General features: G+C 40.3%; 2 protein-coding genes and 1 long non-coding RNA gene across 3 annotated transcripts; all 3 read left to right on the forward strand.

Annotated features, from left to right (window-relative positions):
• The first annotated feature begins 11,775 nt into the window (after positions 1-11,775).
• On the forward strand, positions 11,776-14,032 carry LOC133804713 (uncharacterized). Its single transcript, XR_009878592.1, has 4 exons — positions 11,776-12,036; positions 12,188-12,240; positions 13,039-13,109; positions 13,822-14,032. It is a non-coding gene; the product is annotated as an uncharacterized LOC133804713 (long non-coding RNA).
• Positions 14,033-16,073: 2,041 nt separating this feature from the next.
• LOC133806839 (pentatricopeptide repeat-containing protein At4g04370-like) lies at positions 16,074-16,661 on the forward strand. The gene has a single exon (XM_062244925.1). It carries the CDS (start codon positions 16,074-16,076, stop codon positions 16,659-16,661), a length of 588 nt encoding a protein of 195 aa, XP_062100909.1.
• A 282-nt stretch (positions 16,662-16,943) lies between these two features.
• Positions 16,944-19,972, forward strand: LOC133804121 (uncharacterized). The gene has a single exon (XM_062242277.1). The coding sequence runs from the start codon at positions 18,285-18,287 to the stop codon at positions 19,545-19,547; it is 1,263 nt and encodes a 420-aa protein (XP_062098261.1). The 5' UTR covers positions 16,944-18,284; the 3' UTR covers positions 19,548-19,972.
• Positions 19,973-72,089: the final 52,117 nt, after the last annotated feature.

Below are 72,089 nucleotides of genomic sequence, written 5' to 3' on the forward strand. Positions count from 1 at the left end.
TACTCGTGTGGATATAATTATTATGCTCATAAAAATTTAGAGCAATAAGAGTGTGAGTAAGTATACTTAGTAAAAACTTGTGAAATGTATATAATTTCTAAGTTAAATAAAACTAAGTACTCATGCGAAAATATACAAGGCATAAAATTAGAGTGACTTTACTATAAAAAAACCTTATAATGTTTTAAGTCTAAAAAGACTTAGAATGTTTCAAGTTAAAAAAGAAAAAGTAAAGTATACATGCCAACAACTCGACTGTACGGGCAAAATATAGAAGTTGTCGAGCAGCAATTGTCTTTACAAAATACCCCTAAGGGCCAGGTAGTTACTTGTCGATTACATTAGTGATTGGCTAGTCGACACCATCTTCGACCCCTAGTATCTCTTCTGGTCGAAATGACAAGGTAGGAGAAGAAGGCACAATGCCAGCAAGAAGAGTCACATCCTCGGTAGCCTTGGCCTCACATTTGGCGAGCTCCTCGGCCTTTGCTTCCTCAGAAAGAAAGTCGGCTTATTCAGCTTCCATATCTGATAAAAGCAGTTGAAGCAGATCTCTTCATAATGCGCCAGATAGGCATCCTTGTCTTGCTTCAACTCCTTAATCTCTTCATTCTTCTTCTCTTGTTGATCAGTTAAAGTTTTGATTACTTGGATTTTCTTACTATTCTCATCGACTAAGTCCTTCAAAGAAGTATCCTGGTCGGCAATTGTCTTCTTTGACTACTCAGCTTTTTGTTGAAGATCATTCTCTGACTTGATCAGGACATCATTATCTAGCCAGATCTGCACTGTTCATTCAAAACTCTTATCAGCTCTTTATAATCCACTGCTCGGCGTTGAGCATGACTCATTGTGACAAGTGCCTGAAAATAAATAAAGATAGTTAGGACAAGGCAACTAATAGGTAAATACATATGGTTATAGCAAGGTACTTATACTCATCACTTCAGCTAAGCCTCTGCTAAGGACAACCTCAACACTCTGTCGAGGAAGACTATCGAAAGCACAATTCATCCTCTCGTGGTCAATTGTCTAGTTGAGCAGTTCTTGACTATACTTGTCGGCAAGTCGTAGAGGTTCACTTAGGCCCCGAATACTTGTTGTTGGTTGGAATGTTCTCTTTGGGGAAAGAGGTGGAGCAGCCTATTTTGAAGGGGCTAAGTTGCCTTCCTGGGGGATGGTTTGTTTGGTCGGTTGGGCCAATTTTTATAACCTTCCTCGGAAGGTTTACACTGCTTCCCTTGCCAACTTTCATATTCTGAGCAAGTGTAGTGTTAAATTGCTTAAACATATTGAATCTGCAAAAAATGGAACAACTTACCGATCAGAAAGAAAGAAAAATAGAAAAAAATAAATAATTACAAGTATAGAAAGTTTCTACCATGACCATGTGCCTCTACGAAACTTACCATATCACAGTTATTCCCAGATTTATCTAAAAGTTTGATTGCCCAAGAGTTATCTTCTTTGCAATTGTTGTATGACAAATTGAACTTCCATCCTCATTAAATAAGTTAGCAGGATGAACAGGCAAGTCATAAAAAGTAACAAGCAAAGAGTTAGCCTTAAAGGAAGATAATGAACAATAGTTATTACTAGTTGGGGAACCTGGATTGAGGATTTCATCGAGGAAGTGATCATCGTCTTCCGAGGAAGAGCTGACTTCTCTGGGGAGTTCAATACTTTTTCCTTTTCCATGCCGAGCAAGATGGACTCGACGACAAGACTCATCGAGGTGGTTGGGAAGATGGTTCAGGGGAGAACTGGTCAGTAATCAACTTAGTGTTTGGATACGACTGGTCGGTCATATTGACTTCATTAGTTGTACTTCCAGCATCGACCTCATGATCCTCTTTTAACAATCCTGCCAACCTTAGGTTGCTAAGGTTGATCAGCCTTCGAAATTCTTCTTGTCAATTTACATGTTAGCTAGAACCTCTGCTCGGTCATACATCTCTCTGGTTGGAAGTAGTCTGTAGAAAGGTCCCACATGGGTAAAATCCAAGTTGTTGGCTTCAATATCCAAAGTAAGGAAGTATTCTTTGTAATATGTCCCAGGGTTCATCTTGAAAGTGATACCATGAAGATATTTGACCCCTTTTTGCCTATTCAAATTGAACTTCCAACCTCATTAAATAAAAAAAGATAATATACCTCATGAGAGGTAGGTTGACTCGATTTATTGAAGTGGTAAAGTGTATGTAGAGCAGACAAAGCCTGTATCTCGTTCAAGGCTATTTGGAATGGAGAGACGTTGAAATAATCAGCCACTGATAAAAAAAAAGGATGTAGAGGAATGGTTGCTCCAACGAGGAAGTGATATTTTGACCAGGCACAATAAACTCCTCTAGGATTGTTAGCTCTCTAGTCAGGGCGAGGACACGCTATGTTAACTTGTTCATGGGCGTAGAATTGAGAATACCTCTCCACAACCTTAGGAGTTAATCTGGTAGCCTTAGCCACATACCAAGAAGGCACTTGGTCTTTTTGTTTCCTTGGTTTGAGCACGGCTACACTCTGTATCTCTATTGCGAATCCTTAGGCAGTCTTTTCTTTGGATTTTTAAGTTTTCGCATTGGTTAGGAGGGTCTTGAAGAAGCTTAAGTTTCAACCTCCTCTACTGGTTGTTCTTCCATGAGAGGCTCTTGCTCTATCACTTTTTCTACTGCCCAACATGTTATATGAGGATCTTGCTCCTGAGGTAGTCGAGTAGTTTTTTTTACTCTCGCCATATGTTGGTGTTATTTTTGTTGTTGGAGAAATTGGTCTTCGTGGATAAAATACAAGGCCAATCAGGGAAGAATTTTCTTCAATCAAGGGAAACGGTCTTCAAGATTCCTCCTGCTCGAGGATTTTGATGAAGAAGAGTCACTTGTCTCAGGGCGCGAAAAATCGGAGTCTGTTTCGTTGTCACCTCCCCTGTAGTCATAACGATTCATGTACAAAAAATAGGGGGATGTGAGTAAACCGAACATAAAATAAAAACATTGCTCAGTGGAAAACTTGAAGTTTTACCCGAGCAGTTTGTATTTATTTTGAGAAGGAAATAGCTACTCAGTGGGAAACTTGTTAGTTTTACTCGGGCAGCAAGTGTTGTTTCAATAATTAAAGTTTTGATCGTGAAGTACACTTTATTAATGACAAAAAGGAATTTTCTTCTCGGTAGTAAAACACTAAGTCCTACCCGAGCAGCATGACAAACGGGTCAAAAAAGGGATTTCATTAAATTTATAAAGCTTCTCAAGGAAGCTTCGATGTTCTTCAAAAACTCAAGAACCAGAAAACTAAAATTGGGGTTTCAAGTCATTTTTTCACAAAATTTAAATAAATCAGAGGTGAAATCGGTTAACCTAAATCCTAGGCTACATCAAATATATTGGTATTAAAAGTGTAAATCAGAGATATGCAGTGAAGAATTAGGTTTTACAAAATTATTAATCATCCAGGATCATACATATATAGATATATTAAATCACATACAAATAGGTTAGAGATTACCTCTGGAAGCCTATCAAGTATCCACAAATCTTTTGGTATTAATCAACGATCTTCCAATCCAGATTTTGAAAGCTCACACCTTGATCTTCTAGACCAATCCTCAAACACACAAGGATGCGTGTAGGCACGTAGGATTCAAAAGGTTGATTTAGGACTTTCTAGATGTACTCAACACATGAGATCTAGAGAGGTTTGATAGAGAGTAGATGTATTGGATAGTTTTTCAGGTTTTGAAAAAACTATCGCTTTCTTTTCAGAGCGAGAGTCTGACAGTCTATGAAAACAAAATCTTGAAATGTATTGCCTCTTTTCATGTTTATAAAGATAATTAACTAATTTAATTAATCTTTATTTTATTTAAACTAAAACTGATCAGTCATAACTTTATTTTATTATTTAATTTAAATCACATTTAAAAAAAGAATAATTAAATAAATAAATTATTTGAAATTCAAAATTCAAATCCCAGGAATAGAAAATCCATGTGTGCGGTGCCACACTCACTATATAGTGAGTGTGTCCACCACACCATTAAGGTTTTCCCTAATTTTTTTTCATTTGTTTATTTTATTTAATATTTAAGACAATATATTTATCCCGAAATAAATATCAGTTAATTCAAAATTAACTTTATCTTAAAATATCAGTTTTAAATAAATATCTTACTCTAAATATGATAATTATTAATCTCTCTTTATATTAATCCGAACATTATTAATATTTATTTTAACCCATAGTTTTTCAAAATAAAAACTATATACTTAAATAATTAATTGATTCATACTTAATCAATTGCCCATAATTATCACATAATTATTTCCTTGCCCTCGAAAATTAATTCTTTTGCAATTAAGCCATTTTTTTCTACAAATATTTCTTTTGACATCCTTACCCTTGACAATGTAGGACAGAGGTGATCTGGGGACCATAGACCTATAATATGAAGCTCTAATAAACCAAATTATTAATTAAACTCTTTAATCTAATAATCTTATTTATTAATTCCATGATTGCTCCAATATAAATATAGAATTGCACTCTAAGTATTTATAGAATTATATTTACAGAGTTTTATCTTGTAGTCCATTGATATAATAAATAAATGTAGATTTGTCCTCCATTTATTGGTTCGTTAATTAGTCAAATATTACAGTTCTACCCTTCTAATTACCCCTTGATCCTTAGGTACCATTAATTCACTAGCAAATAATTAATCTATAATCATATTCTAGATTTGAGCCAATAACTATTCAGTTGCAGAATTAACCATTAAGGGAACCAATATTCAATCTGTAGGAAAGTATGGATTTTATTATTGTAAATCATGTTCCCAGCCATTAGCCTCATTATACTAAGAAACATTAACGAGTGAATCAAAATATCCAATAAACATAAACAAGAGTTCATGAATCCCAGGATTTAGACTGATCTACAAATGATCATCTATTATGATAAGAATTAAATATTTATGTCAAACTGTAAGTTTATAAAGATAATTAATTCTCATTGGTCCTGTCATATATAATCTCTATTATATACAACACCTTTATTAAGATGTCTATCTACATTAGTAATCTGAATCTAGTTCACTCACATCTCGTATGCTTAGTAAACCACACTAGTAACCATTCATTAAAGATTCCTTACTTTAATATGTTACTGACAATTTTATTCATTATATATGATCTTAATTCTTCAATTCTAATACAAGATCATATTCTCATGAATGAATAATGAATTTTCTTATTATTATTATATAATTAATTGAAAAATTAATTATAACATTCAAATATAATAAAATTTTACTTTGATTTAAATCAATAAAATATCTTTACATGCTTTTAGGGCATTAATTATAACAAAATCAACATCAAAATGCTATTTCTACCCAGATTTATTCAAGGAATTTTCAAGAAATTCAAAGTTTATTGTTTCAGGTTTAAGAGATTTTAAGAAAAATCTTTTCTAAGATTTAGGATAAAGATGCTTTAAAATAGAATAAAGAGTTTGGGAAACTTACCCAAAAGGTCCAACAGATGCTCAAAATCGCAAGTTTGAAGATGAAGAGTTTCTAGCTTTTGAAGAACAAGAAGAGAGTAAAGTTGTGTGTACAGTGAAGGCCTATTTATAGCTTTAAAAAATCAATACCAAAGCTTTTCAACTTCTCTCTCTCATTATCCCATGACTTGGGAATCGTGTATCCACCATTCCCACGTCAAAAAAAAATGTAATCATGGGTTATTAAAAAGGCGAGAGAATACCAAGAGCCATTTTTTAGAATTTGGAACACAAAGGTACTAAATTTAATTGGGAGATACCATGTGGATCTTTGAATGAGTGGAGATTACTGCTCGGCTATTCACTGCTCAACAAGTTTTTGGTCAAATAATACATATTTGGACTGTTCAGATATTTACCGTCCAAGAAAATTTCATCATATGTTGGACACATATGATAAACTTGTAGAGCAAATGTTATCTCTATAAACTCAACATGATGACGTGGAATTTTGAAGTGACACGTGGCAAGACATTTATACCAAGTGGCATCTTGATGGTCGAATATGTGTCGACCAGAAAGAGTATGAGGAATTAGAAACTAAGTTACTACGTCTAGTCGAAAAGCTGCCGACAGGGAGTTTCAATTAATGATTGTTGCCTCTAGTCAGAAATATGTCTACCAAGAATTTCTAAGGTGTTTGGAAGGGATTGACTGACCAGAGAAATCCCTAGGAACATTTCAAGAACTTCCTGGTCAGGAACATGCCGACCAGAGAAATCCCTAGGAGCATTTCAGGAACTTTCTAGTCAGGAACATCCTCGACCAGAAATGTCCATAAATGCTGCAGGAAAACTTCCCAAATATCTCGAAAGTATAGCGTATTCTATTGTATTTTGAATTTGATTATTATTTTGTATGATTTTATTAATTAAATATGGTTGAAACGGACGATGACTAGGTCAAGGCCAATGACCCATTTTGTAATGACCAAAATTTGCTAATAAGGCTTAGTGCCTTGATTAGCATGCCGGGAGGGCATAATTGGATATATGTATGTATAATTGGTTAAATGTGTGACTATGTGGCATGAATGATTAATATGATTATGTGAGTATGTTATATGCATGTTTATGAGTATTAAATATGCATGTGGGCCCTTTATTGTTCATAAGGACATATTAGTAATTTTGGCCCGTTGGGGGCATAAATGTGATTTTATGTGATGAATGGTTGAGACCACATTATTATGTGGATATATTTGCAGTATATGGCTCGAGATGGTCCTAGTGAGTGGATAAGCGAAATAGTCACAGCGGGGTTTAAATACCCGGCTCGAGGGAGCCTGGGGGTATTTTGGGAATTTAGAGAATACTTTGGGATTTATCGAGTAATGAGTAAGTATTTGGCAATTAATTGGACACGACGAGATTAATTAGTAAATGCTAGGAACACTTGAGGAATTAGCAGGAATCAGAGAAAAGACTATTTTACCCTTAGAATCATTGGAAGGCTGAATAAATTTAAAGGGAAAAAATGTCATTTGGACTAAGGATATACTCAGAAGTGTAGGGAATGATCAATAACCTTAAGAAATTTCTCACACTTTCCCTTTCCCTCTCACTCCTAATTCTCTCTCTCTCTCTTACGCTTGAAGAATTCTTGATGAACTGAAGAATAGAACTAGGGAATTTAGCTGGGAAGCTTGGGAATTTGAGCTCAAGGATTGGAAGATTGAGCTAAGGGGATTTAAGCTACAAGCAGAGGTAAGAATTCTAAGTCCTAATCTCTGAATTTTTCGCTGGGTTTAGGTAAATTTAGAAGTGCTCAGGTTAGCTTCTAAATTTGAGAGTTAGGGAGAATTAAATTGTTATTCCAGGCTTTAGATGTGTTCCTGAGGTGATATTCAGAAATCTCAAATTGGTTTTGATTGGGGTGTATTTTAAGGTTGAATTTTGAGGTTTTGCCTGGGAAGGATGCTGAGAAAACCCAAAAAATTATGGGCTCGTGGGGGCGCGCCACGACCCAGCTCATGGGCGCTACGGCCCGCATGCCCAGAATGCCCTGGGAGGGGTCACTGTTTTGAGGGCGCGTCGGGGCCCTAGGGGGCAAGTCGCGGCCCGCCTTCCCCAGATGCATGAGGTCGTGCCTCTGACTTGAGGCGAGCTGCGACCCTTAGGGCCAGGTTGCGACCCGCTTAGGGAACTTTGGCCTAGGTTAGTTTTTAGGCTTGGGAAGGCTCGAGGGTTCGAACCTAAGCGCTCAGGACGATTTCTACTACCCGATTTAGTAGAATTCGAGGTCTCGAAGGTTAGCTATTGTTTCCTAAATATTTATTTGGATTAGGAATTGATGATAACCCATTGATACTGTGACTATGTTTATCGCTAAGGCTAAGGACTAAGGATTATGCTCGGGACCGTCCTTTTAATTCTCTGCTTTGGATTCGAGGTAAGAAGACTGCACCCTTGTGGTTGTGAATGGGGCTGAGGTTCCCAATAATTGGATACATGTACTATGTAATTGTACAATTGTTGTGTTATTTGAGAATGAACGGCGTAAGGGTGTCGGGGCTGATGATAAGCCTACTGAACGCAGCTCGGCCTAAGCGAGCCGAGGTCAGCTGGATAGACAGAGGGCTCAGCCTAAGTGTGCCAACCCTAAGCATTTGTGTAATTGATTGTGATATGTATTTGAGATGAAGTGTTTACCACAGTTTAATTTTACACTTGAATTATATTAAATAATTGAACTGGTTGAGTTAAGATTGATTGATTACTACTGTTGCTATATGTGTTTGCTGTTTATGGTTTTCTTGCTGGGCCTTGGCTCATGGGTGCTACGTGGTGCAGGTAAAGGCAAAGGGAAACTAGACAAACTATGAGTTGGAGAGCTCTAGGAGCAAAGTGTACATAGTCAGCTTCTCGTCCGCCACGACCGAGGGAAAGCGCAGGGACAAAGCCCTAAAACTTGTGTGTTTGCCATTAGAGTGGCTTTTGGTTGTATTATCTTTTGGAGGTTGTAAATTATCACTTATACCCTATTTTTTGGATCCTATGTATTAAACATTCATTTAATGAAAATTAATTGTTTATAATCAAAATCTTTTAACCCTAACCTGATGATTGACCTTAGGATCACATTTTTGGTTCAAATGACTTGATTAGTAAGTCTTGCACTATTTCAAATACGCAGTGTAACGGTCTTGGTTATCTAGAGCGTTACATACATTTTGTACATTCCATGAGCCTATAAATACAAGTCTCATGGATTCATTCAAGGGACTGGGACTTTACTTTCTGGAGAAACTTTGTCAAAATATTCTCCAATTTGCACTTGAGAAACTCAGTTGGTTAAGGTTCATCTAATCTTAAGTGCAATATAACATATATAAAAACACGAAGTGAATTAGGCTATTACAAATTCTTTGGGGTTGAACCTCTATAAAACCTCTGTGTTGTTTATTTTTTAGTTCTCTTTTATTTTCTGTCGTTTTTGCGTCTACTTGTTGTTGGCCAAAACAGTGGTCAACATTAAGTTATTCAAATTTGTACACCAATTAAAAAAAAATAGAACTAAAAAGATTTGCTCACCCATATTCATTGAACTAAAAATTTTATCCATGTTTATCCAACCTTCTTAATTTTTTTGTTCATCCAACTAAAACAAATTCATATTGTGTACATCCAAACAAAAACTTAAATCCATATCAAATAAAATTATACAAGCATAATCTAAACATAAAATCTACAACTCAATCTCAAATCAAATATGAGTTAAAGCTTTGGTACCCAAATCTCAACCCAGCACTGTCCTTAGTCCCAACCTTTTTGCCAGCCTCATCCTAAATCCTTCCATTCCGCTTCTCTGGCCTCCCTTTTCTCTCCCTATTTCTCCTTACAACCAAATAAATCATCAAAATAAAACCTTCAATCACTTAAACTAAAACTCCATAGCAAGATTAAAGAGCTCAAACTAGATTATAGTACCAAAATGGAAAAGAAGGAAACTCAAAAATCTCAGAGCAGATATGGGATTTACTCTTCCCCAACTCCATCTTAGAGGAAAGAGACTCAAAAATTTCATAGAAGATTTTCACGACTGAAGCATTATGGGAGAATAGGACAGACACCCACATAGGCCACCGTCGTCCTTTGGTTTCGTTGCCCATCTAGGCCACCATCGCCTATTCAAGTCACTATCCTCTCCTGCAAAAAGTTTGGAAGGAGGAGAAGAAGAAGAAGTGAAAAAAATTATTATATATTTTTTTATGTTTTGTCCATGTTAGATTTTAGTTTTAATTTTGTTTATTCATTTTTGGTTATTTATATTTATTAAAATTTTTAATTATTTATAATGTATTTTCAATAATTAGGAATTTATTTTTATTTTAATTAGGTTTTTGATTTTAATTCAAATTGATTTATTTATATTTTATTTTTAATATTTAAAATTAATTACAAATAAATTAAAATTATATATTTAATAAAAGATGAAAGCATTTTAATTATATAAAAATATATTTTGACTAAAATTGAGTTTAAGAGACTATTTTTTTGACTAATTTACATAGTACCATAAAAAAAGTAATTTTCAAAATAAAAAGTCGAAACTAGTATTTAGCTGGTCAAAAATAAAATTATCTTTATTTTTATTAACAAAGTTGATAAATTTCTCAATTTATAGGATTCATGAAGATTTCTATTATAAGTCTTGAATTCATGAACATTGCTATAAGGCATCCTAGGGTGTCCAACACCCTAAATTTTAGATTTCTATTCATGAGCATTGGTTATTGCCACATAGGGGTGTGCGCGGTGTGACTTAGGCGGTTTGAACACTTTTTAATACACCACGCCACAAGTGCGATGTAGTAGCTAGAACACACCGTGCGGTGTGATTTCGTTGCACCAAACCGACCAAACCAAACCATATTTTGCAGTGTGGTTTGGGTGGTTTTCCACGGTGTAAGTGTGTTAAAAAATATGTGTGAGACAGAGAGGTGATAGGGAGGAGGCGCAAATGAGATGAGAGAGGAATGAGTTGTTATCGTGTATAATGTGTTAGAGAATAATGTTATACCCTAATTTAAGTGGACTCCTAATTTAAGTGGGCTCCTAGTTTTAGATTGGATTACTAAAAAATAGTATATATGTAAAGTTTAATTTTTTTTAACATATTTATAAGTATACGGTGCAGTGCGGTGCAAACCAAAATTTCACACCGCCAATCCGCGCATCGCACCACACGGTTTAGCTAAGATACAAATCATACCGAACCATTCCACTTTTGACACCGCGATTTGCGGTGTAATGTGGTGCGGTGCGGTCGGTCGCCACGGTTTGCAGGTTTAGATGCTCACCCCTATTGCCACTTGTATGAACTACTACAAAATACTCCTTCCGAGTCACCTTTTTAGGACACGCAATGCAAGTCCTTAAAAAGGTCTTTGAATTTTTTAAAACACTCATTGAGAGTCTTTAAAAAAATACATGTTAGAACACGCAATAAGTGCCATAATAAAATATGTTTGTCCTAAAAAAAACTAGAGGAAAGAAAATTTCTCAATGACTTTTAAGAGTATGCTTTGTAGGCCTTAAAAGAGTATTAAGGCTTAAGGGCGTAGTGCCTGCAAAGCGTACCCTAAAAACTTTTAGGGAATTTACTCATTTAGTACCTTATGTTTTTGTAAAGTATTATTTTGATACCCTCTGTTTTCAATAATGCTCATATGGTACCCTGTATTTTAAAATTATACATATTTGATACCCTAAACTCAGATTTGATAGATAAAATTTTGTCAATATGATCAAACTGTCATCAGTTATATGTAATTAAGTAATTAAATTTAAATTTGGAACTTACATAATTGACAGCAGTTTGATTAAATTGGTAAAATTTTATTAATTAAAATTGAGTTTAGGGTACTAAATATGTATGATTTTAAAATACATAGTATTATTGAAAACAGAAAGTATTAAAATAATACTTTGCAAAAACACAGCGTAACAAATGGTTACCTAGCCAAACTTTTAATTAAAAAAGGTAGAAGACATACATATATTTTCGAATGGGGGCATTTAGCTAGGGATTAGAGTTGATTTTCTTTTTCAGTACCACAAAGAAGAAGGACAGAAAGAGTATTGTATGCGCGGCAAAGCTGTTTTTCATGTTAATTAATTATGTTTTTTTTTTATAATATTGTATATAATTAATTTTTTAAAGGGAAAAATAATATAATACGGTATTTTTTAAATACTATTACACTATTTAAAATTAAAAAAAAAATAAAACCCTAGTTTGCCTAAACCAAGCCCCAACCCCCTCTGTCCCTCTCGTTGTATCTCATATCTCCCCTCCCCCTCATCCCCGGCTTCGATTCTCTTATCTCAGCTATCTCCCTCTACAACTGTGTCTGCAAGCAAGATCTCGGCCACAAACACCTCCTCCTTTCGACGACAACGTCGACAACAGAGTGACTCTTCTTCTCTGGTCTCCGTCTTCTGTAATCCTTCACGCTACGCAGGCTGAATCCAACAGGTAATTTGGAGGTAGTTTTCTTCTTCCATTTTGTTTAGGTATGGAATCTGTGTGTGTGTTTATATTGAAAAACAAAATGGTCCATACTCTATACTCTATAGCCTCTAAGAATTGTGAGCATTTCTTTATTTTATTTTTATGAAAAATGCAGGTGGGGTGACTATAAAATTCAAATCCTAGCGCCATTTAAATCTGCAGACTTGGGTGAGCTTATAGCGAAAAAATGTTGCCATAGATTGGTTGAAAAATAAGAATGACTTTTTTTCTCTTTTGCTTAATGATAGGTGCTTTTTTTTTTAAATATAAAACATTTTTACATTTTTTGAAAGATCTTAAACTTCATAGTTCTTCTATATTAGCTTGTTCTGTATGATAGTTTCATTTTTCTAGGTTATTAAAACTAGGTGCGTGGATAGTTTATATGCATTTTTTTTTCTGTTTAAACTTTGTTGTTGTTGATGTTGATAAAGTCATAATTAAGTATTCCTTTTACTGTAACTTCTTTATCTCTTAGCTCACTCGTATTGGGTAAGTGGTGAAAACTAAATGACATAACTTCTAAAATTTGTAATGTCTGTTTCCTTCGCTGGATCTAGTGTGTGTGTAATTATTTAAGGTGAGATTGAAGAGGTCAAAACTCATAAGCATACACATCAGCAGAATCGCCAACAATCCCCAACGTCTAGTCAAATTATAAAGAAAAATACTCCTAATTCCGACGTGGAAATTACATTATGTATTAATTTTTTTATAGTTTTTAGTTGAAGAATATATATCACTCTTATTAGTAAAACATTCCGATTATATATTTCTATTGTTTGGGTATTCAATCTTTGTGTGTATGTTGATATTGGGACATGTGACAAATGATTCCCTAAGGCAAATCCTAATAATGGTATTGTTAGTCTTTCTATTGATGAGGCTTAACTTTGTCATTGCTCTCTTCCTTGGCTCTATTTAGTGGTCAAATCTTTAAATCATTGTTGTCTTTTGTGGTTACAGATGAAGTGACAAATGGCTACATTACATTCCTTGAGTGGCTCAACTGATATGAGAAACTCAAAGTGACGAAGGTATAAGAACTTTCTCTCATGTTTGCACAGCATTTTTCGTGTCTAATAGTATTGCCTGCTCCTTGATGCAAACACATTACTGTTGTCGAGTTTATGGTTTTTCTAGTTGCACCTCATCTTAGACTACACCTTATGCTGAAAAGCTAAAGCATCTATTATATATGTATTGGATAATATCACTCCACGACATACTCCAACTGGAACTCCAAAAATTATTTCCACAAGTAAGTCTCCTAGAGGATATTCTGCTTTGCCTTTGTTTCTCATTATATAACAACATAGAACACAAAGATATACTACATTTCCTTCAAAATATGGTTCAATTGTGTGATTGTTAGTGTTTCTTTGATACGAAAAGTTTAGTACTGTTATTGTTAGATTTAGATATATGACTTAGATCAGGATTTCTTTTTGGTAATGTTTTAAGTTATCTATTGGCATGTTAGATATACAAGCCATAATGATTATGTTGGTTTGGCTGTCTATTTTTAAACACAATTGTTTATATAGAAAATAATATCACTAGAAAATCATGTTCAATATTAATTCAAATATAAACATTGGCTTCTCATAACATGATTCTACTTCATGTATAGACCTGGCTCTTTCTTTTCCATATATTGGTTAGCAGGAAAATTAAGAAATGGTTATGTTTATGTATATAATTTTTTTATACTTTATAATCTTCCTCTTCTTATTATTATACTTTTAGGTTCTTCTTGTGAGATTAAATTTTTAACCTCTACTCACACCTCAATTGCAAAGGGAAGAAGAAGTTGCTTGAAGAATTCATCATCGATCAAGTCAAGTTATGATATTATAGGGTTTCATTTTTTACTCAAGTTATTATTATTAGATTTTCTAGTTTTGTATTATAAATGTTATAAGATTGATTATTCATATTTATTCCAATTTTTTTTTTTTAGATTTGTAACTATCTCATTGAGTATAAATTTTTATTTTTATTTTAATCTATAAGTTTTCAGAATGGTATATAAATGTTTTATTCAAATCATAACTTTTAATTTAAATTAATTTTTTAAAAATTAAAAATATAACTTTTAATGCGCTGTCCTAAAAAAATTTTTAGCTCTAAAACTTTATTTATATACACTCAACAGATTTTTTAAGATTCGTAATGCATGCTATAAAATTTTTTTTTTAGGGCTCGCAACATGCTCTAAAAAATATTATTTTTTAAGACTCAAATAAAAGATTTGTGTGGAGTGCCATAAAAAAATAAAAAATTGTAGTAGTAGCAGTAGTGATGATTTAGTATATAATTTTTTTCACGTATTTTAAGTTAAATTTAATTTAATTGAAATATATGGGATTTGATATTTACCTGCATAGTTCATTGATGGGAATGGATTTTTTTACATTGACTTTGTTAAATGTAATATAACCTTTAGTTTTAAATATATATAGGGAGCATTAGAGCTGTAAATGTGGGTCGGCCCGGCCCGGCTCACATTTTCGTGCCTCCGATAAATTCGGGCCGGGTCGGCCCATTTTTGAAAGAGTAAGCCCAGCTGGGCCCGGCCCATGTCGTGCTGTGCTCGTGCCGTGTCGGACCCAAGTCAGGTCGACCCACTTTCTATATTCGGGCCCAAATTTGGGCCCATTTTTTTTTGGCTAAAAATTGTGAGGATGGAGAATTGAACCCTCCACCTCCTCTTTAACCATCAATGGACTTACCACCAAACCAAATACATTTCTTTGTTTAAATTATAATTTTAGATATTTTTATATAGTTTTTAACAATATTTTACACAAAATTATATCAAAGATAATTATTAGAATTTTAATACCTACTAATAAATGCTAAAAATTTAACTAATAAATATTAAAATAAATTAATATAATTATAAAAATATAAACATTGAGAAAAATAAGACATATATTATCATTTTAATTTATTAATTATTGACATATAAAAATTTATTATGATTATTAATGTCAAAATATCGGGTTTTTTATCGTGTCGTGCTTTCGGGCTAGTTTGTTCGTGCTTTCGTGTCATACCGTGCCGTGCTAAGCCCGTGTCGTGCCGTGCCTGGTCCAAACCCATATTTTTTCGTGCCGTGTCGTGCTCATGCCTCCCGGGCTGGTGCCGATTTCGTGCCATGCTCAAAAGCCCGGCCCGTATTTACAGCTCTAGGGAGCATTTATGGTAGAGACATTATTTTTTAATCTAAGTTTTTTATATGACACAGTGACCGTTGTCTTATGAAGCGATCATTCCAAATCCCTTGTGCCAGCATCCATTTCTTCTGAATTTATAATATATAGTCCTCGAACTGTCGCGTGTTGGTTGGTACTTGGTAGTAGTAGTGTGAACATAAAAAAGAGAAACTATAATTAATAGTAACGCTGGTGATAGAATAGTCCTTTTGTTCACTTCTGAATTACCCAAAAAAATCTATATAGCCACATGAACGGACCTTTCCAAATTTTCTTCCCTTTATTATTATTATTATTATTATTATTATTATTAGGAATATTTACAGCATAAATACTATATATTTTCAGTTTTATGGATTTATATTCTACATTTTTTTTTGTTCGATGGATTAAATACCAAATGTTATGTTTTGGACAATTCCGTCACTACCACTTCATTAAATACTGTTACGGCTGGTTAGGATGCCAGGTGTCATGATCTTATTAGTCCATTTCACATTAATTTTTTAAAAATAATTTCAACATTATTTAAAATAAAAAAAATAATTAAAACATTATTTATATTAAAATAAGAACTAATTAATTTTTAAATATTAAAAAACTCATTTTCTCTCTCTCCTTCCTCTCTTCCTCTCTCTTCTCACTTCTTCTTCATTTTCTTCCAGATCTGTCCTAAAACAACCTCTCTACATTCTCTCTCATTCACCTGCCCAGAATTCTCTTGTAACCATTTATGCAAAGTGTGGGCATATGCAACAAAGCCGTGTAGTTTTTGAAAGAATGAGCAAAAGAGATTTGGTTTCTTGGAATGCAATAGTAGTTGGATATGCTCAGAATGGTCATTTGTGTGAGGGCCTATTTCTCCTCTCTGAAATGAGAACAACACTTAAAAAACCAGACTCACTAACAGTTGTCTCTCTCCTCCAAGCTTGTGCATCTATTGGGGCACTCCATCAGGGGAAATGGGTCCACAATTTTGTTATTAGGAGCTGCATTAGACCGTGTATCCTGGAGGACACAACTCTTGTTGATATGTATTCAAAGTGTGGTGACTTGAAGAATGCTAAGAAGTGCTTCGATGAAATGTCAGAGCAGGACATGGTCTCATGGGGTACAATTATCTCCGGATATGGTTGCCATGGAGAAGGGAAAACTGCTTTGAAGATGTTTTCAGAATTTTTGCGGACTGGGATTCAACCAGCACCCCCAACGATATCTTCTCCACCCCTGCGCCTCGTCGGTGGACCATTGAAGCCGAACCAAAACCCAGCCACGAGCTTCCTCCCCAACCCAACTACTAGCCTCTGCGTCTCCAACCTGTCAACATCCCAAGATTTCTCCCTAGCCCAGCCGCAAGCCTTCACCTGAGAAGAAGACGACGATAGATCACATGAGGAAGAAAGAGAAAAAATATTTGATTTTGGGTAGTTTTAATAAGTTTGATTTAGGGTATTTGATTGAAAGGGATCTTAGGCCATTGACCACGCCTGAAAGCTTCTGGACTTCGATGGGTAAGGGGTTCCTTGCTAGATCTGGTTCCTCTCTCTCTCTTCTCTCACACTCTTCTCGCACAACCCAAACACAAGCGGCACACATCCTCCTTGACGAACACAAGCAGCGATGAGAGAACACAGAAGCTTTCAGGCGGCACCTACTTTCTGCACAGCCCGACCTAGCCCTTTGACGCCACACCTCCTCCGCCATGAAGCCTCCATCGTAGTCCCACTTCTTGACATATCTGGGTTTCGCCGAAGAAGAAGAGAAGAAGCAAAGAAGATAAGAGAAGAGGAAACTAATTAAACTTATTTTTAAATTTAATTAAATTAATTTTTATAATTTAAAACATATTTTTAATAATTTTTTTTATTTTAAATAATGTTGAAATTATTTTTAAAAAAATTAATGTGAAATGGACTAATAAAATTATGACAGCTGGCATCCTAATCATCCGTAATAGTATTTAACAGAGTAATAGTAACAGAATTACCCAAAATATAACATTCTGTATTTAATTCGTCGAAAAATAATATGGTATATAAGTCTATAAAACTAAAAATTTGTAATATTTTAGCCGCAAATACCTATCTTCTTATTATTATTATTAATTTGTTCCCTTTATGCCACTTCTTTGTTACTACTTGTTCCATCACTTTGATACAATTTTGTTTATTATTCTATCTTTTCCCAAAGAGAGAACAATATATTATTGCCATTGCTATCTTTACACACTTACATTTCCATACTCTAACTTTCAATCCTTTTCTTCCTTTCATATTCATAACACATAGGCCAACCTCTCTCTCTCTCTCTCATTCACTTTGAGTTTGACCCGTTGCCAGCCATCGGCACCACTTTTTCTCTGCTTGGATGGTGACCCCACCCTCCCTTGTCTGCATTTCTTTAGAGGATCTTCTATGTTGTGAGGCCTCTCTCCTCATAGTCTGAGCTCCCAACCAAACGAAAAAAGAGAAGGTGGATTAAATAAACTTTCCCTTCCTTCGTTTCATTTTTTTTCTTCATTTTGCTTCTCTGAAACGTCGCCAATCTCAGAAAACAAAAGAGAAAAAGTGAAAAAAGATAGAAAGAGAGCACTGCTCATCAGAACCAAAAAGTAGAGCCTATTTCTCTCTCTCTCTTTCTTTCCTCTCACACATCTCTTCCATTCAAAGCTTTGCATAGCCATAATTAAGCTTCCACGTTTTGCTTCTATTTTATCTTCTTTTCATAACAACCTTGGGTCCAAGTGAAAGACAAGCAAAATATTTGCTTCCATTATATCAGATCATCGATCAGGCCTATCAAAGAGATATGTATGGAGTACTATCACTACAACTACTCATCGTTCCACTCCATACTGATTAATATTCCCATCTCATCGATCCTAATTTCAGGTTTTCAATTATATATATCGTTTGTTTCATAGCTTTTTCTTTGACCCTCTTTGTTATTTCTATATACCTTGAGATTTAGATATTAAATATATATATTGCAATGGATTCTGGTAATAATAGTGGAAGTTTGCAATCTTCAAGTACCGGCGATGAGGAATACGATTCCCGAGCGGAATCAAACCCGGGTAATTTCTTGAATCCAAATTCCAATAGTACTGCCCACTTTCTTGGTTCTTCTGATTCTCATCACCATTACCAAAACCAACAACAGCCCACCTTGTTATTTGACCATCTTTCCACAAATAACAATTATCTCAAGCAGGCATTGTTCACCGCTACTACTAGTACTCAACCTCAACCAATCTCAAACCCCAATTTCTTTCTCAACCTGGATTGTAGTAATAATACTACTACTGCTGGAACTAATGTTGGGTCCAGATCAGGCCAACTAAGATTATCTGAGCCGAAGAATACTACCACTTCTACTCACCAGCTCAGAAACGTGCTACCTGTCCCATCATCATCAACTCATGGCTTGACCGGAGCTACTCAGTTTCCAGGCCCATCTTCTTCAGGTCGGAGTTCCAAGAAAAGAAACCGAGCTTCGAGGCGAGCACCAACAACGGTTCTGACCACGGACACCTCCAATTTTCGAGCCACGGTGCAAGAGTTCACTGGGATCCCTGCACCCCCATTTTCTTCAGGAGGTTATCCGACGTCGTTTTCGAGGTGCAGGCTTGATCTCTTTGGCGGGGCGGGTATTCTACCGGATCCTTTCTACCCTTTACGTCCCTCAGCTCAAAAGCCTAAGACGTCGTCGTTTCTGACTTCGTCAAATTCTCCAATGCTCGGAAACAATGCTATAATGGTCGATATTGCTAATACTACTACTAATGGTAATAACAATATGCCCAATAGTAACAACAATTTCGTTTCTAGTAGTACTACTAGCACTCCTTCACTCGTCAGCAACCACACACCAATATCCGATCATGATCATGATCATGATAATCATCATGATTACCATCTAATCAACCCTTCATTCAACGTGCACGGCTTTGGAACAAAACCTCAAGGAAACTTGGCTATGATGATGAGTACTAATACCCTTCACGAGGATTTGAGTGCGGGGCAAGGCTACCGCGCCCAAGATGGAACGTCGTCGTTGTCATCGGCATTAAGGCGTGTCGACGATCATATCTGGAGAGACGGCACTGGCTGCAAATTAAACTATGCGGCTGCAGCGGCTACGTCATCTGAGTTTAACACGGCGGAGAAGGCGGGATTGGAGATGAACGACATTGTTTCGTCGAGGTCAGCAGGTGAAGGTCCGGTTGATTCGTGGATCTTTCCTTCAGAGTAAGGTCAGCTAGGGTTTTAATTTGTTGGAAAAAGCAATGACAAGTATTGGAGAGATTGGTGGTGTTAGTGGTGGTGAGTGGAGGAAGGGTTGATACGATTGATGAAGAGATGTTTGTGTTCTTAGAATTAACTTACTCATCACTCTTTAATAATTTTACGCCATCATCATCAACAACATTAATGATTGTCTTCTTTTTTTCTCTCGAAGGGGTGAGGAGTTGTGTGAATAATGCATCTAGTGATGATGCAAAAAAGCTCTGCTTAATTTCTAAATTATGTAGTATATATATATATATATATGGATATATATATATATATATAGAGTGCCTGTACTTCGTTTTGTTAGTTATTAGTATTAAATTACGGAGAAGTTTGTAATTTTTTTTACTCTCGATCTTTTAATTTATTAGATGACATTTATGATTCTGTTAATATTGTTTAATTATAATATACACTTCAAATCATAATGCAATTTTTCTATAAATGCTTTTAATTTTCTTCTGGGTAAATAGATAAATAAAAGTATATATATATAAATACTAAGTAGAATCACTATTTGATTAGTTTTAAAGCGGTAAATATTTGATAAGTAGTATTATTAGTTGATATAAATATTGCTATTTTGTAAATATGCTCATCACCTATTGTACAGGTGGCATACGGTTATTCTTTCATTCTTGGGTATAAACCCACATGTAATTGTTCATTTGTTAATTGAGCTGAATATCAATACAATATCAATTTCTCTCACTTCTCTCTGCTCTCTCTCTCTCTATACTTTACATGGTATCAGAGCTATGGCTCATACTCAAGAATCTTCCCGAATCTCTACTGGCCGAAATGAACCTCTCCCACAAACCATGAATACCGATTCAGCTCCATCTCAAAATACCCAAACCAATCTTACCATTTCTTCAATGAACCAGACTTTTACAGTAAAACTTGATGAAAACAACTACCTCATATGGAAGAATCAACTGCTGAATGTGATAATGGCTTACGGTCTTGATGCATTTATTGATGGTACCCATCCATGTCCTCCAAAATTTCTTCCAGATGAACCCACAAATTTAAACCCCGAATATACCTCTTGGAATCGGTATAACCGATTGCTCATGTCCTGGCTCTATTCATCTCTTACTGAACCAATGCTTGGTGAAATCGTGAACTACAAAACTGCCCATGAAATTTGGGCAGCATTGGAAGAAATTTACTCGTCCTCCTCTATGGCTCGTATCACTGAAATTCGTCGCAAACTTCAAACAATCAGGAAAGCAGGACTCACGGCAGCTCAGTATATTCAGCGTCTCAAGAGCTATTGCAATCGTTTGGTAGCAATCGGAGAGACGGTTTCACCCAAAGACCAGCTCGTGTACTTTCTCGGCGGATTGGGGCCAGCGTACGATGCTTTTGTCACTAGTATACTCAACAGAGCAGACAAACCATCCATGGAAACTGTGTACAGTTTATTACTCAGTTTTGACTACCGAATGGAAAGAAATGCTACTGAAGATATTTCGAGCTCCCTTCAAGCTAATTTCTCTCAGCTCAACACTGGGAAAAAGTTTGCCAAACACCAATACCCACATCCCAACCACAATAACCCGAGACCCTACTCTTCTTCCTCACATTTACCCACTTTGCCTAACCAATATTTTCCTGGTGTCCTGGGTCCTCGCCCCAATCGTCCCTCTCCTTCGCCTCACCAAAATACCCAGAAATCGCCTCATTCTCGGCCTTCTTGTCAGATCTGTGGCAAGCTTGGTCACACAGCAAATATTTGTTACCATCGTACTAATCTAGCTTACTCTCCCCAGCCTCCCTGTACATTTAACACAATGGTTGCCTCATCCTCTCCCATGCCCACTCATTCGTTTTCTGGCTTCGCTGGCCCAGATGGTTCCTCTGTTACCTCTCCTGCTCCCTGGTTCATGGATTCTGGAGCAACCCATCATTTTACCCCAGATTCTAAGCTGATGGATCGCCTAACTCCCTATCATGGGTCTGAGCAAGTTCAGGTTGGTGATGGTAAGTCCCTTGCTATTTCTCACATTGGTCATGTTACTTTACCGGCTCAGTTTGTACCTCTCTCCCTCTCTCATGTCTATCATACTCCTGGTCTTACCAATAATCTAATTAGTGTTTCCAAATTCTGCCGTGATAATAACGTTCTCATTGAGTTTCATTCCACAAAATGTTTTGTCAAGGATCAGGTCACCAAGAAAACTCTTCTCACGGGGGTGCTTGATAAGGGTCTTTACCGTGTCAGTTCGTCCTCCTCTCCACGTTCGTTTCTTTCCTCCTCTTCCTGCTTTGCTCATCTCACCCGTGTTCGTGATTCCTCTATTTGGCATAATCGTCTTGGCCATCCGTCTCCTCGAGTTCTTCCCAAAGTTTTCGCTGCTTGTAATTTGTCTACTAATGTTATTTCTGTTTCTGAGTTTTGTAATGCCTGTCAAATGGCTAAGTCTCATCGACTGCCATTTTCTTTGTCTGTTTCTAGAGCTACGGCTCCTTTTGAACTGATTCACAGTGATGTATGGGGTCCTACCCCTGAAACTTCTATTACAGGCGCTTGTTTCTTTGTATTGTTCATTGATGACTTTAGTCGATTTACATGGATCTATCATTTACAATCTAAATCTGAAGTGTTTTCTACTTTTCTGAAATTTCAACTTATGATTGAACGCCAATTTGATACCAAAATTAAACGATTCCAAAGTGATTGGGGGGGTGAATTTCGTTCTTTCAAACACCATTTTGAGTCCCTCGGCATCCTTCATCAACTCTCCTGCCCCTATACTGCTGAACAAAACGGTCGGGTCGAAAGAAAAAATTGACATGTGGTCGAAGTAGGCCTATCTCTCCTAGCCCAATCTCATGTTCCCTTGGCCTATTGGCCTTATGCGTTTTCCACTGCCGTATACCTTATCAATCGGCTTCCCTCTTCTGTTCTCGATTTTCATAGTCCTTACTTTACTCTCTATCACAAACTCCCTCAATATGATCTTCTCCGTGTTTTTGGCTGCTCTTGTTTTCCGTATCTTCGACCCTATAATAATCACAAGTTACAATTTCGTTCCCACGAGTGTGTTTTCTTGGGTTATAGTTCTCACCACAAAGGCTATCTCTGCCTCTCCCCTTCTTCTGGCCGAGTCTACATTTCTCGTCATGTCACATTTAATGAGCAGTCCTTTCCTTTTCTCCCTTCCTCTCCTTTACCTTCATCCTCTCTGCCTTATTCTCCACCATTGCCTTCTCTGTTATCTCCTACTGTTGCCTCTCAACCATCACCGTGTGCTCCCATTTCCTCACAAAATCGTTTTTCTCCCACTCCGTCCTCTCCACCCATTTCTTTTACCTCTCCTGTCTCTTCATCTGCCTCTTCGGTTCCTTCCCCTTCTCTCCCTATTTCTGCGCCGGTTGAGTCTCCTGCTCAATGTGAGAATGCCACTGCACCAACTTGTAATGTTCATCCTATGATAACACGTGCGAAGGCAGGTATCTATAAACCAAAGGTTCTAATCCATACATTGACTGATGATTATTATGAACCTTCTACTTATAAGTAGGCTGCTCGGTTTTCTCATTGGCATGATGCTATGTTGGCTGAAATTTCTGCTTTAAAAGCAAACAATACTTGGCATTTAGTTCCAGCTCCTCCTCTTGCCAAAGTGATCGGGTGCAAATGGGTCTATCGCGTTAAACTTACTGCTGATGGGCACATTGAACGGTATAAGGCACGCTTAGTTGCCAAGGGTTATCATCAAACAGAGGGCATTGATAATTTTGAGACATTTAGTCCCGTTGTTAAGCCTACAACCATACGCACTGTGTTAACACTTGCTCTGTCCGAGGGGTGGCCTTTAAAACAATTGGATGTGCAGAATGCTTTCCTTCATGGCGATCTATCTGAAACAGTTTTTATGGTGCAACCTGAAGGCTTCAAAGACAGTCAGTTTCCAGATTATGTTTGCTGTCTTGACAAAGCACTATACGACTTAAAGCAGTCTCCACGTGCTTGGTTCAATAAACTTAGCTCCTTCTTGCTCTCTTGGGGGTTTGTCAACTCAACCGCAGATTCATCCATGTTTCTTTTTCACGCTCATTCTGTGTTTCTGGTTCTTTTGGTTTATGTCGATGACATCATACTTACTGGCAGCAACAATTCTGCTCTGTTATCTCTGCTTGCTGCCTTGCGCAGTCAGTTTGCTATCAAGGATTTGGGTGCTCTTCATTTCTTCTTGGGTATTCAAGTTGCTCGAACCTCTGCAGGCCTTCATCTTAGTCAACATAAATACATTCAAGACATTCTCCACCGCGCTGAGATGCTTGATTCGAAAATCTACAACACCCCTATGTCTACCGCCTCTGTTCTTTCGGCTTCTACTGGTACTTTGCTTCCTGATGGTACACAATACCGTCGTATAGTTGGCGCCCTCCAATACTGTACTATCACTCGCCCTGATGTCTCCTTTGCTGTCAATCGTGTTTGTCAATATATGCACTCCCCTACCGACGCCCATTGGCAAGCAGTCAAGCGGATTCTTCGTTACTTGAAGGGCTCGGCTCATCATGGTCTTTTCCTTCAGCCTTGTTCAGATTACAGTTTAACATGCTATACAGATGCCGACTGGGCTTCGTGCCCCGATGATCGCCGCAGTACTGGTGCTTACTGCATTTTCTTGGGTCATAATCTTATTTCCTGGCATTCCTCCAAACAGAAAGTTGTGTCGCGTTCCAGCACGGAATCTGAATTTCGTGCTCTTGCTGATGGTGTTGCCGAGATATCTTGGATACAATTTCTCCTTCGTGATCTTCGTATGCAGCAGCGCATGGCTCCTCTCTTACTGTGCGACACTATTAGCACTACCTATCTCACAGCCAATCCTGTTCTTCACACACGAACGAAGCATGTTGATATTGATTTTCATTTTATTCGCGAGCGTGTTGCCAACCAGCAGTTGATTGTTCGTTTTACTCCCTCTGAAGACCAACTTGCTGACTGTTTGACAAAAGCTCTTCCTTCAGCCCGGTTCCTGCTGTTAAGATCCAAACTCACTGTGCTCTCTCGCCCCATGAGTTTGTGGGGGGATGATAAGTAGTATTATTAGTTGATATAAATATTGCTATTTTGTAAATATGCTCATCACCTATTGTACAGGTGGCATACGGTTATTCTTTCATTCTTGGGTATAAACCCACATGTAATTGTTCATTTGCTAATTGAGCTGAATATCAATACAATATCAATTTCTCTCACTTCTCTCTGCTCTCTCTCTCTCTCTCTATACTTTACAATATTATATATGATTTTAATAAAAATTATTTATAATATATATATATATCAGAATGTATTATAGTTTTATAATATATATAAATATTTATATCAATAATCTATACATATATGACATCTAAACACAATGTTGATATAAATATATATTTACACGACTACATGACATATATATATAATACAATAATATTTTAAAAAAATTAATAATAGAAATAAAATAAAAATAAAAAAAGTCATAGTGTAGATAATAGTATATATGCATAAATTATTTTTAGATTCTAATGTTTCTCCTAATATCTTTTAGTGAATTTGATGAAGAAAAAGAACTTCAATCACTTGATAAAAAACAAACTATCACACAAATTTATAAAATAAAAAAATGATATATATGTCTTTATTATTTTTTTAAATAAATATGATTTAATTATTTAAATTATTATAAAATATTTTTAAAATATCTTATTTTAATTAATTAATTTATTTATTTATTTTTGTTTAAGTTTATATTTATTCTAGTTTTTAAATTTATCAGTTACAACAAAATATTATATATTATATGTTTAATATAATATTAAGTTTAATTAATTTTTTTAAATTAACAAAAAAAATAAAAAATAATAATTTCGGTTATCCACGCATTTTTTATACATATATAACACATATATGGAAATTACACCAAAGAACGCAATGAGAAATATGCCCAGTCGTATCTTATCCGATGGAATAAATAATTTGGTCGGTGATATGTTTCCAATAAAAGACACGCATGCATGCCATTGTTTGCCAGACATAAAAATTAACCTATTATTGGTATTTAAGTTAGGTTTAAATGGAAAATGTATACACAATGGCAGGTCCTTATAATCGATATGGACACTTATGTAATTAAATATAGGACAATTCTCTTATAGGAGTTTCATTTTAAGTCTTATCGGTGGAGCTCTCAGTGTTCTCGACCCATGAACAGTTTTCGGCGCGTTTTTTTATGACCGTGTATATTGTAGCTATTTAGAGCATCCTGCAAATTTTCAGAAAATTCCGAATAGTTTACTGTACTGAAAACTAAGTTCAAACATGTTGTTGCCCACGTGACTAATTTTTTTTATGTGCGTAAAAAGCAACATGTTTGAACCTAGTCTTCAATACTGTAAACTATTCGGAATTTTCTGAAAAATTTACAGAATGCTCTAAACAACTACAATATACACGATCATAAAAAAAATTGTGTCGAAAACTGTTCACGGGTCGAGAACATTAAAGAGCCCCACCGGTAGGGCTTAAAGTGAAGTCCCTATATGAGAATTTCCCATTAAATATATATGTAATATATAATATTAGCGTGGTTGCTGTGTACTGCAACATCATCTCACAAGAAACTCGTGACCAACCCAAGAATTCGTTCTAGGTTGGGCGCAATTTTTTTTTCGAAAAGAATAATATAATATGTTAATTTTTTTAAAAAAAAAAAATTATGAAGACTACTTTTTGTAAATATTAACTATCAATAAATCACGATCATTATTTAAAAAAGTACACAATGTCATAAAATCTTAGCAAGAACAAATTTTTATATATAATTTATGTTCATATACATATATATAACTTATAATTACACATATATTTCAATAAAATTATCCAATAAATATTGACCAATTTTTTTTTATATAATTTGTATTCATAAATTACAACAAATTACAATAGTTCTTCTATTACAATATTGTATTCACAAAAACTATACTTATGAAACTATAAAAGTCTCAAAGAAGTCACTACAACATTTTAGGGTATTAGCGGCGGAAAGGTCTGCTGCTACTTATATAAGGGTCTGCTGGTAATCATAATTAGCGGCAGGGTTCAGCCGCTAATACCCCGCAGCTAATTAATGGCTGCTTATAATAGTTATTAGCAGTAGACTGACACACCCGCCACTAATAATATGTTATTACCGGCGGGAAGTAGCGGCAGAGCCCGCCGCTAATACTTGTGCCAGAGGCGACATTATTAGCCGCGGGGTCCGCCGCTAATAATGTTTTTATTGTATATTTTTAAATTAATTTAAAATAAATTAATATTTATTAAATTTAAATATTTTTAAAAATAATTCATAATAAATTTACAAAATATCCAATTAATTAATTTAAACATAACTAACATTAAAATTAATATAATTTTAATATTTATCAAACTAACTAATATCGATATTGTCATTAAAAATAAATAAAGTGGTAATTTAATTAAAATACCTAAACTAATAACTAAATATAATCATTAAGGTCAATATTCTAATTATCCTCATCTTCAACATTTTGTTGTGGCGACGGCGGTGGCGGCGACAGCTGTGTCTGTGGCGGTGAAGGAATATAGAGCTGTTGTGAAGATCGTCCAAGCGCGAGGTCCCCAAACTAATGCCGAGGTTGTGGCTATATCAGGGTGGATAAAAAGGTTGCTGCGACCCGCCCCTAAACTCACCATATCTAACATAAGGCTGCTGTTGCGAGGAACCCCCAAGTTCACCATACCGAGAAAATGGTTGTTGCTACGACGAACCTCCAACCTCCTCATACCTAAGAATAGGTTGCGGATGCTGCATTGATCCTCCTTGAAAATCGGTAAAGTTAAAATATAGTGGAGGAGACTGGGAAGAGTGTCCAAACATGTACTGATTTTGATACTGCAGAGGTTGTTGCGACGACACATATGACAGATACTGTGGAGGAGGCTGGTACTGTTGTTGTGGTGTTGTATGAAGGTCAGGAGGGGTAGTGTTACTCTAAGAAGACGTACCACCTTCAGATTGTGATGGCAAATACCTCTGCAGAAAACTGTCAAACTGTGGGTTATGCAGATTACTGGATTGCTGAGGTGCCACTATCTGAATCGTCTCATGCATTGCCTTCATCATTAGAGCCATTGTAGTCATATCTTCATTAGGTGTATGAGTTGTATGTGCTTGAGACTGACTTTGATTTGTAGAGCTGGATGTTGACTTTCTCACTTTCCCTTTCATCCTATAACGCACTCCTCTTTGGTAGTCAGATCTCTCCTTGATGTAATGCCCTAAAATCCCTAGTGCGGTTTAATGGTTGGATTAGTAGGCCAGGAGGGCCATAATTGATTTATTATACCATTAAATTATTATATGCATGTTTATGTGAATTATATTATAATATGATGTTAAATGCATGCATGTGGATCCACATTTCATCATAGGGGCATTTTGGTAATTTGGCCCGTTGATGGCGTAATTGTATATTTGTATGCATGTCGGTGATCTATTGTTGAGGCCACATTATAATGTGGATTTGTTCGAGCTATTCGGCATGAGACGATCTTTGAGTGTAGGTTAGCAGTTTAGTCATAACGGGATTAAGTTCGAGGCTCGAGGTGAGTCTCGGGGTAATTTGGTGATTAGAGCGTTGCCGGGAATAAACGAGTAACGAGGTATGAATTATTGGTAATTGAGAATGTCGAGAATTACAGGAATTGGAGGGTGTTAATTATGATTAACGAAATAGGTGGAAAAATGACAGTTTTACCCTTGGGAGTCTTTAGAAACATTTAAATGACCTAGGGGTAAAAATGTCTTTTCACCATATGTTATATTTAAGCCATTGAAGGCTGTAGAAGGTTGGCAAAAACAGAGTATCAAAGTTCTCTCCTGTACCTCTTTTCTTCTTCTTTTTCTTTTGAATTTTTGAGTTGTTCTTGAGGATTCAAGCTAGGGAAGTGGATCTTGAAGGCTTAGGATTGTGCTCCACCATTGAAGAGGATCCTATAATATAGTAACTCGATCACTTATTGGTAAAGGGTATAGAACCCACATTAGTGACTTTTACAACTGTCACTCCTCTGTTTAGGGCTATAAGTCCTGGATGATTATCATGATCATCAGTTAATATTATATTCATGTAGTATTGAGTTTTCTTGCTGGGCTTTGGCTCATGGGTGCTATGTGGTGTAGGTAAAGGGAAAGAAAAGCTCACCCAGCCTTGAGTTGAGAGCTTAGGTGGCGATGTGTACATATGCAGCCGCTTGACCACCACGACCAAGGAGTTTCTCGGAGGAACTAGGGGGTTTACCCTATTTTTGTTGCTTAGGTCAGCGGGTTGTAAATTTTAAACTGTAATGACCATTTTGGATTGTAAATAACTTGTAAATGTTTTTATGGGCCCATGAACAGTTTTATGTTTTAAATAAAATATATCATTTCCTTTTGATTGGTTTTACACCTTAAACTATTAATAACACCTAGATGCACATTTATAACCAAAGAACTTGATTAGCAAGTTAAGCACGGTTCAAAGATCACAGCAACTGTCTTGGAGTAACCAGGGCGTTACAACTTGGTATCAAAGCGTGCCAAGGTTTAGGGTTCCTGCAGACTGGCTGGCCATGTGCACTTGTCACTGAAGACAAGCTCGACTCACGGTTTGGTAATTATTTATGTGGTTATATATTTAATTGCTTAAATATAGTATAAATGGTTTACCTTTATACATGAGATACCTTGATAAGGTTGTGCCTTGAATACTGCATCATCAGCAAGAACGTGCTTATTAGTACTGATATTGCCAAAACATAATTAATAGTATTGTTCATTGTGAATTATTACTTGATACATGTTAAATGCTTAATGTTATGATCATGTATCCAATATTTGTATAACTGTGGAATATGATAATTATCTGTTTGTTCTTGGAACATGAGGCAACAAGAGGTTTAGTTATCACTACCTGACTGGCCGTATTGACTATTGCAGCACAGTATAAGTTGATAAGAATGATTCCAAGACAGACAGATTGATGAGCTGGCCAGGAAGATCAAGGCCATAATAGCAATCAGGGTCAGGAGAATGACCAGAGCCAAATTCCATAGCCAACTCCTGAGAACTGGCAGCAATTATTTAATGATCTGCGGGCTACAGTATTGAGGCAAGGAGAAGAACTCCACCTCCTGAGACAACAGCAAGGTCCTGCAGTAGCCAGTGTATCTGTGGCACCTCCTGTATCGGTGCCAGCAGCTGAGCAGCTGCCAGTGGTTGGTAACAAATGGGAGCCTCTCTATGAAAGGTTCAGGAAGCAGCAACCTCCAGTTTTTGAAGGCAGTACAGATCCTGCAAAAGCAGAACAATGGATGAGCATGATTACCACCATCTTAGATTTCATGAGGGTGCCTGGTAATGAGAGGGTGGCCTGTGCCACGTATATGTTTCGGGAAGATGCCCGAATTTGGTGGGAAGTTATATCCCAGACCAGAAACATCAATGCCCTGAGTTGGGAAGAGTTTCAGACTCTGTTCAACAAGAAGTATTATAACGATGCCATCAGGGCAGCAAAAGTTAAGGAATTTATCAAATTACTTCAGGGGAGTTTATCAATGATTAAGTATGCCCTGAAGTTTGATTGACTGGCAAATTTTTCCATGGAGCTGGTACCCACTGATGGGACCAGGAGGGAGAGATTTCTCCAGGGGCTACAACCTAGATTAGCCCGAGATGTTCGCATTACCACTGTGGCAAGGGTTACTACCTATGCACAGGTGGTCGAGAAGGCACTCACAGCTGAGAGTGTAGAGAACAAGATCTGGCGAGACAATGCAGCCAGAAAAGAGTTCAGGAGAACAGGTTCTCCATTTATGGGTTCTGGTAGGGGTAGAGGCCCCAGTGATAAGAAGAGGAAGGTTCATGACACCTTCTCAGCTCCAGGTCCTAACAGGCAACCTCATGGTATTTCAATGGGTTGTCATGGTGGTAGTGAGGCTTGGAAGACTTATCCTGAATGCCCTAGATGTAAGAGGCGTCATTTGGGAGAATGTAGGGCAAGGGCATGCTTTTTGTGTGGAGTAGTGGGTCATCTCAAGAAAGATTTCCCTAAGGCAAGAAAGGAAGAACCCAGAAAGGCAGACAGCTCGGCCCCAACTCAAGTGTTTGCGTTGACACAAGAAGAAGCTGAGGCTTCTCCCTCAGTAGTTACAGGTCAGTTTCTTAGTGCCGGAACCCCTTATAATGTTTTGATTGATTCTGGTGCTACACATTCTTTTGTTGCTAGTAGAATTATTGATAGACTGTGTAGACCCTGTGATTTTTATGCTGTGGGGTTTGGAACTTTATTACCCACTGGGGAATTGGTAGTATCCAGGAGATGGGTCAGATCTTTGCCAGTGACAGTGGAGGGCAAAGAGTTGTCAGTGGATTTGATAGAGTTAGTTATGACTGACTTCGATATGATTCTTGGTATGGATTGGTTGGTGAATGTTGCGGATTTTATAGCCACGCAAGTATACGTAATTGCAATTTGTAATAAATCTCAATAAGAACGAGTATCGTCCCACAAAGACTGATTTATCAATTACCAAATAATTAATTTCTAGTTTCTATTTGGCTAATGAAAACTGGATTTGTGAAATTTAAAAGCAAGAAAACAGAAATAAATGAAAATTGCAAAAATCAAATAATAACAAGAACACAAGGATTAAATTCATTATGAAACAAATAGGAATCCTAATCTTCTCTACTATCCACTCCATTATTCTCTCAATGAAATGATAGGCATGCAAAAGTGTTAACTATTCAAGTTAAGAGAAAGAAAACTCGACCTAATGTGAATTCCCTATATTTCTATGGTCAATTCAAACAATAGGAAGCAATGAATACATCCCTAAATCACATAAACCAATTTGATACTCTCGTTCTAAATTGAAATCTATGTCTATTCAATTTTAGCATATTTAAATCTCACTTTTCAGATTTTGATTCAAATTCATAAATCATATGTAAAAGATGCGCAGTCAATCACATACACAATAAACATAAATTGAATAGATTTCAGATGAAGAAGAAATAGATAAATGCATTAAATCATAATAGAGTTTCAAGAGAGTCAATTAGAAAACCTAAACAGAAATTTAGTTCATAAACATGACTAAATCAAACATAAACATAGAATTTAACATAGTCTAAATCAAAAGATAAAGAAAAAGAACTCTAGGTTTTTGTTTCTTCTCTTGCCTCCTTCTTGCTTAATCTGATCTCCTTCCTTAAAAACGTCATTAAGGAAGCTTTTATAGACCTTAATTCATTTTTACATGAAAAGACAAGATTACCCTTGAAAATTTCCCTAAATTCTGTTTCCATACGGACCTTAGCGCTGGGGCGCCACGAGATAGCGCTGAGGCGCTTAAGATAAATCGCAAAACACGTTTCTGGAAAACTGATAGCGCTGGGGCGCTGAAATGTAGCGCCTAGGTGCTACAACCCGCATCAAATCATGCTCTCTGTTTCTCGGCAGCGCTGGGGTACTGGTTTTTAGCGCTGGGGCGCTACTTTGCACAGAATAAAACTAAACTCATTTCAAACAACCTACAGCGTCATCTCATCGTATTTTGATCATAACTCCTTCAATATAACTCCGAATTGAATAATTAAAAAAGCTATGGTAAGCTAAGAGAAATATTGACAACTTCTATTTCTAGAAGTGTTTCTAGAAAGTGAAGAAATCATAATCAAAATACGGCTTAAAGTCTTAGACTTGCGTTATAGAGTATAAATGAGGTGTGTTGAGCATCTTTAATGTAGTATCTTCCACACATAGTGTCTCGAATCTCCACAATCAACGCTAAATCCATCTTATTCATAATATTTAACATGTTTCTTCTCATTCCACTCCATATTATGTACTTGACCATTAAACCTGAAACAAGAAGAAAACAAGCGTAAATCTGCACTAAACAATCCTAAATAACTAAAAAACGTAACATAAAACAAACCTAAAATCAACCTAACAAATTCCCCCAAACTTAACCTTTACTCACCCTCAAGTAAAGACTCACACTATACTCACAAAACTAGAAAACTCAAAAACACAAACGACACAAACTTATGAATCAAGTCAACAACACTGAATTAGCCTCAATTTCAAAAAATCTCACACAAAAGTCTGAAATCCTGATTTGTAGGAACAATCCAGAATTTTAGTTAGACCACACTAACAACCTGATTCAATCCAAAAATGCCTATTCAACCGTAACCACAAAAATTACTCAACAATTGAATCTATGTATGCATGCCAAAAACTCACCATCAACCCATCAAACCATTAATCCATATGCATGCATTTTTCACCACTCTCCACTAATGTAGACAAAATATGCTCAAGAATCACTAGGACTTTAGGCTCATAACAATAGGCTTAGGCAATGGGTAGATATATGTCATTTAGGCTCTAAATTACCATAAGCATATGAACTTACAAATCAACAATTCACCCAAACAATTTCCAAAGAAAACCCCATATGAACCCAAGTAAAGGTTGAGAAACACTTATTTCACTTGATCATTCAAATAATTTTTTGTATATTCAAACTAAACTCACCCAAACTTGTTTTTGTGAAAGCATAACAAGAGTGTAGCTTGGATTTTCAAACTTCTATTATTTTACTTTTTTTTTTTTCAATTCTCAACCTTTTTACTCTTCATTACAATACACCAAATTACAAAACTACTCACATCCCATTACAATTCATTCCCCAATATTTATCCATATGCTCATAGTAATTTGGTAAAGGAATGAAAACTAACAAAATATCTATTTGTCTCACAATTGGTGTCGAGCAACAAAAAGGATAATTTTAGGCTCAACAAGGGTAACAATGGAAAATTACATTTGGGTTGGCTTGAAAGGCTCAAACGTTCCAAGAAATTGCCTAAATCACTTTCCTAAGCATATCTCATCTAGGATTTCGTCTCAAATGATAAACAAGCAAGTTCTAGATTCATTCATTCATCAAACCACAAGCCAATTTTTTTAACAATGCATACATTCAAATTCAAATTGCAAAGAATTTTTCAATCATGGCTAAACATTCAATTTTTTTTTATGGATCGAAAAAAACTACTAATGCAGACTAACCAAGCACACAGATTCAATTGATAAAAAATTTCAAAAAATTGCACGACATTTTCTTCCATATCATAGGCTAGCATTGATAACTTGATTCAACGAACACTCTAAACAAAACATAAAAATAAATATAAACCTAACAAAACTTAAACAAACTAAGATATCTACAATGAGCAAAGCAATAAAAATCAAATCCCTTCCCCCAAACTTAATATAAACATTGTCCCCAATGTATAAATAAAAGAAAAGGAAAAGAAAACTTCCCTGTAATCCAATGTGTTGCTCCATTGTAGTGACATTCATTACTATCCTCCTTAGGTTGCAAATATAAAATTATTCGTCGAGGCATCAATAAGTGGTTGACACCCATAATAAGCGCCATACAAGACAACTTGAAGGTTGTCATTGTGAATACCCTCAAGCTTGGCTAGATTTGGAATTGATGAGCTCCAATGTTCAACTTGACTTTCTTTGGAAATATAAGCATGATGGATGCAAATGAATGATTCTAATGGAGGTGGAGATGGTGGTGGCCTATAAGGATCGTCATATGTATACTCTTATATTACCACTAGCTCACTATATTGAGGATCGAGTACTTGTTGCATGGAGTGTGATGGTGGATTTAGCCTTTCTTCACTACTTTGCTCAAACAATTTATCCACATCTTGGGTAGAGATAGCATTCGACATTACTATTTTCTCTCCCTTTTCTTCGTTACTTTGGATTGAAGAGGGCTCCATTTGATGTTTAAATTCTTCCATTGGTAGCTCCATCTCCTCACCATTTCCCAAATTGACCTCCTCACTTTGTTCTTTCCCTCTTGAATTTTCCAAATTCCTCAATGATAACTCATTTCAAACAACCTGCAGCGTCGTCTCATCGTATTTTGATCATAACTCCTTCAATATAACTCCGAATTGAATAATTCAAAAATCTATAGAAAGCTTAGAGAATATCTACAACTTATATTTCTAGAGTGTTTCCAGAAAGTGAATAAATCATAGAGCATAAACGAGGTGTGTTGAGTATCTTTATGCATTATAGAGCATAAACGAGGTGTGTTGAGCATCTTTAATGTAGTATCTTCCACACGTGATATCTTGAAACTCCACAATCAACACTAAATCCATCTTATTCATCATATTTAACATGTTTCTTCTCATTTCACTCCATATTATGTACTTGACCATTAAAACCTAAAACAAGAAGATAACAAGCGTAAATCTGCACTAAACAATCCTAAATAGCTAAAAAACGTAACATAAAACAATCTCTAAAACAAACCTAAAATCAACCTAACAGTGAAGTATGGGGCAACTATTGATTGCAGAAGGAAGATGGTCACCTTTGAGCTTGAAGGTGAGGATCCTTTTGTGTTTGTTGGTACTGTGCATGGACCTTGTATACCTATGATTTCTATATTGACGGCTAGAGATCTATTGCAAGGAGGTTGCATTGGATTCTTAGCCAGTGTGGTTGACACCACTCAGGTTGTGCCAGTGAAACTAGTAGAGACCAGACTAGTTTGTGAATTCCTGGATGTGTTTCCAGAAGATTTACCAGGGTTGCCACCACACAGAGAGAATGAGTTCGTGATAGAACTGGCACCAGGGATGGAACCAGTGTATAGAGAACCTTACAGAATGGCCCCAACTGAGTTAAAAGAATTGAAGGTAGTTGCAAGAGCTGTTGGATTTGAGTTTTATTAGACCTAGTTTCTCACCTTGGGGTGTGCCAGTTCTGTTTGTGAAGAAGAAGGATGGTTCTCTGAGGATGTGCATTGATTACAGAGAACTGAATAAGTTAACAATCAAGAACAAATATCCTTTGCCAAGGATAGATGATCTGTTTGATCAGTTGCAAGGTAAAAAGGTATTCTCAAAGATCGACCTTCGTTCTGGTTATCATCAGTTGAGGGTCAAGGAGGGAGACATACCGAAGACTTCTTTTCGCACCAGGTATGGGCATTATGAGTTCTTAGTCATGTATTTTGGATTGACTAATGCCCCAGCTGCTTTTATGGATTTGATGAACAGAGTGTTCAAGGACTATCTGGACCAATTTGTGATCATCTTCATCGATGATATCCTGGTTTATTCTCAGTCAGAGTCAGAGCATGAACAACATCTAAGATTGGTTCTACAGAGACAGAGGGAACATAGATTGTTTGCAAAGTTCAAGAAATGTGAGTTCTGGTTGTCTCAGGTATCTTTTCTTGGGCATATTGTCAGTAAGGAGGGGATTAAGGTAGATCCAGCAAAGATCGAGGCAGTCAGAGATTGGCCAAGGCCAAAGAATGCTTCTGAGGTTAGAAGTTTCCTTGGATTGGCAGGTTATTATAGGCGTTTCGTGGAAGGGTTCTCAAAGATTTCTACTTCATTGACTGAGTTGACACACAAGAATCAGAAATTTGTGTGGTTAAACAAGTGTGAGAACAGCTTCCAGGTGGTCTGACGGATCTCCATCTCCATCAAACTTTGACAAGTGTGGCATTTTGAAGCCTATCGGATATGTGGCCGCCGCAATATTTGGAGCGAAAGGCTTGAACTCATCCTCTGAGTCGCAATCGTCTTTATCTTTTCCAGATAAAAGCCTCTTCATTTGCTCTTCCATAAAAGCTAGCCTCTCGAGGGTTTTGTCTCTGGTCCCTAGGTTATCTAGGGACTGTTCAACAACTCCCATCTTATCGTACACGTTTGATGGGTTATTGTCCCTCCAAGCTCGAGCTTGGTTTGGTGGGGCATTCCCATTATCACGTAATATGGAGGGACCTCCCTCTTGTCGAGTATAACTAACATCTTCATTCCGAGCTGGATTCCTTCTCTGCGAATTCAGACAATCATGCAAATTAGGTTGTGAATCGTATCGAGGACTTTGTGCTGAACTCAGCTGATTTCTCAGATCGCCCTCGGACCTACCACTTCGACGAATTTCAGTCTAGTAACTTCCATTTGCGAAGCTTATAGCTCGTGGTTGAGGCCGAAGATCTGGATTTTCAACACGCATCTGTGGGATGTAGGTATGGGTAGACAGAGGAGGGTTTCTCCTACTGTCTCCATAAGCTGGAATGTCCTGTGTAGGACGAGATGGTGTTGGATGTATAATAGGTGACGGGGGATGCCTTATTGGTGAGGCAATCCTCGTCCCATAGGGGCGAACAAGATTAGCCCGCCTTTGTTCTGCCCTATTGTTTCTAGCTCTCTACGCCTGACGATCCGATCCTGACGTAGGAGGGTTTGCTGGAACATTTTGTCTCTGTGAGCTTGTCCCATCCCCTCCTCGCGGGTTGCCATGGCCATTCCTAGGTGCTTGTGAAGGAGGCACCGAAATTGGGGTTTCGGTTCTAACCGATCAACTGATATGCTGACGATCCCTATGAGGGCCATTGGGATGAGCATTCTGGTGGTCTCGCCCTATAGGCACAAAACTTGGGGTTGCAGTTCTGACTGATCGACTCAGTTTGGATCGGTTATTCCTGTGGGACTTATGAGACCCACTTTGCCTCTTTTCGACATTAACGTCGGTTGCGAGAGGGGGTAACCGAGCCAAAACCTCCTCAATTTTCCTGTTTGCCTTAGCGAGATGGCTTCTTAATTGCATAGTTTCCATCTCTACAACAGTTAAGTAGTCTGGGTTTGGATTCGGTGGCAATGACGCCAAACTCCCAATGTCGCCATGACCAACCGGTTGTTTTCCCAGACGTTGTTGGACTTCAGGGGCATGCTCGTTCGAAACAACAGTATGATGGGCCTCCTGCCCACCAGGTTTTTCTATCTCATTGTCATTCATTGAGAGAGTGAGCACCATGATGAGATTCGACTGGGATTTTGATGAAGCACTAATTTCCCTCTCAATGAAAACACCAGACTGTTGACGCGCTTTTTTGCCAACAGTATATTAAGAAATAATAAGGAAGATTAGTGCTTAAAAATAAACCGTAATGAAAAATGAAATGAATTCACAAGAACACAAATCTTTTACGTGGTTCAGTGGTTAAAATCCACCTAGTCCACGAGTCTATATTATTGTTGTTTTCTCTCTATTTCGGCAGAGTTTAAGTATTACAGAATAATGGTCCTTTTTCTTGTCCAATATTCTCAGTATTTATGGAGAAATTCCATGGAAAGGTTTGGGTATTCGCGTGAGTCAATCACGCATATACATATTTATTACATTTAATACATATATTTCCCATTTTATAATGGGATATGATTTGATCATACAGTAAATGTTCTCCTAATATATGGGACATTAAATATGACAACCTGGTCATACATAAACGCATAAAAGGACTCGAGTTTCTAGGGATCCGTGGGTGTGCAAATTATTCAAATTACCACGAGCTGAATATCTCCTCCAAGCTCGTACTTCGACTGTCGTTTGAATATTACGAGCTCGCACTTCACAACCTTCGTGTCTGTAGCTCGGGTTAAACCCAGGACACCTAATACCACACGTGTCCATATGAGACTAGATTTGTCTACGTGGATAAAGCAGATATCATTCCCTTGGTTATTTCTTTGTATATTTATTTGCCAGTTGTACCCGAGCTGAGTGAATGAACTCGGGCTAAATATAGGGTACAACACAAGGGATCCCATAAATGTTCATTTGGGCTTAGCTGCCAATGGATTTAATCCATTTGGCAACATGAACCTCGCATACAACATGTGGCCTATGGTGTTGGCAAACTATAATCTGCCACCTTGGTTGTGTATGAAAGACAATTATTTCATGTTGACCCTCCTTATTCTCGAGCCAAAATCACTGGGTAAGGACATGGATGTTGTTAACGCGGTTCTTCGCCAACAGGTAATTATACGAATAAATAGGATGGATTAGTGCAAATTGATGAACCGTAATATGAAAATAATTATATTATGGATTTGAGAAACTAATAGCATGGGAAGATGGTCATTCCTTTCTTTTTAGGTGGTTCGAAGGTTAAAATCCCTTTAGTCCACCAGTCGATATTATTGATATCTCTTGACTATTTCTTACAGAGTGTTTCTGTACAAAAATATGCCAACCCCTTGCACTACCTAGGGTCTTGGTATTTATAGGAAGAAGATATCTGGGTTGGCAATGGGGTCATCCCGTGATCTCTTTATCCTTCACGTCATCTCTGTGACACTGAAGATTAATTCCTAAACCTTACAGGGAAGTGAGGTCTAATCAACAGGTAAGGATGGGTAATGGGCCGCCTGGCCCAAATCAGATACGGGATGTCCGAATGCGCATGTTTATACTGCGCATCCGAGAAATCGGGAATAAAACAAACATGTGATGTCTGATATATGCATGTTTATATTGCATGGTTGACTTTACAAGGATTCGGGTGTCAGATCTCTGCTGCATCACGAGCTTAATGTGGCGCCAGCTCGTGACACTCATACTGCTGACACGATGCCTCCGAGTAGTAGTTAACTCTCTAATCAGCTCGGGCTGGACAGATGGAGGCCCGTAACAAACCAGCTCCGGGTGGACGATTTACACGTGGTAGATCGAATTAGGCCCTTTTCTAGCTCGCCAATAGTGCGCGGATATTTAGGGCATACATTTGCCCCCCAAGCCCCTGCTCGTGACCCATGACCTCATCTGTGACCTTCACAGTGGGGGCTTTTAAGTTTCCCTTTCGACTCTTCATGTCGCGCCCACTGCATGGGTATCGGGCACATGGAGCGCTGTGGTTGGCGACTGTTCGATTTCCGAGAATTGCATTAAATGGCCTAGCCTGCTTTCGGCCGTCGTTTCGCCTCTCAAGTTATGACCCTCGTATCTCGCATTAATTTGATCGAACGGTCCTCGTTCCTTTATGTCTCTTACATATATATAAGGTTGGCCATCTTCCGTATTAGCCACCTTTCATTTGAAATTTTTTCCTCATTTTCTCTCCTTTTTAGTCTCAGAAGTTTTTCTTCTTCTGGTTATCATTCCAGAGATCCCTACGCTCTCGCCACAAGAGTTTCTTCACCAGTCCAGCTTTAAAGACTTCGCCAGGACTTCGATTCCTATGCCTTTTGCGACTTTCACACGGAAAATACACTATAAGTCCTCTGCCTGCTGCATTTTTTGATCTTTCCGCTTCTCTGTTAGGTAAACCTCTTTCTTAGTCGCACACTGTAGGTTATTTTTGGCTGGTTTTTGGTGCATAGGTTTTGATCCTAGGTATATCGATTATATGAGAACATGTCTAGGAATGTGATGTTTAGGACAAGATAAATTCTGGGTAGCTTTTCTGGGTAGCTTTAGGGAATGATTGTTTGGAAAGGGGAAGGTGAGACGTTTCTAGAGTGCAAAACTGGGTAGCTTAGGGGTCACGCTTCCTAGGCGGTTTTGCTTTTTAAAACTTTCCCTCCAAGGCAAGCATTATCCTGACCCTCCTGACACACAGATCCTGAGCAATCAGGGATTCGTTGGAAACATGGGCGCGTGACCATGGCAACGCGTGGCTTCACAAACCGCGGGCTGAGATTACCTCAGCCCGTGTACGAAAATCTCTTCTCGCGCTATATTCCCTTTTCTATTTTTAGGTCGCCCATTTAAATTTTTCTTCATTCTTGTTTGTTAGGCGACCAGATGGGACCCAGGAAGAACGTACCCAAGAAGAGCACGGCTGGCTCGTCATCCCAGCAGGCCAGCAAGGGGAAAGGGATTACGGTGGATTCTCCCATCCCCCACTTCGGTCCCACGGTGGAAAAAGAGGTCGAGGTGGGACCTGACGCCTTCTTCAAGGCAGAGAGGATAGTCTCGAAGATTACGACCCAAGGGAGGGTCAACAAGATCCTGCTGTCCCATAACATCGAAATTGGGATAGGTGCTCTTGTTGCCCGACCTCCCCTCAAGGGCGAGAGGAGCTGCATACCTCTCGACAAGGAGTTCGCGGCTTGGAGCGACGAACACCTCAAGGCCAGGCCCTTCCTACCTCTGGACCAGTACTTCGCGGATTTCTTGAATTACGTGAAGCTAGCTCCCTTCCAACTGCCCCCTAACTCCTACCGTCTGCTAATGGGGCTGAGGTACCTCTTCCTGAGGCACGAGTGGGAGGTCCCTACACCAACGGACATCCTTTTCTTCTTCTGCCTCAAAGCCAGCCCGGATCAATGGGGGCGAGGCAACGGGTTCTATTATTTGACCCATTTTCCCAACTCTCTTGTAGTCATCGAGCTGCCCAGCCACCCCAACGACTTCAAGGACCAGTTTTTCATGTCGACGGGGTTTCGCAACTGCGAATACCACTACTTCAACCATCCTCGTAAGTTCTCTCTATTCTCAGCTCGCGAAATCACCATATTGCTTTATTTCTTTTCGCACGTATTGACTTGAACATCATTGTGCAGCTATTTTTGTGAGGATGGCCAAATCGGTGACCCTTGGGGGTCAATACAATACCTTGGCGGGGCTCCCACCAAGTGAAAAAGATTACCGCCAGCTCGTATTTGATGAGATGATGCTGGCGTGTAAGTTAATTTCTCCAAGCCAGACTCTAGCCTTGAGGAGGTCGCGGGCTATCCCAGTAGCTTGGGAGCTGGTGCCTATCCCCGAGGGGGACACCGCGGACAGCGATGAGCAGGACAAAGAAGATGAGGTGCTGCTCGTGTGACGAAAGCGAGCTCTCAAGGCTGCTCAGGGCCTCGACTTGGATCGGATTCAGTCCAGGGCAGCAGCCGGCCCCTCCGGCCAAGGTAACCCATACCTATTTAGGGACTTAGACAGGGCCGCTGCAGACCTAAGGCTTGCTAGGTTTAACCCAGGCCAGCTCATAGATCGCCATCGAGATGACCCAGATCTTAACATAACCCTACTCCAGTGTGTAGATCAACTAATGTTTCACCATGATATGGGCCGTCCTAGGGGCACCGTAGTAGTAGACAACATCCTGTCCTTTAGGTCGGCCTTCTTTGAGGAGTACGGGACCAACCTTAGGCCGTGGCCCTCCCTCCTAGAGAGTGTAGTTGCTCCAGGGCTTAGGCAATATGTAGAGGAGTCCAGTCCTGAGGCGGATCCGGACCCAGAGCCCTCTCTCATCCATGAAGTAATAAACTTAGACTCCCCCATAGAATCTCCGAGGCCGGAGGTCTGGGCAATAAATTCCTCGTCTAGCTCGGAGGGTAGGACCTTTTCAATACACCTTTAGATTTTTCTTGTAAGAAAGTAACCTTACATGTATACTAACGTTCCTTTCTTTTTGTTTCAGGCGAAGATATGGCACAGCCCGGAGACAATGTCCTGCGATCCATCTTCCAAGGCGGGAATCCTCCCTCAGGATCATCCGGGCCACTAGTCAAGAAACCTTGGCTGACCAAGAAGACTCCTCCTATTAACGGGACCACCTCAAAGTCTCCCGCCAAGGGGAGGGGCCAGGTCCCTGCAGCCATAGAGAACATGCCCCCACCTCCCCCATGACCTCTAGCCCCTACTCGGGAACAGGAGGCACCAGCAGGAACTCCGCCAGTTCCCACTCCCACCGTGCGCATCCCGGTTAACACCCAGGCCCTGGAGAAAATCCCCGAGGCCTTCCGAGGGACGGTCTATGAGACAGCAAGCTATATGCTGGAGCATTATTACAATGCCACCCCGAGGGACTTGAGGGAGATCAAGACGAGGAGCCCCAAGAATGTCATGGAGTCTTCGCTGGGGATGACCCTCACTGTAAGTTTACTTAGTTAAATTTCTTTGCTTTCTTCCTAGCACGTGCCTTACTATCTATGTCTTTGCAGGCAGCTTTGGCTCTACACTGCAACATAGCTCGGTCCAGGGCTAGGATTGACGAGATTAGGGGCGAGTTCCAGACTGCTCAAGCCGCTCTCGCGTCTGCCCAACAACAAGAGCAAAGTGCCAAGGTTGCCCTGACGGCTGCCAAAGAAAGTGAAAAGGCCGCACAGGTCGCCTTGGCTGCTGCGAAGACCGAGCTTGAGGAGGCCAAGGCTAAGCAGTTGGAGCCCAAGGCCGCCATCGTGGCAGAGAGGGCGTCTTCCAGTTCCTCCATGGAGGCCATGCTCTACCATTGTTGGGCCTTCAACCAGGATGGTGACTTCTCCTTTTTGGCGCCCGAGGTGTGGGAGCCATTCCTTGAGAAGTTCAAAGCCCGTCTTCAACAGGAGCCGCCTTCTGAGACTGGGGAGACTTCCGCTGTTGGCGAGCAAGAGACCGAGGGGGTGACCTCGTCAGAGCGGCCTGGGGGGGCCTAGTATTTTTTGTATTTTTTTTATTTATCTGTAATAATTTATCACGAGGTTTTTCCTCCTCGAGACAATTGATTTCAGTTACCCTGAATTTCATCACTTATTTTTCTTTAATATGATGTGATTGATAAAAACCTAGTTCGCGTTAGTTTATTGACTTTTTCTTCGAAACTTCAAAGCATTGCCAGTCAATTTTAACCAACTTCTAAGTTTTAGGACTTGGTTATGTCCAGGACATTAATTTTTTAAAAAGCTTAGTCCGCGTTAGTTTTATCGACACCCCGTGTTCTTTAGGAAAAATAGTGAATTGATCAATTTAACTAACTTCTAAGCTTCGAGACCTGGTTGTTTCCAGGACATTTATTTAAAAACTTAGTTTGCGCTAGTTTTATCGACACCCCGTGTTCTTTAGGAAAAACACTGAATTAATCAATTTAACTAACTTCTAAGTTTCGGGACCTGGTTGCATCCAGGACATTTATTTGAAAACTTAGTTCGTGTTAGTTTTATTGAAGCCTCGTGCTCTTTAGAAAAAACACGGGTTAGTCAATTTAACTAACTTCTAAGTTTCGGGACCTGGTTGCACCCGAGACATTTATTTAAAAACTTAGTTCGCGTTAGTTTTATCGACACCTCGTGCTCTTTAGGAAAAACACTGGTTAGTCAATTTTACTAACTTCTAAGTTTCGGGACCTAGTTGTATCCAAGACATTAATTTTTAAAAAAATCTTAGTTCACGTTAGTTTTATCGACACCCCATGCTCTTTAGAAAAAACACTGGTTAGTCAATTTAACTAACTTCTAAGTTTCGGGACCTGGTTGCACCCGGGACATTTATTTAAAACCTTAGTTCGCATTAGTTTTATCGACACCTCGTGCTCTTTAGGAAAAACACTGGTTAGTCAATTTTACTAACTTCTAAGTTTCGGGACCTGGTTGTATCTAAGACATTTATTTAAAAACTTAGTTTGCGTTAGTTTTATCGACACCTCGTGCTCTTTAGGAAAAACACTGGTTAGTCAATTTAACTAACTTCTAAGTTTCGGGACCTGGTTGTATCCAGGATATATGCCCCCCAAGTAAACAGAAAGGGATCTTTCTTGGTTACTTGGAACACACTCTTCTAACATTACTCGCATATAAAAACATACAATGATATACAAAAGTACTTCTCATTTTTTAATAAAACAAGGTGGTTTTCATAATTAAGCCTTACAAAAGTACGATTATTGATAATATTTCTTTAGGTGTATAGCGTTCCATGTCCGTGGGACTGCTTCTCCATTAGGTCGAGCTAGTTTAAAGGTCCCTTCCTTCACAACCTCTATTATCTGATAGGGACCTTCCCAGCTTGGTCTCAAGCCTCCATCCTTGGGATCCTTACCGGCTAAGAAGACTCTTCGGAGCACCAGGTCGCCTAAGTTAAAGATGCGTCTCTTGACCTTTGAGTTGAAATAACGAGTGATCTTTTGTTGATAATGTGCGAGCTGTAGCTGTGAAGTTTCTCGTTTTTCGTCAATTAGGCCGAGGGACGTGCTGAGAAATTTGTCATTCTGGTCTCGATCAAACGCTCGGACTCAATACGAGGCTTTCTTTGCTTCGACAGGAAGGACGACCTCGCTCCCAAAAGTCAGGGAGAAAGGACTGTGACCCATAGAATTTCGGTGCGAGGTCCGGTACGCCCACAACACTTGGGGGAGCTGTTCAGGCCAAACTCCCTTGGCTTCATCCAACCTCTTCTTAAGGCTCTCTTTTAGTGTCTTGTTCACAGCCTCGACCTGTCCATTAGCCTGGGGGTAGGCCACGGAGGAAAAACTTTTAATTATGTCGTGCCTTTCGCAGAATTCGATGAAGAGGTCGCTATCGAACTGGGTTCCATTATCCGACACGATCTTCTTTGGCAGCCCGAATCGGGAGACAGTATTCTTAACCACAAAGTCGAGGACCCTCTTTGATGTAATAGTCACCAGGGGATCCGCTTATGCCCATTTCATGAAGTAGTCAATAGCCACCACCGCATAGCGAACTCCTCCTTTTCTCGTGGGTAGGGCACCAACTAAATTAATTCCCCAGACCGCGAACGGCCACGGGGACGTGATCATCTTCAGCTTGATTGGAGGGGCTCGGGCGACCATTGCGAACCGCTGGCACTTGTCGCACTTTTGGACATAAGAAATCGAGTCCTTCAACAGAGTGGGCCAATAATATCCTTGCCTTAATATCTTCAAGGCCAGGTTTTGCCCCCCAGCGTGATCTCCACAAAATCCCTCATGCATCTCCTGCAGAATAGTTTTTGCTTCGTCTGGCAGAACACACCGCAGAAGAGGTAAAGAAAGACCACGCCGGTACAATGTCCTGTCTACCATTGTATACCTCAGAGCTTGGTAAAGTATCCTCCTCGCGTCATTTCGCTCCTCAGGTAACTTTCCTGTTGTGAGGTACTCAACTATGGGAGTCATCCAGGTCGGCTTGGCATCGATCATCTCGACCTCCCTCCTGGTTTCCTCTATGCTTGGCCTTTCCAAGAATTCCACCGGTACTAGGCCCAAGGTTTCAACCTCTCCGGACGTGGCGAGCTTTGCTAAGGCGTCAGCATTGGCATTCTGCTCCCGAGGTATCTGTTCAACTAGGATGTGCTCAAATGCAGACAACTCCTTTTTTACCTTGGCCAGGTAGGCCGCCATCTTGGTTCCCCGCGCTTGGTATTCTCCTGATACCTGATTTACCACGAGCTGGGAATCGCTATAGCATTGTACGGAGCTGGCCTTCAGCTCCTGAGCCACCTTAGCCCAGCCAATAAAGCTGCGTACTCGGCCTCATTGTTGGATGCTTCAAATCCAAACCACAATGCGGAGTGGAAATGATGTCCCTCCGGAGATATCAAAATGACCCCAACTCCAGATCCGTTCTCGTTAGACGAACCGTCCACAAAGACTTTCCACGAGGCTCGTACCAGTTCTTCCACTGGTTCCTCTTGGAATCCTGTGCATTCTGCTACAAAATCAGCCAGAGCTTGGCTTTGGATCGCAGTTCGTGGCACGTACAATATCTTGAATTGGCTAAGCTCGATAGCCCACTTCAAAAGACGCCCCGATGCCTCAGGTTTATGCAAAACCTGCCTTAAAGGTTGATCGGTTATGACGTGGATTGAATTGGACTGGAAATACGGCCTAAGCTTTCTGGAGGCCATGACAAGGCAGAATGCCATTTTTTCCATCATCAGAAAACTAGACTCGGCTTCGAGAAGCCTCTTGCTAATGTAGTAGACCGGCTTCTGAGACCGGTCCTCCTCATGAACCAGCACAGCGCTGCCTGCGTCTTCCGTTACAACTAGGTAAAGAAAAAGAGGCTCTCCTGTTGTTGGCTTAGATAACACGGGTGGCTCAGCTAAATGTGCTTTTAGGTTGAGGAAAGTACGCTCACACTCATCAGTCCACTCAAATTTTTTATTTCCCCAAAGCAGGTTATAGAATGGCAAACCCTTATCGGTTGATTTGGAGATGAGCCGATTAAGGGATGCCACCCTTCCTGTTAGACTTTGGACGTCTTTTCGCAACCGGGGTGATGGCATCTCGAGTAACGACCTGATTTTATCGGGGTTCACCTCTATTCCTCTGGTGTTGACTATGAAACCCAGAAATTTTCTTGACGCTACCCCGAAGGTACACTTTTGGGGATTCAGCCTCATGCCATACTGTCTTAGAATCTTAAAGCACTCCTTCAGGTCGGGGACATGGTTATCGGCAGTTTTTGACTTGACCAGCATGTCGTCAATGTACACTTCCATGTTTTTCCCGATCTCATTAGCAAAAATCCTGTTGACCAATCTCTGATATGTAGCTCCTACATTCTTCAGCCCGAAGGGCATGACCTTGTAACAATAAACGTTAGTCGGGGTCATGAAGCTAGTGTGTTCCTGGTCCACAGGATTCATGGCGATCTGGTTATAGCCCAAGTATGCATCCATAAAGGACATGAGCTCGTGCCCCGCGGTGGCATCTACCAATTGGTCAATTCTCGGCAAGGGGAAGCAGTCTTTGGGGCAGGCTTTATTCAGATCGGAAAAGTCGATGCAGGTCCGCCACTTCCCGTTGGGCTTCGGGACCAAAACAGGATTGGCGACCCAAATTGGGTATTTTTCCTTGCGAATAAAAATGCACCTTAAGAGCCGAGATACTTCCTCTTCTAAGGCCTCAGCTTGGGTCGTGCCCAGGCGCCTATGTTTCTGGGACTTCGCAGGTACGTTTTTGTCCAAGTTGAGGATGTGCATGATGACGCTTGGGCTGATCCCTATCATGTCTTCATGAGACCAGGCGAACACATCTAGATTCTCTTGTAGAAATCTCAGCAGCTCCGCCTTCCTCTCATTACACAGGTTTTTCCCGAGCTTCACCACCTTCGAGGGGTCTTTCAGATCGATGTTCACCTCTTCGAGTTCTTCGATGGCCTGGAGCTCGGATCTATCTTCGCCTATCCTGGGGTCGATATCATCATTCAAGGTGATACCTTCCCCATTGGCTTCCTGAGGTTTTTCTATCTCAGGACTAGGTCCTACTTCCTGAGATTCCTCATGTCCGCTTTGAATGGTCATCGTCTGCTGCCCGGGTCGTGATTTTCCCTTCATGGAAATGCTATAGCGTTCCCTGGCAGCGAGCTGATCACCTCGGACCGTACATGTCCCCGTAGAGGAGGGGAACTTTACTGCGAGATGGCGGATAGAATTATGGCCTCAAATGCCATCAACGTAGGCCAGCCCAGAATAGCGTTGTAGGCGGTGGGACAATCGATAACCACGAACTCGAGGAGCTTAGAGATAGTTCGGGGCCCCTCTCCCAAGGTTATTACTAGCTCGATTGTTCCTATCGCTGCCGACCCTTCTTCGGAAAATCCATAGAACATCATGGAGGTGGCCTTCAGCTCGGTGACAGACAATCCCATTTTCTCCAGTGTAGACCGGAACAGCAGGTTCACCAAACTACCATTATCGACCAGTATCCTCCTAACCCTTCGGTTGGCAAGCTAGGCGGTTATGACTAGAGGATCGTTATGGGGGAAGTAGACGTGACCAGCGTCCTCCTCGGTAAAAGTGATTGGTTGCCTTTCCAATCGTTGTTGTTTGGGTAGATGTTGCTCTGGGACGAATTCCACTCCGTTATGAGCCTTCAACTCATTGACATATCTCTTCTGGGCACCTTTGCTCATGCCGGCCAAATGGGGGCCTCTGGAGATTGTGGATATCTCTCCTCCTATTATAGGAGGAGAGGTATCCTGACTTATCTGGGGCCCGGGCTGATTTACCGGAGCTTCTGAGGCTGGCTAACTAGTAGGAACCCGGTTCCGCGCATACTGAGCCAAAGGTCCAGCTCTGATGAGTATCTCGATCTCATCCTTCAAATGCCTACAATCATCAGTGTTGTGGCCAATGTCATTGTGGAATTGACAGAACTTGGAAGGGTCCCTCTTAGCCTTCTGGTGTTTCAAAGGCTCCGGCTTTTGCCAGGGGAGGCGGGTAGAGTTTGCTAGGAAAATGTGTTCCCGAGTGTTTGTGAGCTTGGTATAGGTCGCGTAGAATGGCTTAAACTTTTCCACGATCTTATTCTTCTTAGGACCGTGTTGGCCGCCCTCGCCGCTCCCTTTTCTCTTACCTCCACCCTCTTGGTTATTCTGTGTAACGGTTTGAGTCGTTTTTACGACATCTGTTTCCACTCCAACGGGCTGATCAAGGGTTTGGAAGGTTCCTGCTACCGATGCTCGCGCCTCCTCCAGGTTTATCCATTTCTGGGCCTTGTTCAGGAATTCATCCACGATGCTGACACCTCTTCTCTGTATCTCTTTCCATAGCCCGCCTCCAACGAGGGTTCCAGTCCTCAAGGCCATAAGCTAAGAACTATCGCCCGCATCCCTGGCTCGAGCTGCGACATTTGTGATCCTGCTCAGGTAAGCTTTCAAAGGCTCCCCGGGCTGTTGCTTCACATTCGCCAGGGTATCAGCTTTGACGCGGGCAGCTTGAGAAGCTCGGAATGCCCTCTTGAAGTCGGCAGAAAAATTCTTCCACGAGCTGATGGAATGCTTTTTACATTGCTTGAACCACTGCCTAGCTGGTTCGACCAAGGTGGAAGGGAATATCAAAGACCTCAGCCCGGGGCCGATATTGTGGGCCATCATCAGGGTATTGAACATACCCAAATGATCCGACGGGTCTCTGTCTCCATCTAATTTAGACAGGTGGGGCATCCGAAAACCTGGCAGGTATGTTGTGGCTGCTATGTTGGAGGCAAAAAGCTCGAGTTCGTCCCCCGAGTCATACTCGTCCTTCTCCTATTCTGACAAGAGCTTCTTCATTAGCTCCTCCATCTGAGCTAAACGTTCTAGGGTCTGGTCCTTAATCCCTTGGTTGTTTTGGGGCTGTTCAACAGCTCCAGTTCCATTGTACGCGTTAGGCGGGTTATTGTCCCTCCAAGCTTGAGCTTGGTTAGGTGGGACATTCTCACTGTCACGTACTTCGGAATGACCACCCTCTTGGCGAGCATGACTTCCATTTCTGGCCGGATTCCGCCTCTACGAGTTGAGGCGATCTCGAAGGTCAGCTCTCGAGGTGGCCCAAGGGCTTTGCGCTGAACTCAAGTGATTACGCAGGTCTCCACTGGATCTTCCACTTCGGTGGCTCTCGGTCCAGCAGCTCCCGTTGGAGCCCGCTGCTGGGGGTGAGGATCCGGGACCTCCCCGCGTGCTCGGTTGCAATGGGAAGGATCGGGGGGAGGAGGATTTCTTCTGCTACTCCAGTGTGTTGGAATGTCTTGAACTGGACAGGGAGGAGATGGATATCTTATCGGCGACTGGGGATGCCTAACTGGCGACGCGATCCTAGTCCCATCCGGGCAGATCAAATTAGCTCGCAGTCGCTCTACTCTACCATCTCCAACATCTTGTGCCCGGCGGTTTGACCACGGCACGGGAGGGCTGGCCGGAGTAGGCTGTCTGTGCGAGCCTTCCCCGGATCTCCTCTGCGAGCTGCCACGAGCCCTTCTGGGCGCGTTCGACGGTGGGATCGAGCTAGGAGTCGAGGTTCGGACTGATCGGCTGAATTTCTGATTGGTCCTAGGAAACTCCTCAAACATAGTTTTCTGGTTATGGTGTGACATGGGTGCAGAACTCGGGGTTGAGGTTCTGACTGATCGACTGGGTCTGGGCCGATTATCCCTGCAAGACTTGTGAGTCCCACTTTGCCTCTTTCTGACGTTAACGTCTGTTGCAAGAGGGGGTAGCCGGGCCAAGACTTCTTCGATTTTCTTACTTGCTCTGGATAGCTGACTCCTCAACTGTATGTTCTCCATTTCTATCGCTGTCAGGAAACTCGAGTTCGAATTTGGCGGTCGGGGCGCCGAACTCCCAGTGTCGTCCTGGCCCATCGGCTGCCTTCCCGATCGCTGCTGGACTTCGGGGTTTAGTTTGTCGGATATGGCGGCATGGTGGGGCCTCTTGCCCATCATGTTGATACGCTTCGTTACCATGCCTCGAACGAATAACCACCATGATCAGGTTTTTGTGATAGCACCAATCTAAATCTTCTCAATGAAAGCACCAAACTGTTGACGCGGTTCTTCGCCAACAGGTAATTATACGAATAAATATGATGGATTAGTGCAAATTGATGAACCGTAATATGAAAATAATTATATTATGGATTTGAGAAACTAATAGCATGGGAAGATGGTCACTCCTTCTATTTAGGTGGTTCGAAGGTTAAAATCCCTTTAGTCCACCAGTCGATATTATCAATATCTCTTGACTGTTTCTTACAGAGTGTTTCTTTACAAAAATATGCCAACCCCTTGCACTACCCAGGGTCTTGGTATTTATAGGAAGAAGATATCTGGGTTGGCAATGGGGTCATCCCGTGATCTCTTTATCCTTCACGTCATCTCTGTGACACTGAAGATTAATTTCTAAACCTTACAGGGAAGTTAGGTCTAATCAACAGGTAAGGATGGGTAATGCGCCGCCTGGCCCAAATCAGATACGGGATGTCCGAATGCGCACATTTATACTGCGCATCCGAGAAATCAGGAATAAAACAGACATGTGATGTCTGATATATGCACGTTTATATTGCGTGGTTGACTTTACAAGGATTCAAGTGTCAGATCTTTGTCGCATCACGAGCTTAATGTGGCTCTAGCTCGTGACATTCCTGCTGCTGGCACGATGCCTCCGAGTAGCAGTTAACTCTCTAATCAGCTCGGGCTGGACAGATGGAGGCCCGTAACAAAACAGCTCTGGGTGGACGATTTACATGTGGCATATCGAATTAGGCCCTTTTCTAGCTCGCCAATAGTGCGCGGATATTTAGGGCATACAGATGTATTTCTAAGACCATTGGTGAAAGAGTTGAAGGAACAGTGGGTTAACGGAGTTGATACAAGAGATAGTACGACCAGTACGATGTTTAAGATGCGGGCAACCCTTTTGTGGACAGTGAACAATTTTCCAGCTCACAGCAGTTTGTCTGGATGAAGTGGTCAGGGATACAAAGCTTGTCCTACGTGTAATGAAGACACAACTTCCATCCAAGTGATTGGTAAGACATCTTATGTTGGTCATAGAAGATTCTTGCCAAGTACTCATCGAATGAGAAGAGACACTGAGTTCGATGGAGAAGTTGAGATAAGACGTCCTCCGAGACGGTTTACTTGTGAGGATACACTAGAACAAGTTAATGCTCATGCATCGCAAGTTCCAGGAAAACACGTTCAGTTTCGGGGTGCAAAACGTAAAAGAGGTGTAGATGAAGGTAATTGGAGGAAAAGAAGCATCTTGTACGAGCTTGAGTATTGATGTACAAACAAATTAAAACACAATATAGATGTCATGCATGTTGAGAAGAATGTGTGTGATAGTCTCCTTGGCACCATCTTAGACAATGATAAATCTAAGAACACCACCAATGCAAGACATGATTTGAAAAAGATGGGTGTAAGGGAATCATTGTGGATTTATGAAGATGAGAATGGGAAGTTGATGAAGTCGCACGCTCCCAGCACACATGCAACAATTTTTTCAGTTTATTAAAGGAGTTAGATTTCCAAATGGCTTTTGTTCAAATTTGAAAAAGAAGGTGTCTGAGAATGATACAAATATTCTTGGGTTGAAGTCACACGATTATCATGTGATAATGCAACGATTACTTTCTCTCGGTGTTCGCAAGTTTCTCCCAAAATCTATATCGACCACCGTTACAGAATTGTGCAATTTCTTCAGGAAAATATGATCGAGGACTTTAAATGTTAAAGATATGGAGGAAACACAAAATGACCTTATTCATATATTGTGAGATGGAGTTATTTTTCCTCCCGATTTTTTTGACATAATGATTCATTTGGTCTTACATTTGCCAGAAGAAGCTATATTAGGTGGCCCAATATTTATGAGGTGGATGTATCCTTTTGAAAGGTACATGAAAAAATTGAAGAATTACGTGGAAAATAAAGCTCGCCCTGAAAGGTCAATCGCCGAAGGCTATGTTGCAGATGAGGCTTTGACCTTTTGTTCAATGTATTTCAAATAAATTGAAACAAGATTTAATCGTCTTAATCGAAATGAAGATGCAACTTATATCCCACGAAACCTTACATTCTTCCAATCTCAATGTCATCCACTCACAAATGGAACTTTGAAGCCTCTCAATCATAACACTCGTGAAATAGTTAAGTGGCTCATACTTGAGAATTCTCTGAAATTGAGGCTTATTTAGAGTAAGTTTATTACCTTTTCAATTAGAACATGTGTGGTTATTATAAGTTTTTTTTTTTATCAAGAATCATAACACTATTCTAATTAACAGCAAACACCTACAAGAGATTAGACAAAAATACCCAGATGGTGATCATGATCGTTTGCATAGAAATTTTTTTTGTTCATGGTTTCATAAGAAGGTAGCTTTGAAATTTGAACTTTCATTTTATTAATGATATTTTTTGTGAATCTAGTACAACTTTATGTATTTAGATTTATGACTTGCACAAGCTTGGGTCTTTGGAAAATGGTGATGAATTGCTACCTTTAGCATCTGGGTCAGATCATTTGGCAACCTACTACCAAGATTGTCTAGTCAATGGTGTTCGATTTATTGCATGCGACTAGGATAAAAATCCCACCACACAGAATAGTGGAGTTTCTGTTGCTGGAACAGAAGGTTTTAATTATTACGACACGCTTGAAGAAGTAGTGACACAATCTTTCACTGGTGCATATTCAGTGGCATTATTTCAATGCAAATGGTTTAATACAAATCCAAGAAGGAAGAAAACAATCATTGAAAATAATATCACCAATATAAACGTCAGTGGTGAATGGTACAAAGATGAGTCGTATATATTTGCTATTTAAGCGAAGTAAGTTTTCTATCTTGATGATCTACTTAGAGGTCATGATTGGAAAGTTGTAGAAGATGGGAATCATTGACAAATTTGGGACATTAAGGACAATTCATATGAGGTTAATGATGCTATTGATGTTGTACATGAAACAAGCTCATCAGATTTTTTTGTTGACTGTGGACCTCAGAGAGTTTATTATGCAATTTGATCAGCATGTTGCATATGTTGGGGCTGATGAAGAGGGTGACGACGAAGGTGATTTTCCAGAACCTGAGGAAGCTGTTGATGAAGAGGATGAATTGCTAGTTGAGCTTTGTGAATATGAAAATGTGTCTCCGATTACTGATGAAAATGATAGTGATTACTCTGTTTAGTTTTTCTAGCCAAGTAACAAAACTATATACTGAAATATAATAAAGTTTTTTTTGTAATTATTATGTCTAGGAATTGAATGTGATATTAACTAGTATACCTCTAATTTAATTTGATACTAATTACTAACTAATAATTTTTAAACTGAAGTATAATGTCAGCTGATATAGCAACCTATCATGGTGGAAATAGTGGTGGTCGAGACCCACCAGATCCTTCTATGGTACCATCAACCTGCGAGCCAGGTTAAATATTTTATATCAAAATTATTTTTGGAAATTATATTGTTTGAGAAGTATAACAACAATACTAATATTGGTCATTGTTAATAAATTTTAAAGCCCCGCTGACGAGAAGAAAGGGTCGTGGCCTTGCTAGTAATAATGTTCTTGAAGAACGAAGGAGAAAAGCCAGTAAACCATTGAATCTAGACCTTGATCCTATGGCGAACAAAGTGGTTGGGCAAGAGGACCAAGATTTTATTCGAATGTTGGACACTCAAGTTACAATGTTGTGTCTGGGACATTAGTTGGATTTTGCTGATTTACCTCAACAGTTTAGGGATCAAGTGCTTGATTGTATGAGGGTAAAAAATTACAAATCTTATGCTCTACATTATTTATTTGCATTATTTACAAAGTCATCTATTTTTTTCTTAATGTAGTATTACTATAATATAGATGGTCATCCACAACCTGAGTTAGTTCTGGCAACTCTCTATAAGGAGATGGGCGAAAGATATTGTGAGAGAAAGAACATCAAACATAAACACTTCAAAAATCATTACGCGGGACTAGAAGATTGGGAGAATGTCCTCTCTAAGCCACCAAACCATTTCACTAAGGAGACATGGAAGGATATTTGTGAGTTGTTTTTTAGCGAAAGATTTTTGGCTCGCTTCGCTAAAAGCCAAGCAAACAGAAAACCAATGAAGTATGTTACAACACAAGACACAAAATCGTTGGCAGCTAAGCATTACAAATATGTAAGTGAAGATGTTAATTTAATTTTATAAAATAACACATTCTAAAACACTTTGTTTACATTTTTATAGGAGCACCCAGATGCTGATGTTGTTGATACTTGGAGGGCTGTTCATATGAAAAAATCGACAAATTTTTTTGTCAATGAGGCAACTCAACAAGATTATGTAAGTGAATATTATTGTGTTCTCATATTCGAAAAATTATCTTAGATTTTTGTTTCTAGTGTTTTCTTTATACAGGAAAAAATGGCGGCCGAGCTTCAGAGGTCATAGCTTGATAGGCAGTCTCAACAGTAGAGTGAGGGGTCTGGTAATGTATTTGGTGTTGATTCATCCCCGGTCGATCAATACGAGATACTAAGTAAAGTACTCAGGTGTAATGCCTTGGTTACTCCAAGACAGTTACTGTGATCTTTGAACCGTACTTAACTCGCTAATCGAGTTCTTTGGTTATAAACGTGCATCTAGGTGTTATTAATAGGTTAATGTGTAAAACCAATCAAAAGGAAATGATATATTTTATTTAAAACACAAAACTGTTCATGGGCCCATAAAAACGTTTACAAGTTATTTACAATCCAAAATGGTCATTACAGTTTAAAATTTACAACCCGCCAACCTAAGCAACAAAAATAGGGTAAACCCCCTAGTTCCTCTGAGAAACTCCTTGGCCGTGGTGGTCAAGCGGCCGCATATGTACACATCGCAACCTAAGCTCTCCACTCAAGGCTGGGTGAGCTTTTCTTTACCTTTACATGCACCACATAGCACCCATGAGCCAAAGCCCAACAAGAAAACTCAATACTGCATGAATATAATATTAACTGATGATCATGATAATCATCCAGGACTTATAGCCCTAAACAGAGGAGTGACAGTTGTAAAAGTCACTAATGTGGGTTCTGTACCCTTTACCAATAAGTGATCGAGTTACTAGCTTAAACAGGATAAGTGATTGATGAGCAAGTCACCAATGTAAACCAAGGGAGTAACCATAGAGTCACTACTGTGGGTTCCGTACCCTTAGCCATGTGACGATACGGTCACCTGGGCCTTTTGGCCCTGGCTCTGAGTAACTAGTCATAGAACTAGGCAAGCGCTTTTAGTTTTCATCGAATGAGTCATTCAATACAGATTTCAATTAGATATAATCTTTTGTCGACTTTGCATTCATGACGCTTATGCCGCTCCTGACTCTTAGGTCAGTAACATACAACCAGTGCTCAATACCGCTATTGAACTTGACTAGTAAGTCACAACTTCACAGACGGATCTGACACCATTGCTGATTCTGACTAGTAAGTCAGTGCCATTCAAAAGTAAGCAAGATTTTCTAAGCATTTAATATGCAATCAATGTCCACACTTAAACATTCAACATGCCTCATGAATAACCATGCATGACACGTATGGGGTACAGTTTTCTTACCTCTGGTTCGAGCGAGAAATAGTAATAGAACGACCCTTGAGAACGATCGACCTTTTGATTCCTTAGCAGTTACCTAATCATAACCAATTATAACCTCCATTAATGAAAATCAACAATAATAGGGTCTTGACCTAAACCTCACTCCCGGGACCCCAAATTGTACCCAGACGGTGAGTAGATTCGATCCTGAGCCTTAAGGATTGAAACCCTGAGCCAAAAACCCTTAAAAATGCCCAAAACCAAAATTTGATGAAGCAGGGTAGCGTTGTAGCACTATCCCTATAGCGCCCTAGCGCCCAAGTCAGCAAGAAACCTCGCTGAGTAGCGCTGTAGCGCCCACTTGTGGGCGCTACAGCGCTACACAGCCAGAAATGCCCTTGAAACTTTTCCCTTCGACTCCACCATTTCCAACCTGAACTAAAAGCTTCCAAACCTCATTTTAAGTCCCAAATGAACCCAAAAACCATCTACACATGTCCTAGGCATTACAACCCAAGTAACCCTAGCCAAAAACTCCCTTAAATTCCCTTCAACTAACCTAGAGAACCAAGCTGAAAACCAAACCAAAAACAGAGCAAAGCTAGAGTTTTAATTGTTAGAAACTTACCTCAAGCTCAGATTAGGATCCTATTCAATGGTGGAACGCAATCCTAAGCCCTCAAGATCCACTTCCCTAGCTTGAATCCTCAAGAACGGCTCAAAAATTCAAAAGAAAAAGAAGAAGAAAAGAGGTACAAGAGAGAACTTTGATACTTTGTTTTTTCCAACCTTCTACATCCTTCGATGGCTTAAATATAACATATGGTGAAAAGACCTTTTTGCCCCTAGGTAATTTCAAGGTTTCTAAAGACTCCCAAGGGTAAAACTGTCATTTTTCCACCTATTTCGTTAATCATACTTAACACCCTCAAATTCTCGCTATTCTCGACATTCTTAATTAACAATAATTCATATCTCGTTACCCGTTTATTCCCGGCAACACTCTAATCACTAAATTACCCCGAGACTCACCTCGAGCCCCGAACTTAATCCCGTTATGACTAAACCGCTAACCTGCACTCAAAGATCGTCTCATGCTGAATAGCTCGAACAAATCCACATTATAATGTGGCCTTAACAATAGATCACCGACATGCATACAAATATACAATTACGCCCTCAACGGGCCAAATTACCAAAATGCCCCTATGATGAAATTTGGACCCACATGCATTCATTTAACACCATATTATAATATAATTCACATAAACATGCATAATAATTTAATGGCATAGTAAATCAATAATGGCCCTCCTGGCCTACTAATCCAACCATTAAACCGAATTAGGGATTTTGGGGCATTACAACTATCCCCTCCTTACAGAAATTTCATCCTCGAAATTTACCTGAACAACTCGGGATACTGATTTTTCATATCTGACTCCAGCTCCTAGGTCGCTTTCTCGACCTTGTTGTTCCCCACAATACCTTAACCAAAGGTATCGTCTTATTCCTGAGGACCTTGTCCTTCGTGTCAAGTATCTGGACTGGCTGTTCCTCATGTAGAGATTTTCCTCAAGCTCCAAATCTTCATAGCTCAAAAACATGAGTCACATCAGATACATACCTCCGAAGAGCTGAAACATGAAACACGTTATGCACGACTGACAATGCCGGAGGTAAGGCCAACCTGTAAGCCACCTGACCAATCCTCTCTAGATCTCAAAAGGACCTACAAATCTAGGGCTCAGCTTGCCCTTCTTCCCAAATCTCCTTACCTTTTTCCATGGCGAGACTGTCAGAAAGACATAGTCTCCCACCTGGAACTCCACGTTCCTGCGCTTGGGATATGCATAACTCTTCTGTCTACTCTGAGAAGCGAGCATCCGAGCTCTAATCTTCTCAATGGCCTCACTGGTCCTCTGAACTGCCTCAAGACCCAAGTATCTCCTTTCACCTGTCTCATCCCAATGAATGGGAGATCTGCACTTCTCCAGGATCCACCAAAGTCCTGCACACATGCTCGCAACATGTCTTCCAATATCTGAATCGTCCTCTCAGATTATCCATCTATTTGAGGATGATAAACAGTACTGAACTTCAACTGTGTTCCCATGGCCATCTGTAGACTCCCCCAGAACTTGGAAGTAAAAGTGGGGTCCCGATCTTACACAATCAACCTCGATGCCCCATGGAGGCGCACGATCTCTCTCACATAGAGATCTGCATACTGGTCAACCCACTGGCAAGAAGTGAGCTGACTAGGTATAACGATCCACAATAACCCAAATAGAATCATGCTGACCAACGGTCCTGGGTAACCCCACCACGAAATCCATCGTGATGTCCTCCCATTTCCTCTCTGGGATATCCAGAGGCTGCAATAACCCTATCGGCCTCTGATGCTCAGCCTTGACCTGTTAACATGTCAATCACTTAGCCACATACTCCACTACATCCCTCTTTATCCAAGGCCACCAATACAACGATCTCACATCTTGATACATCTATCTGGCAGGCACGAGCAGAGGGGCCCAGAAGAGGTACATTAACAAATTAAAATCCCATAACGAAGTGGAGTTCGTACCAGAAGATCAGTTATCGAAACAACACCGATTGGAAAAACAACCAATCATTTTTACAGAAGAGGATTCTAGCCACGTCCAGTTCCCACATAACGATCCCTTGGTCATAACCGTTCAACTCGCCAACCGGAGGGTCCGGAGGACACTAGTAGATAACGGGAGTTCTGTGAATCTACTTTTTAGGTCCACCTTGGAGAAAATGGGGTTGTCTGTAACAGAATTGAAGGCAGCCTCAATGACTTTTTACGGATTTTCTGGCCAAGGGTTAGCAGCCATCGGGATGATCGAATTAGTTGTAACGTTGGGAGAAGGCTCATGAGCTGTCTCCAAGTTACTAGAGTTCATGGTAATCGACTGTCCAGCCGCATACAATGCGATTTTGGGCTGACTTGCGTTGATAGCATTTGAAGCCATAACCTCTATCCGCCACCTAGCAATAAAATTCCCCTCAGCTGCAGGAATATGCACTGTCAGAGGTGATCATCTCGCTGCCAGAGAATGCTATAACATTTATATGAAGGGAAAATCATAACCCGAGCAGTAGGCTATGGTCATAAATGACGGAGGCGAGGAGTCCCGGGAAGTAGAAGATACTTGTGGGACGGAAGAACCTCAGCAAAAAGAGGACAATAACGATGCCCAACATGATGACATTGACCCACGGATAGGCGAAGACAGGTCTGAGTTGCAGGCTCTCGAGGAGCTCAAGGAGGTAAACATTGACCCCAATGAAGCTTCAAGAGTCGTAAAGATTGGGAAGAATCTAAATGATAAAAGGAAGAAGGTGATGATCCATTTCTTACGAGAGAATCTGGATGTGTTCGCCTGGTCACATGAAGACATGGTGGGAATAAGCTCGAGTGTAATGATGCACACTCTAAATTTGGACAAGAACGTGCTTGCAAAATCCCAAAAACGGAGACGCTTGGGAACAGTCTGAGCTGAAGCTTTTGTGGAAGAAGTAGCTCGACTATTAAAATGCGGGTTTATTCGTGAGCAAAATACCCGATCTGGGTTGCCAATCCCGTGCTGGTCCCAAAGCCAAACGGGAAATGGAGGACCTGCATCGACTTCTCCGTCCTGAACAAAACTTGTCCCAAAGATTGCTTTCCACTACCAAGGATTGATCAGTTGGTAGATGCCACGGCAAGTCACGAGCTCATGTCCTTCATGGATGTTTATTCTGGATATAACCAGATCGCGATGAATCCTACAAACTAGGAGCATACTAGCTTCATGACCTCAAATAGCGTATATTGTTATGAAGTCATGTCCTTCGGGCTAAAGAATGCATGAGCTACATATCAATGCTTAGTCAAAAAAATGTTTTCTAATCAGATCGGGAGAAATATGGAGGTGTATGTCAATGATATGCTTGTCAAATCCAAGACTGCCAATAACCATGTGTCCTCTTAAGGAGGTATGACATGAAGATTGTTGCGATATTTTTACTGCGCAAGTATACGCAATCGAATAAACAAGTAATAGTAGTGGAAATACAGTATCGTTCCGTCAGGAAATTGATCCAATAATTACCAATAGAAAACTTTTTTTTCTATTTGACTAATGAAACTTTAATGACAATTAACAATGAACAATAAACTAGAAAAACAAAATTTAATTAACGAAATTTAATATAAGCGAAATATTAGAGCATTCTAATTTCATCAACCTTCAATTCTATTCAAACAATAATACTACTATTATGTTTCTTTAATCTATGATTATAGCAAGTTTACTATTGACAATTCTATTCTTTCTCAAGATATAAAATATTTAGTTTACCTGCGAATTCTCTACATGTCTGTGATAAATTCTACACATAAACTGCATTAAGAACAAAAACCTAATTGCTACACAAACCAATTTGATACTTTCGTTCTAAATTGAAATCTATGTCTATTGCCTAAAGCTATTCCAATTCTCACTTTTCAGATATTGAATTAAAACCAATAATCATGCAAAAGATGGCCAATCAATTACAAGTGTTATCCAAAAAACAGGCATGGATGACATGGCAAATGTTTAATACACGTGGCTGACATCTGGCAGGAGTCTTGTTCGTATATCGACCAGAGATATGTCTATGGCGCGACGCTCAATCTTTATATACGACCAGTGTAACGACCCAAATTCACTAATAAGGCTTAAGGGCCTTGATTAGTGTGCCGGGAGGGCAAGATGGGAATTATGTGTGGTTATTATGATTAAGATGTATGATTGTGATTTTAAGCATGTTATATGACTATGTGAATTATATTATGTGATAATTATGATATGTGAATTGTACTGTGTGGGTGCTGTGATACAAACGTGATGCACGTGCCAAGACGGTCCTAGGAAACTAGATAATGGTAACTGGTGATTTGGTAACCCGCGTAACCGTTAGTAACTATAGAGAGTAACAGGTCTTATTGGGAAAGTGGTAGAATTGCAAAGTTAGGGAAAGGACAAATAAGCCCTTGAGGTCTAGTTAGTAAGTGATATTAATGGAGGGTTAAAATGGTATTTTGGCAGTTAGTAGATGAGTTTCAGCTGAAGAGGGAATATCATATACGTGTAACACTTTGGGAGTTGGTTATGCTGAATTGTGGAGACCTAGAATAAGAGCAAAAAGGAGATAGAAAGGAGAAGCTGAACTCTAGCTCTTGGAAGGAAAATCAAGGGGGTGACTGAGGTTATCAACCAAGCTTAGGCCAAGAAAACTCAGAGGTAAGATTTTGATTATGCTATATCCAAGTTTTAAGTCTGAATTTTAGTTAAGGAAGGTGAATTGAGGCAAGTTGGTGGCTGGTTTTATGTAATTTCAGAATTGGGAACCAAGGAGGAAGGAGGTCAAGAGTTGAAGGTTGAACCTATCACTTAAGGTAAGGTCTCTGTATGTTTATTAGGTTTGTTTTGTTAAGGTATAGGGAGTTTGAAGTGTGGGTTGTGCTTGAGTTCAAGCAGTTCATAATTTCTCTGGTTTGAGTTGTCAAGTGGGAAATTCAAGAGTGAATTTTAGGATTGAAGGTGTGAGTGAGCTTGGGCATGATGTCTTTGAGTTGTTGTGAGGTTTGTTAGGGGTTTAGAGTTGGTTTTGGGGCTTAGGATAGAGTTTGGGGTGATTTGGAGAGGTTGGAGCTCGGGAAAATGCGAAGGGAAACCCAGGAATCTGGGTCTGCGATGGTGTGCCGCGGCATGGCTTTTGCTTGCCGCGGCCTAGGGGTCTCTGGAGGTGGGTGCCGCGGCACAAGGAATGTGGTGCCGCGGCACAAGGCAAATTTCAGGGAGTTAAATTTTGCAATTTTTGGTCTTTGCTCTGGGGGTTCGGGGGATGCCTCCGGGGTGTTATTCTAAGGTCTTGGGGGTTCCGAGAGTGTGGATTAGGTACCGGGAAGTTAGTCTTGGATTGGTTAATGACAAAGAATATTATATTTGTGTTTTGATTAGGAATTTGGAGAGGCTCGGGGTAGAGGACCGTGCTTGTGGCTACGTGGCATCGGAAATCAGTAAATTGAAAGGTAAGAACACTGCACCCGAGTGTATGATTGTGATGGGACTAAGTGCTCCCGAGAACTGTTTTGTGTCATCGTTGGTATTATGCCAAGGGACACGTATAAGCGGTCTAAGAGTACCGTTCATGATTTTTAGCGCACGGGGCGCGAATTGGCCACTGGGAGCCATAAATAATAGGATAACAGAGGGAGCAGCTTGCGGGCGCTAGCCCTGGTTATCATTTGTGCATTGTGTTATATGAGCTGATATGCTTTGAATATGAAATACTTGACTATTGATATGCTTGAAGTTTATGAGATGCCATATGTGAGATTGACTTGACAGCTAAATGTGCATGTTCTATTGTTGATATGTGTTCTTGCTGGGCCTTGGCTCACGGGTGCTACGTGGTGCAGGTAAAGGCAAGAGCAAGCTGGACCAGTCCTGAGGTGGAGAGCTCCGAAGTGAAATGTACATAGCCAGCCGCTCGATCACCACGATCGAGGAGTGTGTCAGGACGGAGATCACCTAACTGTTCATTTTGCCTTAGTATGGCTGTTAATGTATATAAACTTTGTAACTTTTGTAGTATGGCTTTTAAACTGTCATTTTTGGGATCCCATGTACATAAACAATGTTTAGCAGTGAAAATGTATCTTTTGAGACCAAAACGCTTTTAACCCTAGTTCCTCTACTATTTCAATAACACGTTTTTTACTTTAATGACTTGATTAGCGAGTCTGGCACTTTATAAACACACAGTGTAGCGGTCCTGCCTATCCAGGGCGTTACAACCAGACTGGTCGTATACTCGCTATATTTGGAGAGAATCTTATGTAGTTATAACCATATTCGAAATTATCTCCCATGATTTCCTGAGTATCCGATCATTTAGGAAAGAATATCTGTAACAAATTAATGTAATCATCCTTGAGCCTATAAATAGAGAAAGATAGCTCAAGGAAGGGGACTTTTGGATTTTGAATTATCTGAGATTAGAGTTGTTACATTCAAGATATTGTATTGTTCTTCAGAGGTTTGTGAAACTCATTGAACCTTAGTTCTTTGATCACTCCTTTGGATCTTATATCAATAACAGTTCAAGTGGATGTAGGTTATTACCAGATTCTGGGGCCGAACCACTATAATTTCCTGTGTGTTTTATTGTTTTTCTCATCACATTCATTCCAACATATTTGTCCACATCAAGCATATTTGACTCCGTGTCAGTTGGCCAAAATCAAAGTCAACAACAAGCATTAAACATAAGAACAATAGATAACCATAAATTCAAAGAATCATAGAAATTGCATTAAAGATGAATAGAATATCCAGTGACTACATTAAAATACTCTAAATAAGAATTTAGTTCATAATATTAAACCTCATCACAAAATCTAAAATTCAAAAGCATAAAGAAAATAAAATAAAAGTGGATTCTTCTCTGTTTCTTTTCTCCTGCCGTCAGAACGCTTCCTGCCTCCTTCTTTCAATCTTCTTTTTATTCTTTTTCCAAAAAACCAAAACCTACGAATTTCCATAAAAATTTCCAAAAATACCCTTGTGCTGATATATCGCATACAATACTGCGATATATTGCCTGTTGAATGAACTCGATAAAAACGCAAAATGTAATGTCGTTTCTGCTTTAGCCAAAAATTGAAAAATGCTCTTGCTGCGATATATCGCCCAATACAAGTGATATATCGCTTGCACAGAATTTCCAAATGTTCACCAATTTTGACTACTCAAACAGATATTTATCAACATTCTCGTACTAATCAGAATTTTTTCAACACACTGCACAAGTTCACCAAACAGATTAAATACAAACTTTCTCTTGAGAAAAACAACCAAATCAAACTGGAAAAGTTATAAATAAGCGTATATTTTGTACGCTTATCAAAGATGAGTCCTCAGAAGTGCACATTCAGAGTGGCGTCAGGAAAATTTCTTGGTTTCATACTCAACACGAGGGGAATAGAGGCAAGTCTTGAGAAAATCAGGTCGCTGGTAGAAATTTCGTCACCCAGGTCGCGTAAAGAAGTTCAAAGCCTGACTGGAAAGGTGGCAGCTTTGAATCATTTTATTTCAAAATCTACCGACAAGTGCCTCCCATTTTACAACTTCCTCAGGGGAAACAAGAAATTTGAATGGACTGAGGAATGCGAACAGGCATTACTCGACCTAAAAACGCACCTGGTCGAGCCCCTAGTGTTATCTAAGCCTATGTCTGGAGAACCCCTGTTCCTTTATTTGGCTGTGACAAAAAATGCAGTCAATGCCGTGTTAGTCCGAGAAGAAGACCATGCTAAAAAACCAGTATATTATATAATCAAGAGACTTCTCGAAGCTGAGTCACGATACCCACTGATAGAGAAGCTGGCATTCTGTCTATTATTGGCTTCCAAGAAGCTCCGACCATATTTTCAGTTCCATTCAATCAACGTCATGACGACTATTAAAATGGGCTATCGAACTTAGCTACCGAAAGGCGTGACGCTGGGGGGCAGCCCAGACATAATAATGTCTTTGACCGGCTCAGAGCTAGCGAGCAGCGGAGAAGAGACGAGGATTTAAGAGATGTACTCAACGATCGCAGGGAACGACACGATGAGTACACTCCCTCAGTAGCAGCAGCCGCAGAGGCCCTGGCGATTCCTAGCGCCGTGCAAGCCCAGATAGATGCCCTCAACCAGGCAGTGCAACAGCTGGTCGGGGGAAGAACATCTTATATCGACCACGATAGGAGAAAGGGCACTCCTTTCATCCAGAGGATAACTATGGCAGAAACTCCTAGCAAGTTTAAGATGCCAACGCTTCCAAACTTTGACGGGTATGGTGACCCGGTATCTCACGTCAACAAGTTTGAGATACAAATGGACATTCAGAAAGTGTCCGAAGACGCTCGGTGCATGATCTTTCCTGCAACACTTTCTGATGCAGCACAAGAATGGTTTTTCAAATTCCCTCCTGCAAGTATAGTGTCCTGGGAGATGTTCGTGAAGGAATTTTACGGACAATTCTATGCGGGTCGTGTGCACCCAACTGAGGCAAATCAGCTGGTCGAGATACACCAGCAAGACGGAGAACCACTGAAGGATTACGTCCAGCGTTTTATGCGAGCAGCTGCTGGAGCGAAAACAGTGGGAGACGAAGGCAAGATGATGGCCATAACCGCAGGAGTTAAGCGATGCACGCCTCTTTGGAACAGCCTCAGAAAGCATGGAGTCAGGACTACCAAGGAATTTTTAGATTGAGTTGATCGGTACATCAAGCTCGAAGATGCCATAGGCAGTGATGGAAAGCCCCCAGGCAAGGATAAGGGGACTACCGAGCCCGCCAAAGCCGCCAATGGGTCAAAACCCAACGGCAACGGCAAAGGCAACGGGAACGGCAATGGCAATGGCAAGAACGGGGGGAAACGACCACATAATGAGCCTTCCACCTCTAACAATAAACGAGCCAAGGGTAATCGTTATGAACCTCAGTTCACTAACTACACTGCCCTTATTGAGTCTCGGGGAGAGGTGTATCAGGCCACGAGTTCCAGTGTGCCTTATAAGAAGCCTACTCCCACTCGAAAAGATATTTCGAAGAGAGACACTACCAAGTTCTGTCGTTACCACAACTACTACGGACATGATACCAATGAATGCAACCAGCTGAAGGACGAAATCGAGTTCCTTATTAGACAAGGACACTTGAGAAGATATATACAGGCCTCGGGAAATTCCCAACGAGAAGCTCCAGGTGGCAACGAGCATGCGCCCATACGCCAACGCTCGCCACCTTTGCAGCCTGACCCCGTAGCTGGCACCTGACTCACCATCTGTGGAGGCCCGCACCTTGCGGGAAGTAGTGGAAAGGTGAGGGAACGATATGCTCGGACCCTACGTCACGACCAGGAAATCGAGATGATGACTGTGGAGGACAGGGCATCAAAGAAGGCTCGGTTAGAGGAGGGTGAGATAACCTTCTCTGATAGCGACGCCCAGCATGTCCGGTTCCCACATTCTGATCCGTTGGTCGTGGACGTTCAAATCACCAACATGATGGTGAAAAGGGTACTAGTTGATACAGGAAGTTCAGTGAACATCCTATACAAATCTTCGCTGGAATGCATGAAGTTATCCGTTAAGGACTTGGAGCCCTGCAACCAGACGATTTACGGCTTCTCAGGTGAGGGACTCGCCCCAGCAGGGTCAATCAGACTTCCAGTGACAGCAGGTACAATGCCTGCTACCAGGACATTACTCGCTACTTTTATAGTAGTCGATTGTCCCTCGGCATACAATGCCGTCATTGGAAGGCCCATATTGGTTGATCTTCGGGCCGTCACCTCAGTATGGCACTTGGCCATGAAATTCCCGACAGACGCAGGGGTAGGACGCGTGTTGGGAAATCAGAGGGAAGCCAGGGAGTGCTACAATGCCTCAGTCACAAAGGCGAAGAAGGGAACATCAAAGAGCACTCCCCCATATAGGTTGTAGATGGCTATTGATACACAAGCCTAATCAGGTGATGGAGTCACCAAATAAGGTGTTGCCCAAAGTGAGGATAGAGATTTAGATCCTCACTTTGGGGATTTTGAGGAAAATGTTGGACCCGTCGAGGACTTGGAAGAGGTCCAACTTGACGAAAAAGACCTGACCAGAGTTGTGAAGGTTGGGAGAAACTTAGAAGCAACCACAAAGCATGCACTGGTGGAATTTTTGCTAAAGAACCAGGAAGTCTTTGCCTGGTCGCACAAAGACATGGCTGGGATAGATCCTGCAGTTATCAGCCATGTCCTGAACGTAGACAAGAGTTTTCCACCCGTGCAACAAAAAAGAAGGCTGCTCGATAAGGACAGATCGAAAGTCTTAAAAGAGGAAGTCGAAAGACTGAAGGAGAATGGATTCATCCGGGTGGCATTTTATCCATCGTGGGTCTCTAATCCCGTACTAGTTCCCAAGCCTAACGGCAAATGGCGAACCTGTGTGGATTTCACAGACCTCAATAAAGCCTGCCCAAAGGATTGTTTCCCACTCCCGAGGATCGACTAGCTGGTCGATGCAACTGCAGGATATGAGATCCTCTCCTTCATGGATGCATACTCAGGATACAATCAGATTAGTATGCATCCCCCTGACGAGGATCACACCAGCTTTCGGACTGATACAGGGTTGTACTATTATAAAGTAATGCCCTTCGGACTGAAAAATGCAGGTGCGACTTACCAGCGATTGGTTAACCATATGTTTAAGGAGCTGATCGGAGTAAACATGGAAGTGTATGTGGATGACATGTTGGTAAAGTCAAAAAAAGCAGAAGGACATGTGAGGGATTTACAAGAATGTTTCGATGTGTTGAACAAGTACCAAATGAAATTAAATCCTCTCAAATGTTCCTTCGGAGTCAGATCGGGGAAATTCTTGGGGTTCATTATCAATTCAAGAGGAATCGAGGCCAACCCCGACAAGATAAGAGCCCTGATCGACATGAAATTGCCAGAGAAGATCAAGGATGTGCAAAGTTTAACTGGAAGAATTGCCGCACTAAGTAGATTCATTTCCAAGTCGACGGACAAATGCGTCCCTTTCTTTAATCTACTTAGAGGCAACAAGAAATTCGAATGGACAGGAGATTGCGAGCAGGCTTTCCAAGCCCTAAAAGCCCATATGGCATAGCCTCTTATTTTATCAAAGCCTATCGAAGGAGAAACTTTGTTCATCTACTTGGCGATCACTGAAGTTGCTGCTAGCGCGGTCCTAGTACGAGAAGAAGAAGGCGTACAAAATGTGATTTATTACGTAAGCAAGAGGCTAATCGGAGCAGAGTTGAGGTATCCTCCCATCGAGAGGTTAGCCTATTGTTTAATCTTGGCCTCAAGGAAACTACGTCCTTACTTCCAAGCCCATCCCATTACAGTCTTAACTGACCAGCCCCTTCGGCTAGTCCTGCAAAAACTAGAGGCGGCTGGGCGTTTATTAAAATGGGCAGTCGAACTAGGGCAGTTCGACATTATATATTCACTGCGAGCAGCAGTAAAAGGGCAAGTCTTGGCTGATCTTATTGTTGAGTTCACTGAGCTCCCAGACAACGAACAATGCGAAGAGCCTAGTGCGCATGAGCCACAAGTCAAGGCTCCTTCGTGGAAGTTATTCACGGATGGGTCGTCCAACGAATCTCACGCAGGAGCGGGAGTGATATTGATAACGCCAGAAGGGCATCGATTTCACTGTGCTATTAGGTTCGACTTCACTGCATCAAATAATGAAGTCGAATATGAAGCACTCCTTGCTGGATTAAGATTAGCAAAAGACATGAGTATAATGGTGCTGGATATTTACAATGATTCACAGCTGGTAGTGAATCAAGTCTTAAGGGAATATCAAGCACGAAGCCTCAAAATGGTGGCCTATTTAAATAAAACTAAAGATCTGTTGGTTCAGTTTGAGAAGTATACCCTCCAGCAAATACCTCGGGATCAGAATTCCAACGCATATGCCTTAGCCAAACTCGCGAGCGCGAAAGATGCTGACACTTTGAATATTGTGCCAGTAGAAAGATTGTGCGAGCCAAGCATACGAGCAGATGAGACTAATATGGAAATCTGGATGGAGGATACATGGATGGAACCTTACTTGGAGTATCTTACAAACGGTGTACTACCAGCGAACAGAAACAAAGCCAGAACCCTCCAAAGGCAGGCTGCTAGATACATAATGGTTGATGGTGTTCTTTACCGAAGAGGATATTCCATGCCACTGCTCAGATGTATTACATCGGAAAAAACTAAAGAGTTGATGAAGGAAGTACATGAAGGCTTCTGTGGGGATCACGCTGGGAGGCAAAGTCTGGCAAAAAAGATTCAGAGACAAGGTTATTTCTGGCCGACTATGAACGAAGACTCAATGGAGTTTGTGCGAAAATGCGATAAGTGTCAGAGATTTTCCAAAATCCCACGCACAGCTCCCAACGAGTTAAAACAGATGCAGAGTCCTTCGCCTTTCGCAGTATGGGGTATAGATTTGATTGGATCCCTGCCAACGGGAAAAGGCGGAGTGAAGTACGCAGTCGTAGCAGTTAACTACTTCACCAAATGGGCCGAAGCTGAGCCGCTTGCTACCATAACGACCAAGAAATTTCTTGACTTTGTCATCAAGAACATTGTATGCCGATATGGTTTGCCTCGAAAAATTGTCTCAGACAACGGCACCCAGTTTGACAGTGACTTATTCACAAACTTCTGTGAAAGACATGGAATCATCAAAAGCTTTTCTTCAGTCGCACATCCACAAGCAAATGGGGAAGTTGAAGCAGTGAATAAAACGCTTAAGGACACCCTGAAGAAAAGGCTCGAAGATGCTGAAGGAGCATGGCAAGAACAATTGCCCAAGGTCCTCTGGTCGTATAGAACTTCTCACCGAACAGCAACAAGTCATACCCCATTTTCCATAGCATACGGGCATGAAGCTATGTTGCCCGTCGAGTTAGATTCGCCCTCGCATCGACGAATTACATACGACCAGGACCAGAATAGCCAACTGATGATGGAGTCCTTAGACTCACTTGAAGAGAAATGGGAAAGTGCCCAACTCCGAGTAGCTACGTACCAACAAAAGGTCGCTCGGTACTTTAACTCAAAGGGGTACTTTAACTCAAAGGTGAAAGAAAGGAAATTCAACGTCAGAGATCTAGTACTACGACGATTTTTCTTAAACACCCGCGACCCAACTGCTGGAGTGCTCAGGCCAAACTGGGAAGGACCTTACCAGATTGAGGAAGTCCTTCATCCAGGCACCTACAAGCTTGCACACTTAAATGGAGATCTCGTTCCGCGCTATTGGAACAGAGAACACCTACGCAAGTATTATCAATAAACATTCCTTTTTAAAGGACTGGCTTGTATTAATTTTTACTTTTTACAAGTTTTGAAAAAGGGTTAGCCACGTTGTATGGCTAATCGCTTATAAGTGTAAGATCTTTTTAAGATCACTCGTAAAGACATGTTTAGTCCATTTTTAATACGAGATTATAAGGGACTGTGCGCAGCCAGTCATTCTTGCCAACCTTTGTGAATTTAGTTTTACAAGTATTTGTTCCTTACGTGTGTTGTTTTGCTGTATTATAAGTGTTACATTTCCTATCGAGCAGTAATGTTCGCACAGGTCGTGGTCAAGGCAAGTGACCAAGGACCTAAAGCTCCTCGATCACTTGGGGGGCATATAAGGTACATCGATAGCAAAGCATACCAATAAGTATGTAAACACACGAACAAAATGAGTGAAAGCATGCTACGGTACTTAGAGTATTTTTCAAAATTTATATATTGTTAAATCAAGCCAAAGTACTATGCTAAGTTCGGTCATGCGAACAGATGTTATAATAGACAAAATTATTATAATATCAATAGGCATTCTTTTACACCGCGAGCAGTACTGCTCGGATGTAATTGTTTAATCAAAAGTAAAGCTGCCCTTGCAGCAAAGTAAAAAGTTGCCCTCGCAGCAATAAAAGCAAATTGTCTTTACAATACGACCTGTGGGCCGTAAAAAAAAAATTATTGAGGAGCAGGAGGGTCCTGAGGATTGGGAGGAGCGCCTTGGTCGGCTGAAGGACCAGCTTTAGGATCAGCGGCAGGCACTTTGGCTTTTTCCTCTTCTTCTAGCCGAATGGCGCACTGTGCCATCAGAGTCCTCTTCAACCGCTAGGACAGGTAGTTGAAGTTGGCCTCCCAGTTGTGCTTCCAGAATTCATAAAAGCAGAGGTGAGTGGCCTCCTTATACTTCTTCAAATTCTTGGCCCCATCCTCCTCGAGCTCCTGCACTTGCTTCTCAAGCTCCCTCGTCTCCTGCCTGCTGGCGGTCAGATCGAGCCCAAGCGGCTTACATTCTTGAGTGACGAGCTTGGCACTCTCCCTGAATTTTTCTCTGGAGTCGTTGGCTTTCTTCAGAGCATCTTGAGCCTCCAGAAGTTCCTGGGTGAGAGTGGCTTGGTCCTCGCACAGTTGTTCGTTCAGTTTGGACAACTCCTTTTTCTCCTCGACCAGCCTGTTGTTGTCAGCCTCAAGTGCTTGCTTAGCCTGGGCAAGCCTAGAGTCGAAGTTCTTTTCCCGAGAAACCAATGCCCCAACACGGCGCCAGCCAGCAGTTAGAGTTAGCAGCCCCTGAAGACAAAGGATGAGATAAATTAAGGAAAAGAAATCAGACATAAATGATAAAGTAGCAGGAGATGGCTTACGCTAACTATCTCGTTCAACCCTCTGTTGACGACCTGATCAGCCTCCATTGAGGCAGTTTCAGTGATGGCGGCTTGGCTGCGCCTATGCTTTGAGAGCTTGTATATCCTCTCCCTGGCTGAGTCGACCACGAAGCTAGGCAGGGAGCCTTCGGGCAAGTTGTCCAAGGTTTCCTTGTCGGCAGCCTTAGGAGAAGGCTACGGATTAACAAGTGTGGGAGTCGTCTGCTCGGGAGGGGGCGGTGGTAGAAGCGTCTTCTGTTCGAGCCTTCTTCGAGGGGGTCTTGCTGCTTTCCCCTCAAGCCTTCTTGCTATCCTTCTTCGGGACAGAAGAGGCAGCGGCAGCCTGATAGTGCTCAAAGACGTCCTCGGAGTCCATACCTGCACCAAAGGAAGCAACACAAGCAGTAAGACTAAATGGCCATGCAGGATAAAAGAATAAAAGTAAAAGGATTACAAGTGGAGTACCCGGGCTACAACTACTGGTCGTAGCATTATTTACTGAACTACCTAGTTCCTGGAAGAAATCTGAGTTTAAAGAGGGAGCATTCCTAAAGTTTCCATCCCCATCAAATAGATGAGAGGGAATTGGCAAATGATTTAAAAGCAAGATTATTGTACCGTTTTCGTCCGACGAATCGTCAGAAAGTTCGGTTGGCTCAGCAGCCTTTTGTTTTCCTTTGCCCTCTGGGAACAAGGGTTTCTCTGCTCGATGAGGGACGGAAGGTTCCCTGATCA

This window comes from Humulus lupulus, chromosome X (genome assembly GCF_963169125.1).
Source record: "Humulus lupulus chromosome X, drHumLupu1.1, whole genome shotgun sequence".
NCBI classification, from domain to species: domain Eukaryota; kingdom Viridiplantae; phylum Streptophyta; class Magnoliopsida; order Rosales; family Cannabaceae; genus Humulus; species Humulus lupulus.

Coding starts and splice junctions, on each gene's coding strand:
- LOC133806839 (XM_062244925.1), top strand. CDS start 16,074: ATGAGCAAAAGAGATTTGGTTTCTTGGAATGCAATAGTAGTTGGATAT.
- LOC133804121 (XM_062242277.1), top strand. CDS start 18,285: ATGGATTCTGGTAATAATAGTGGAAGTTTGCAATCTTCAAGTACCGGC.